Consider the following 62,051-nt stretch of genomic DNA (forward strand, 5'->3'; position numbering starts at 1 on the left):
CCTACAGTTGCTACRCTGAACAGCTCTTTACTCTGTTAAACCAGATTTCTTCAGTACTATTTCTGATATAAAAGTAAAGAATCATTGGAGTTGCACTGATTGCAAAACTAGCATAAATGTGAGGGAAATTAGGCCTGTGCTTCTCTTAGCCAGCGTGTAATTTTTGGCTGGGGTGAACATATTGCCGCAAACTTGTCAGCAAATGAAATGAAGAGTGATCAGAAATACCTGGAGAGAACGCACTTACTGATGTGTGAAATGCCTCGGCCGTCAGTCATGCAATGCTTGCAGCACCAAGGACAGACAAATAAACAGCATTTGCACTAATGCTCCTTGTAATGTTCGGAGCCAGCAGTTCCATTTCAGGACGCAGGTTGTACAGGTAGCCCTCACTGTAGTTCCACTGGCTGCATTTCAATTTTGCTGATAGCACRTGTGAGTGATCATTACCTTCAAGGAAGTTTCAGCATGAATGTTCTCCCCATTAGCCTAACACAGTCTCAGACGAAGTAAGTCTCAAGCTGTGATGAACAAAATTGTACATGCTATAAACCAAGGTTAGACATTTTACACTGTAATCAGAACTGGCAACTTCCCGTGAGCTTCTTCACTACTTAAAAGCAGAATTGATTGTATAGTAGCAAGGCTGAGATCACAAAGGAGTAATCTCTTCTGCAGARATCCATCTGGGGTAGTTAGATGACCTGCTCTATAAACTCTAACTTTAAAGCAGTAGGATAGACATTTAAGCATACAACCAAACCTTGAAGGAGTTTTCAGGATTCTCTCGAAAGCTCCCCAAAACACATTAAAAAGCATCACTCACAGATTTCTAGATCTACAGTTCTGGCATTCAGTGTTGTATCTATTCAGTTAGCAAATGTTATTTATTGTTTGTATTTTGAATTCATCCATCTCTACTTCTTTCTGCTCATCCATAATCAAGTTCTTGAGCTGGAAATGAGCTACTCAACAATCCACAGCCTTATGTTCATATCATTTTCCGTTAATTCTTTATATGAATTACATATGCTTATAACGCTTATAGGCTCTATAGGAAGTTTCCATTTCTAAAATAGTGCAGAGAGGGTTAATAGATATTGCACAGACTCGAACATACTGTATTAAAGCTGGTKGTAAGCACATCGCTCAAGGTGTTATTGGTAGCAATCAGCTAYGGTCATAAGCAACATATTGACCTGTCAGACTATATAACAATCTGTAACATTTGATTATCCATTTCTTGAAATAACTATTAATTGTTCATTAGCACTTCATAAAGTATTTATACTTTCAYCTTTCATATAAAGCATGACTGTAATGTTAAAGTCCAGTATTTGACCTTTAAATTCAACCAAGTAGAATAACAATAGTAAATAAATTTTTGGAGTATTTACAACATCTCTTAGGCTGAAAGACCTAAACATCAGCACCTAGTTCCAAATTTAGGATAGAGTGAGATTCATCTTCCCTGTGATTTGCTGCCTAACCACTGTTTGTCTTGGCAAAGATATTTGCCTATGTTCCCTCTCCAGTTTAAAGAGAGACCAGGGCACTACCAGAACAAAATAGATTCAGCCCATCTATTTCAAATCCCAGCCTCAAGATACATTGAATCACTGCTTGACTATGGAGATGGCCAACATGGAGAAACACCAAATTGCTGCGGTGAAGTGAGCGCATTCCTGGCCTTGGGGATTATTCCTGGCACTAAACACCAGCTTGATCCAGCAAAGTGCCTCAAGATATGCATAAACTGACTCTGAAGAGTCAGAGAGTCTGATGAGCTTTAGAGTTTAGCTAGGCAAGAGAAGAACACCACAGTGTGCAGGATTGATTTATTAAGAGAATGGTGTATTTTACAGGGCATCTAAGCTCACAAAGTGGCTGAGGGTATCTAGTTGTTCCCATGTGGCATGAGGACTTTAGATACCTGCATAGGATTGACTCACCTATCTGTAGTTATTTCAAATGTAAATTAGTCAAGGTTGAAGGAACCTTGGGAATTTCAGCAGGACATTTAATTCACAGGCACACTCATTGAAAGGTCTTCTATCTTTGGCTGGGGTAACTTTCTCTCTCTCTTTGGTTCTTCGAATGAGTAACAGCAAAGCTGCTGATGAAAATACTTTGTACAGCTTCCAAGCTGGGCAACGCACACTTTCTGGTGTGTTTGCACTTCAGTCATCCTCCTTTATCATCTCCATGTCCTACATCATCAGGCAGCAACGTGTCACAAGATTACACATCACGAATTAAGCCTCACAACAAGCTGTTCTGGGCCTGGAATATACAAGAAATATATTTTGKCAAATCATATGAGGAGCAAAGAAAAACAGTTGATTTTTCCAATAGGCAAATGCTTCCAGTTTGGCCTTGCGTCTATAYGCTGGACTTATCCCTAGATAACATCCTCCAGACCGTGCCAAGGGGAACAATGGTGGCTTGGAAACCACTTTTGTTCCTCTTCTCATCTGATTACTGCCTGCTATCTGCAAACTTTGGAAGAGCCATSTCATTCCTTCCAACTTCCCCCTCAGCCAAGAAGCCCCAGAATTTCTTTATTCTCTGTCCCTGAGTCTCCACAGCTATAATCCAGCACCTGCATTTGAGCCACTGGAGGGAATGTTCCAAAATATTCGCAAGGGAAATAGAGCAGTGAGAAGGCAAAAGACAATCTGCCGTTATATAAGGTGGGTAATTCCCTATCAACTCCTCAGCAATCATGGCAGCTAGCCTGACAGATGGCTAGAGCGGAGCAATGGGCTTTTATTCACTGAGGCATGGCAGTCTTCTTTTTCTGTTTGAAACAAAGATGTAACCTGGATTATAGCTCTCTGCGTGTTTATGCATTCAGGACCAAGTTGAAGGGACAGAGGTACGGACAGGGTGCACTGCAGCTAGGCAGGGTCACCACTGGTGCTTCCTTCACAACCCAAAATATTAGCCTATCTGTCTATCTGCTATGTCGCTCTTTGTTTCCAGCACACCACCCCTTTTGGCATTGGCACCTTGAGCCCGGCACACAGGCCAAAGACAGTTCCCGTGCCAAGTCCTCAGCTGCTGCGACTAGGCACAGCAACTCTGTGTGATTTCAGGCTGGCATGGGAAGTAATGGATCTTATGCTCCCTTCRGAAAGGACTTTGATATCCTTGGATCCCTTCCTGAAAGGAAAAGCAACGGCTCCTTTGTTTGGTTTAGGGCAGCACCCAGCACCATTACAGCCTCTGAGGTGTCCATGCTGAGGAGGCTCCAAGTGGAAACGCCTTTGAGGGCAGCTGTGCCACCAGCAATGGGGGGAAGGTGGCTGAATTTCTCCCTTTTACTGGGCAAATCTRTGGTCTGGTCTTGGGCAGCCACCCAGAAAATGAGCTGGCTGTGAGGCAGGGTGCCATGCCTGATGAGAAGGGTCTGGCCAGCACCATCAGCTCTTAAGATGTGCTCTGCAGAGAGAAAACACTTCTAATGCCTTCTTTCGTTCATTTGTTCTTTTATTCCATCAAACTAGTAGTTCAGATGTCTCCTTTCAAGTGATTTCCCCTGCTGCTTTTGCTAACACAAGTTTATCCCTCCTAGAGAGGTGAACTGGGGATATGTTTAATATGAGAAGAGAGAGGTGAGGTAATCAAACACCTGCTCCCACTAAAACAAAGCCTTTCCTCTTCACAGGCTATTGAGCCCTGATGAGGAAAGGGAAAGGCGCCCACGAACTCCAACCCGGTGCAAGGCCCAGCCTTCTGAGCCGGCAARTCGGGATCATAAAAGCAGAAAAATGAACCGCACTTTGTGCATGGGTTTCAGCTGCTGGGAGTAGGTCCGAGAGTATTTTGCTAACATTTCAAGTTGAAAACTGCCATTTTTTTTCACTGCTGTCCATTCCTAACAGACAGGTGGTGAAAGCACAAGCATGGAAGGGATGAATTTTAAAGAACTGCTTCCACATTTACTCTGGAGTGCTCAGTCACAGAGCTCCCGAACCTGATGCCCACAAGCATCAAGCCCCTGGAGATCCCACTGGCGTTAGCCAGGTCTGGCAGTGCTTGGCACATTTGCCTTACAGCTTCGTGCTGCTGCTAGTGCCAAGATGACAGGACGCAGTGGCTGGAGGTCTGTGCAGGGACCCGGGTGTCAGGCACCTCCAGCTGGGCAGCCCCAAATTCTGGCCTGCAAAACATAGACCATGATTGAAAACTTTGGCCCAAGTGATCTGCTCACCTTCTCTTAGCACCTGAGGGCTAGAAATGAGGATAGGGCCCAGGAGCTTTGCTTCCCAGTCTCATGATCRCAAAAATGTTGACAAGCAAGTGTAATTCTCCTCATGATGCCACTTTACCTTGACCTCCCCAGGCTATGATCTCCAGATGCATAGCAGATGTACAAAAATATACAATGGCATCTGTGTGACGGATGCCCACTGTAACCATACTGTCACCCTTCTCCTCACAGAGTGGTTTCTTTTGCTGCCCACGTAGCATCTATCTGTGGCTGTCCCAGCTGCAGTGGGGGAGCCCCAAYTTCCAAGCAAACCCACGGGTATTTCTTGCACCCTGAAGGCATCTGTCTTGTGCAGGCTTTCAGATCTTCACCCACCGCCATGCTGACACTTCAGGTGACTTGGATGCACTTGTAGAATGATGTTTTATGGAAGTATTGGATGGGAGGAAAAAAGCAGAGGACTAAAGGACAAAAACAAGCCCAAATACCGGAAGGGAATGTATACTCTAGCTTTACCACTTTCCATGTAGCAGTGATACTTAGAACGCAGCCAAATAGTGCTGGCTGGTCCAAAATACTTCCTCAAGTAGTATTAGGTTAGTAGTATTAGGCCAATAGGTTGGCCATGTGAAAGTAGCAATGCCAACAAATGCCAAGCTGAGTGTCCTCAGTCAGATGCTAGCTGCAATGAATTTGAGATTGTTTCTCATTGCCTCTAACAGCTGACTCCTGCAGTAAATTCAGACATGATGCCCTTTAGGCATCCCATATTATTCCTCCTAAGCAGACCACTCCATGAAGGAGGGTCAGATTTCCAACTGGTCGAGGACGACAGCCCTCTGGTCCTTTCACTGTTGCATTCACCAAGATCAGAGCTCAAAAGAGGTGCTTTCCTCTCTGTGTCAAACACCCGCTATGGCTGACTGCCAGGGGAAAAAGCATTCATCTCGTGGAGTACAGTTGCATCAGCCCTAGAGAGCTTGCTCCTAGATCACACACCAAAGAATCCCATCTGATCTTGACTGCTCTGAAAGAACAGAGATGTAGTAGGCATATAGTTCAGCTAAGCAAACCCCAAAGCAAATCTGCCTAAGCCTCTATATAGACTGCACGAGTGCTTGAATTGTAATCAGAAGGAAATAGACTGCCAAAGTATACCAGGGCTCTRGGATGTTTTACACACAGCAGTTTTATGCACTCAGCTGCACAGTGAGAGTTCTGTACTGCCTTTTGTACTTCTCTCCGTAGTGCTCATATTTCAAATTCACCATTTCTAAATGTGTAAAAATAGGACTTGTTGGCACCTGTTTAAATGGTGCTAAGATCACAAAGAGGCACTGTGATGGCTGAGAGGGAAATGAGAAAAGAGAGGAGTTTTCCTGAGCAAATAGTAATATCAGACAAAGGCTGAACTGACAACCTCTGCTGCTGAAACCAGAATGCCCTGGCAAAAAGCCACCATCACACACACATCAGCAAACAGCAGCCAGTGAGAGGAGAGCACATCAAAATGCATTCACCAAGTAAAGCATCAGCTGTATTGCAGACAAGATTATCCTGCTATTTTATCTTTCTGAGGAAARTTATGTTTGGATTTGGAGGATGATTTTCCATGGCTTTCCACCTGCTAAATTCAAAGGCAAATGGCTATACGTTAGTGCTGGTCTCGCACCTCCCTGCTCTCAAGGATGACTCAAAAAAACTGAGAAGGAGGTCTCATGTCTAGTTTTCTGAGCATCCTGTGTTTTCACTTGGCTGCAGTATCATGCACTATTCAGTACTATCCGAGACATCAAATTTGCAACATCCAGGTGACAYGCAGAGTGCCTGACATGGTGCACTCGGCTGGTGTTGGGACTGGTCTACCCAACCTTGGGGAGGTGCCATTCGGAGAACAGAGATCATCAGCTCTCTGTGAGTACCCTGAAGGCRTAACGATAGGGTGCAGCCGGAGGAAAAGAATACAGGGAGAAAAATGGTTGGAGGTGATTTTGAAGCCTTGTTTGCCATGATTTAATGCATTTTGGGTAACTGACTGCTGGCCTTCCATAGTCACATTTTGCTCTCAAATCTTTCCTTTTCCTCAGGCAACATTTACCTCATTGCTTTTTTAAATATAATATAGTCAGAATCAAGACATCACAGTGTAGTCTGACGCTTTCAGACAGTGCTCCAAATTCCTAAAACATGTTAAATAGTCTTTTTCCTGGAGAGGAGTTCCCAGTGATTTCAGTGTGAATAATGATAGAATAGTGAAAACATGACCATCCACAGGAATTGCTTAGTATTTCTGGATTGAAATTTTCCAGAACTACGTTTTCTTTTTTTTTATTATTATTATTATTATTTCTAGTAGTGGGCACAAAAGTCACTGGTTTGGCTGTATATAGCTTTTCTCAGCACCTGACATGACGATATTTTTTTCCCACCTTGAGAAACAGGTAAATGACAGATTTTCTTTTCTCCCTAGATAAAATTTGGTTTTGTATTAAAAGGATCACGTTTATGTTTCATACAAAAAAGGCTGYGAGGTATTTGGCATGTAAAGTTGAATCTTATTTACAAATACCAAGGAATGGAAAGATGGTTTTTCAAGATACTTATATGAACATTCAGGAGTGATGATGGAATAGACAGGTTTTTCACTGGAGAAGGGGGGGGGGTGTATGGCCTAATGTTTTAAAACCTCCCCAAACGTGGCGAACTGCTGATCATTTTGGATAGACCCACCTCCTTCGGTGAGTGAACTGAAACCACTCCATCTGCACAGGAATTAGGACTTTGAGAAGTCAGTTAGCAACATCCCCTAAAAATCTCTGGTATAAACGTGATCAGTTCTCAGATGAGTGCCCCAGACACACAACATTTTTCTGCTAGCCTGAGGAATTCAGTACCACATAATCCAAGAAGCAGACTTGCAGCTGGTCTGTACTCCCCAGCACCACACAAATCCACTTATCCCAAACCAGGAGACTGTGACCGTAACTAAAGCCCATCATCACTTCAATCGCAAGTTCCATGGGTGGGGTGGTACACGGTCAGTGAGTCTCTTGCTCTCTAGAAAAACTGCCCAGCTTTTCTGCTGCCTAAACACCTCAGCAGCTGAACATGCCAAATTTATCAGACTTCATAAGATATGGCACCTAAGAAATTGGTCTGAGACTGCTGGACTATTTACTAGCACCATACCAGCATAATTTATATGTTTATTTCCCATCCTGAATATATCCAAAACTAAACCTCCCAGGCAAAATTGCACTGATTTAAATCTAGCCATAAATCTATTGACCTCTGATGAGCTGTGCTTTTTTTCCTTTGAACGGAGGAGGGAGGAGGGTGGACTTGTTGGGTGTTCAGAAAAAAACAGCACTTTTTTGAACTCAGCACTGAGAGAGAAGAATATTTTCACACATTTATCCTTTGTGTACATGCATCAAACAAATCTTCAGCTCCTTTGCACTATGCTGTCCTCTCCCCTCGCTGTTTCCTATCCTGTTTTTACCTCCCAAAGCTTTCTACAGACTCTTCTGCCCTCCCCTGAATTTTCCCCCTAACCTCTTGCATTAGGAAAGTGATGAGTGGAAACCAGCTTTTTTTTTTTTTCCCTGCTAAACAGGGAGCACAAACAAAATAAAGCAAAGTCCCTATGTGTCCCATTTATCAAAGCGTTTCATCGCTGCGCTTTGATTTGCTGCCTGCACCATGCACCGTCCTTGATCTGGAGTTTTGCAGAGAGGAGGTAACCGGAGGGAGAGCGCGTGCCTCTGCGYATCACCGCCACGGCTCTGACTCCAGCCCGCCGCTCTCCCCAGCCGAGGCTCTGAGTAATCACCCGCTTATTTGTATTAGGTTTTATTCTGAAAGCACCATTTCAGCACAATGGCAAATGCGGCCAACAGAGGATCACTTCAGCCTTTCATTTCTCTGAGCTGGTGCACTGATAGCTCGTAGCTGGTGTTTTCATTGCTGGGTAGGTATTTTTCCCCTTCGGGAAAAGGGTTGGTTTTAGGAGAGGAAATATTTCTGTAGCCCGATGATGGCCAGATTTAGGAGAGGCTCCCTATTCAGGACAGCCTGTGTCACTTTAAGTGCGTGTGCAACTCCCACTGTTTTCCCACTAAGCTTATTTGTAATTCCCTTCCATGCCCAGGAGGCTGTATTATCCCATGCTTCAGTATGCCTTTTTAACTTTCTTTCTCTTAGGTGCTTTCTTTGCTCTGGACAAGAAAAAGAGTAAGCCTTTGGTAACCAGAGTATGTAGAAATCTCCAAGTTCATTTTGCTGGCTTACTGCAATGGAGAAGAAATTTTCATACTATGAATATATTAATATATTCTGATTAGCCTCTAACAGTGGTAGGAGGAGATAAGATAAGCTCTCAACATATTTCAGAAGTAAACAGCAATGTGTTAAATTGATTTAACAGCTTTTGGATGAGTTTAAATGAGGCATCTTTTTTTTWWAAAAAAAATACACATTTAGAAAAAATTAGCCCTTTGGTTCTTTAATGAAACATTCACTTATGCCACTTAATGTTCCTTGCTACCTCTTTTACAGACATTGCTTTGCAAATGCTAGTATTGTTAGAATCTAAATTAAATAACCACTTCCTTAGCCATTCTGCTGATTAGCTAATTTTAAGAGTGCAGATTTTCTCCTTGAAATTCTCAGCTGGGCACTGCTTCAGCTGGATTCAGGAGCTGTCTGAGCAATAGTCTTTTGTGCAGCTCCAAGCACAGTGGCCTATGACGAGGACCCCTAAGACAAATAGTAATAATGAATACAGACAGTCCAAACCAAAGCAGTTTTTCTCAAACTTGGATTTTTTCCTAACTATTCATTTGCAAGGGTCCCGGGCCTGGCAAAAAGAAMTAGTTGGCTGGTAGCAGCTTCAGCTTCAGCTCGACTCCGCACCCWCTGCAGTGTGTGCTGGAGAAGGTCAAACCCTGCGCCCCAGGGACGTGTCGCCCACAGGCTGCAGCTTCTTCAACAAGCAACAAACAAAAGAAACCCCCAAACCCACAGACTAACTAGGTTAGAAATGTTGTCCCCAGTGTGAGGGAGTCTATGCTGTGTTCTGCGATCGATCAAGATTACAAAAGTCTGATCTTTCATAGGAAGCTACATAGCCTAAGGAAAGATCTCCTCCATAGTTTTACCAAGAAAGCATTAGTTGATACTTTTATGGAATATGGTCATGAGAAACTGATCTTTTTTTGTTTGCTTATTCACAGATGAATAAAAGCAACTGAATGAATAACTACACCTTCTATATTTTTCCCTGCCTTGTGTTAAATATCCCTAAGAGATGGGAATTTTTACCATGYCTTTTAGGAAACTATTTCACAGAGATTTTGTCTTGTTTCTTAGCTTAAACTTTCCCTTTTGTCATTTTATCGTGCTGCCCTTAGCATCACCTTTTGGACACTAAATAATTCTTTTCTGTCTCTCTGAACATGGYAACCATAACCCGAGTCATTACTCAGTAAACCTACATATATTTAGTTCATCATCTTTTCTCATAAATCAATCTTTTCAACCCCAAAATCATTTTAGCTGCTCTTTGAATTGTCTTCAGTTTGTCTATTTTTTCCTGGTAATGAGGTGGCCCAGAACTGAATGCTGCATTCAGGGTAGGCTGTCACCAAAGTAATGGGAATGAGGATGATTTCTATTATCAGCTGTTTGACACAAAACTTCATGTGAATATGCTGCAAAGAAAGGTCTGCTCTTGCAGATGTAATAGCACTGAAAACACACACAATCTTCATGYTCTGCATTTAACACTGTGGCTCCCAGGCATCTGGGTTTCCTGGATATTCCTATTTTTCTATCCAGAAACTCTGCCTAGGGGAAAAAAAAAAAGCCAAATTTGGCTGTTTCGCCTTGATTCCAGATGCCAGTGTCAGGTAAGTGTCAGCATGGTGTGGAGTTCTGAAATAGGGGAGCTCTCAATAAAACTGTGTCCAACACTGTCATAACTAAGCGTATATTGGCAGTTTGCTTCATCGTTCCTTAATCTGGAAGTATCAGGTCTACATCCTAGATGAGCTGATATATTTTATTGTTTATAAGAATGAATGAACGTACCAAGTACCACTAAAACTGGAGCCTGGTTTTCATGAGTTGAAGCTGCAGGTGGTCACATCTAGGGCAGACGAGATGTGAGATCTCCTTATTACTGTGCAAGATTTTTATTATATGAATAACAGATCTGAAAAAGGATTCTGTCTCTGACCTCTCTGGTATAGCACAATCTGTATGACTTCCTCAAATTAGTTCYTGCTTGCACTACAACAACAGAGAAAAACATCCACTCCAGATTCAAACATTTCCATTTGTAGGGACCACCCCAATCCTTCAGCATGCATTACACAATTACTGACTAATTAGTTAAAAATAAGTGCCTTATGGACTGGTAGGCAAATAGTACRCAGCATCTCTCAGAAGTTCATTATGTCTTCCTTTGGACTGTGCTTAATTAGCAAAGTATGCTCTGAGGACAAATTAATCCTTCTTCCTCTGGTACAAAAGAGAGACCACTTATTTTTCTGTAATTCACTTTTACATAAAAAAACAGGTTCCAAGGCCAAATTCAACCCCCATGGACAGGCAGCAGGAGTGAAATTATCCCATGTTCTTCTTTCTGCTTTAATATGTTGTCGCTGTTTGCAAACTAGCTAAAGGGTGTTTAGTTCCAGTGAGGGAATGTGACTCACAGTTGCAACATTTCCCAGGTAAGGTCAAAGTCCAGTCTTGCATTTCTGCCACAACTTCTTCCTAGCTATATGCACTGGAGTGGAGAGAGGCCACTGAGCTCTGAATYCTTCTCCCAGCACAACCTCAAGGTGCAGTTTCACGTTACAACTTCTGGAATGCTGCCCTGATTAAGAATGCCAGAGTGTAGCAGTTTATACCCTCTTTACTCTCTGAACCCTCACCCATGGCAGGTCACTGCTCACTTGGTTGCACTGGGACATCCAAACAAAGTGGTGAGATATTCCAACTGAGAAGACCAGCTTTGCTCAGTGTGTGAATCCATAYCTTAAGCATACTCTCTTAGAGCTCTTTTCCTGCAAACCGTAAGGCTAAACCACGTCCTATTTCCTGCTGTGTTATACGTAAGATCGAGAACAGCAAAAGACGAAAGTAGAAATGTCCAAACGAAGAGCAAAATCAAAACCACTCCAACATTTCAAATTCACCTTGGACCCCTAAACAGAAGAATATTGAATTGACACCTGACACCTTGCAGGCYTTGGGTTTTCTTTTCCATTATGCAGAAGTCCCCTTCCTCCCTGCCCTTCTAGAAACGTGTGTCTTTTAGATTCTGAAATCTCTGCTCAGCTTCAGCTCATGTCAGGGCATGGGCTTAGTACAAGCCAAGCTCTCCACTTGAAAGAATTACTGATCCATTTTCATGGTACAGCCGTCACATAAATAAAGCACCAAGTTCTCCTTATGGCCATCTGGGGACTTTGTAGCCAGTCTAACAGCCCTGTTATTTTGATGTTAAATAGAGCAGTAAGAATACAGCAAAAACAAAATCAAAACAAAACCAAAACAAGGTCTCCCCACTGTTAACGGGTTTACTAAAATTATTTCCTTCCATCAGCCAACTGTCTTGCAATGTGCCAGTGCAGCAAAGATGGCTGCTTCCCTTTCCTCACATCAGTAATGGGAAAGAACAAAAATCAATAGCAGGAAAGGAGGATCAATGCAAACAGAAATGGTAAGTTTTGTTTTAAAAGATTTTGGCAGAGCAGTTTTAAAAAATGACGCCATCTGCAGTATTTCTCCACATCAACAGCATGTGCTGTGGATAACGGCAGTCCCACATCAATAACATCYGCTAATGCCGCTTTCTGAGCTGCGTAATCAATACTGCCCAGTAGGCCCCGAGGTAGGAAAGTAAGCTCACAAACTGAGCCTGCCATCTGCATCCCACCCGCCTTCATCCTAAATCTGGCATTCCTCACCCAAAGTGCCTGACGAGGCCATTGCTCAAGGCTCGGGAAGTCAAAGCAGTCAGTAAAATGTTTTCTGGGAGAGGAGGTCCTGCAATGATGTTGAAACTCATTATTTACTTTTTTGCCATCTGCCTGTCTAGAATGTAAATGCCAGCTTCCTGCGAGGAGCTTCGCGTGTTTGCCCTGCAAGGGACAAYGTCCCTCGCATGTCACAGTAAACTCAAAACAGCACCACGAGGACAGTAACCACAGGGCTCCTGGCAGGTTACAGAGACAGAGTGAGCTTGTCACCGCTGTTTTGGGAATGCAGGTGGGCCTGGGCCGGTGTATTTTGGTTTGCCTATGAAGTATCTGAGGAGGGGTTAGTTGAAATAATAATAATCTAAAGCTAGATTTTCATGTAGTCCCTAGGATGATGATCAAGGGATGGAGGGAATATTTTAACATACTGTTCATCATGTCCAGCTGTGTGATACCTGCTTAGCTCTTACTCCAAGYAGAGAGCCTAAGACTTCCCCTGTGACTGAGGTGGCTCTGGCAGAACTGCTTTGCTTGTTTCTTTCTATGTCATCTCTTGAAATTGCTGAGATTAGAGGTGTCACGGAACTGTCAGCCTCCCTCATCATAAAACATCCATTTTGCTATACATCTGCTAATACTTTTTATCTGCATTACTCAGGCCTGCACTGGTGCTGGGGACTGCAGTGCCTGTCACACCGTAATCTCTGAGCAACAATCCCTGCATCCCACAACCCAGACTTTCCAAATACATATATCTAATATATGTATATACATAATCTTTCAGTTATGAGTGATTCCTTTGATTTTGATAGAAATGTTCTTTGGGCACTAGCAGAATCAAGGTGAGGACAGGAGCAATTTGCTCTCAGGGTAACAGGACAGCAACCCTTCAGCCATACTGCACGGCAGGTCACCTGCACCATGGCATATCTTGCCCTTGCCCTTGCCCTTGCCCTTGCCCTTGCTTACCAAAGTTGAATGGAGAAAATGGTAAGTCAAAAAAAAATGTGATCAAAGCATAAATCTGATGCAGAATTTCAAGACATGGGGGAACTAGTTTCTCTGCCAGTTCTGTTTGATATCCCTGTCTACAGAAACACCATGTTTAGGCATTGGAGGAAGGGTTAAGCCATAAAGCACTGATGTTGAAGGGAACACTTCACCTTGATTGAAAGAAACGGCTTTTCTCCGGAGTGAGAAATATGTTTGGCAAAAAATATATATATTTTAAAGTTTTGCTTTTTGTAGAACAGGCAAAGTAGGGATTTCACCCTGACATTCATTTTCAGACAGATTGTGATGTTTTACTGCTTTTTCTCTATCTACAGATGAGGCAAATGTTCCCTTCAGGGCTGTTTACTTTCAATAGTACAGAGCTGAGCACTTGAGCTGCGCAGCTGYTTTAATTACAAGGTTTTCTATAGATAAAGGCCTTTCCCTAATACTAGTCCTACTTCAAAACAGAACCGAATGGGAAACTTACTCAGTGCAAAGATTGCTRTGAGTCATCCGTGCTGACAAATACAGCCCAAAATTAAAGGAAACTAGGTCAGTACCTGACCCAGAGACCAAGTGCCCTATCACTGCCACTTATTTGTAGAATCATAACCAGAAACCTCTGTCCAGCCAGGAAGCAGCTAAGTGTTCAAAACCTCCCTGAATCATCTGTGGTAGCAGCATCCCAGTACTATTGGCAAATGAGCAGATTTGGTAATTAGATGCACAGGCAGGTCTTAAAAAATAGGCATGACTTTTATCAGTAATGCTACTGCAGAATGCACCATTTTGGCACTTGCAAGAAGCTGGGAAAAGGCAGCAGTACGCAGAAGGGGAATGATGCAGTAAACTTAGTTAGATAAAGTTTCATTTGTCAGAGAACTGTTGAGGAAAAAGGTTGATGTATTCCAGTCTGTTCTACAGTATATTACAGAAGCAATCTATTTTTGTTCTGCTATTATGCCATGGAGAATTCATCTCCCTGCAATGGTAGAAGTGATAAAGAAAAAATTGGCCCTTTTCCTGTAAATCAGCTCCAATACTTTTGGGGAGGTTGYACTCGCTTTCCTTGCAGCTGAATGCAAGCCTATATATTCCCAAGGGAGCCCAGCAGTGGAAGCCAAGGTGCCCTTGAAGATCAAGTGCGAAATTCAGTGACCCAGGACATGAGAACAAGTCTTGAAAATAATTGGCCCGAGCTGGCATCTGAACTTCAAAGTAAATCAAACACTGTGAGCTTTGAAAAGTTCAAAAGGCTTTAAGAAAGATAAAATCAGTTGTCACTGAGCTTCTTATTTAGAGTCTTGATTCTGTTTAATGCAAAGACATTTTTCAGAATGGTTTCCATGAGTTTGCAGAATATGCTGCAAATTCAGTGCTATCATTTTGAGCAAGGAAAGACCAAAAGTCTCCATCTGAGAGGAAGACTGAATCTCTAGATACTAGAGAAATGAAATCCTTGATGATACCCAAGATGACAGCACATGATATATCCCGCTTCATACTGGCATGATAAAGGCACTGTCATATACCTTGCAATACACCTACTTGTGGTTATGCCTTGTAAGAATGGTCTTGAAAGTATATAAAGCACAAATGGGTACTTTGCATTAAGCCTTTTGTAGASTCATTTCAAAATCCACCCTAAAGCCAGAGATCAAAAAAGAGTTTTGGAAAACTTAGGCTTTTTTTCAGTACCATTGACATAGGCTTCAGCCATGGGCCTGGACCCCCCAGTACAATGCAGTGAGTCAGGGTGGCCAACACTYTTTWTCCTGTAAAACATATATAGCTGCCCCTTCTCTTGGCCAGCAGCTACAAGATGCCTACTCTGGACTTTAGAGAGGAGAAGGACCACTTAGAGAATTGTTTTGGGGCAAGAAATGCCACAAGCAGGAGAGGACTAAGCTGGATTCGCAGATATTGCTGTCCCTCATTGCTGCGAATGACTCTCCACTGAGATACAAGAAGCTCAAATGTCCTGGAATGGTCTTCTCTACTACAGAGTGCCACCAAACAAAAAAAGACATTGGCTCTTCCCCAGGAGACAACAAACAATTGCAAGGCAACCTGGACAGACAGGAAACAGAAAGAAACAATGAGGCAGTTTGGTAAGAGTGCAAAACAGTGTTAACAACACACCCTGCCTCTTAGACCCTTTCAGGCTTTTGTAGGTGTACAAGGCAGTATCTAAACAACAAAGACTTTGCAGCCTCCAGAAGGTCAGCCAGAAACCACACTTCTGCTGCCTCTTGGGCACACAGCAGCAGTGAAGTGTTTCTCTGGGGCAAGGCAAGCAAATCCTACACATGCCAGCTAACATGGGGACTTGCTCTCTGCAGGGCAGAGCCAAGCATTGCTCTGATGACATTTGGATCAGTCCATGTTTTTGCTGGATGGTTGCTTATCTTACTGCATAGCAGAGAAACCTGTTTGAGAGGTACCTCCTCCTATTCAAGACAGGAATCAGACTACATTTGGCCAAAAGATGGATGTGGAAGGGTAGAGCAAGTGCAGGGTGCTGCTCTGAGGAAGCTGCTTCACTGACTGCAGAACATGAAGCGGCCTCTTTGGGAGTCGTTAAAAAAAAAAAAAAAAAAAAAAAGGAAAAGGAAAAAAAAAGAAGTAGGAAACCTAAAGAAAAGAAAATAGCAAAGGACAGAGTTTGAAATCAAAGAACCAGCTCCCTTTCTCTCCATTCCCTTTGGGAAGGAAGGAGATTAGGGGCACAAGTGAAGGGACAGGGAAACAGGGAAGGAAGGAGGAAGGAGTGTGTGTCAGGAGAGCATGTGTGCAGCAAGGAGGGAGTTGCACCAGCGCTGCGCACTGCAGCGACCCGCTGCACAAATTCCTCTGAGATCTGGGGTGCAGGCAGCAGAGCTGGCAGCACAAGACAGCAACGTAGCAGAGAGAAAAGAGGAAAAGGCAGGGAAAATAGGCCAGGAGGGAAAAAACGAAGGAGAAAGTGAGGCTCTGAAGCAATGAGCACAACGAGCCCTGCAGATCGCGAGGCAGGTCCCTGCACGGCTTGTGTCCTCTCCTGAGGCATCCAGACAAGCCTCCACCACAGTCACATAGAGGGTAAGGTGATGTACCATGTGGGGTGCATCGCCTGTGGAAACGGATGGTGCTGTTTACATGATTTATGGCAAGATAAGATGATTTGTAATAATGAATAATGAATTCCTACACGTTAACTGGAGCCACAGCATAAATCTGATACCCCTAATAGCAAATTGTTTGCTTCCACCCAGTGCCCCCATGTGCTCCTTTCTCTGGTGTTGTCCTATTACATGGTTCACTTGTCTTTAGTATTTATACAGTGCTGGATCCTGGAAGCCCAGATGAGCCCAGGAGAGCTGTCWTACCCGAGGCTTTGCACCAGGCCCAAGGGCTCAGCGCTCGCCTTTCTGCCTGGGCCTTGTGGAAACGTGTGAAACAGTGTAAGCCGCCCTCCCTCCTGCCTCCAAACCACAGTTGTGCACTTTGGTTGTCTTCTGTATTTGTTCTACAAGTCATGTTAAATTCTCCAGCAGCCTCATTACTGCAGTTTTAGTGATGCTTTTTTATTCATTAGGTCTTGAAAATGCACTTGGCACTGCGGAGGGCTCAAAGTGAGTTTGTCCCTGCTCCTACGACACTTCAGCAGACAGGCCTAGGCTTGTGGAGAGCTATGTGGAAACATGAGGCAGGGCACAGCCCTGTGTCCAGAAGTACCCTTTGATTCTCCCAAAGGCCATCTCACATATAGGAGTGGTCGCTATGCCTCTGGATGGTCCTGCTCCAGGTGGACCTGCTCCAACGGTCCTCCTCCAGTCATCACAGGATGAGAGAGGCCACACAAATGGGAGCAAAATGCAGTGTAGTTAGTAGTTTGCTTGAAGAGGCCAGGGCAGGTCACCTCYTCCCGACACCATGGAAAGCCCTTGGCCCATTTGGACACAGAGCCATGGCACCCCACAGTGGTAATCTTCCCATGGGATGCTGAGAGCCCCAAGGCTGGCACAAGTCTCAAGTCCTTGCTGGCTTCCCAGGAGCCCCATGATGATGATCATGGTGCGCAAGGATCATATGCAGGTCCCACACCCTGAGTCAGATGGACAGTGAGAAACTGTCCCAGGACACTGCAGCCAAGCCCATATGGGGTGATTACTTATTGACCGTTGATAACTCAGTTCTTGTGGGAATAATGGGGGGAGGGGGAAGCAAAAAGGATTTTGGAAGAGGCTGGAAACAAGGAAAGGCAGAAGAACATGGACGAGGAAAGCATCTTCTGCTCTGAGAGAGTTGCCATTCCTCTGTCATTGCCAGCTCCTGAACTCCTAGACTTCCTGCTAACAATCTAGGAGATGTTTTTGGTCRTACCTGTTTGAAGCTGAGGCTGTTTCATAAGACGCAGGAGATAATAATTTCAAATATTTTTCCCAGTTGGCTGGATTGTAGCATCCCAATTTGCAATGCAGACATTTCCACTTGTGCTCTGTGCTTTCCATTTTTGCTTAAAAACTTCTGCAGAATGAAAACAGGCATTTTGGGGCTCCACTAATTTTAATCTAACTTCAGACAGGTTGGTAAGGTAAGGTCAGCATTCTATCAATGACAAATTTAATGAAAATAAAGGTCCAGACACCAAAATGTTATGGAACTGGATAAGGCTCTTTGACTGCTGTCATTACAATTGATAGTTTTATTCAGTCACTTCACATTTTATTGATTTTTTTTCGAGCACTCCACCTTAAACTTATTTTTCATTTTGAGAAATCAATACTATGGATCCTTTGACATAAGGCATGCAGTGTTCTGCCACAATATGTATTTCATGATAGAAGGAGTTGAGATTTTTTTCCTGCTCAGCTTCTTCCTTCTTGAACATAAACTGAAAATCTCAGTTACTTGTAAAAATACAAATCTGGACAAAACTTCCTGCCCTTGATTCTCTGCATTGTATCATCTGTGCTGCTACTGCCACAGAGATTTTTTTTCCTACTTTTGATGAAAAGCAGAGTTACAAATGTGCTTCGAGGTATATCAGCACGTAGATTTTTTTTTTTCCTTCTTCTGTCTGTTTCTCTTTTTTCAATTCTGTTTTCCAGGACACAGATGGAAAATCTTATTTTACAATTTTGCCAATAAACTGGAAAAAAAAAAAAAGTTATTTTCCTGGGCAGAAGTTCTCATTCGGAGAGCTGGGTGAAAGAGTGTGAAGTACATTCACGCACTCCCTCTGTCAGGCAAACCCCAGTGAATGCCTAAGGTCAAATGCAAACCCTAGCGAATGCACAGAGGTCCAAGGCAATCTGTCCTACCTTCCTGATGGGTTCATCCTTCGGTCAGACGYGTTCATGACCAGGATACCTGCAAAACTCTTGAGGCAAATTTCTGCAGTGTATCTTATGCTGGGGACACAACGGGAAAAAGCCTTGGGGGGGCATTGAGGCATTGACGAGATTCCTGTGGAGCCGTCCAGTGAAATGTGTGAGACTGTAGGTCGGTAAGGAGCTTGCCTTCACCCGAGGACCCAACACCTTGGGCTTRTTGACCACGGGGACCAGTCTCCACCATCTCCCTCACCAACACTGCGCTTTCATGCCCACATCCAATGGCTCTGCCCTAGCATTTRCACCCTCACCTTCGCCGTACAGAATGCACTGACTGATGCCCTTGCGTGGTTGTGTGCAGAGAATGGCTGTAGTTTCAGGCCATACTCGAGTAACTGCAGAAGGTGCTGCTGCTCTTCACCACTAGCCTTGTAATGGCTCTGGCAATAGTCTTTGCTCTTCCCTTCTGATGGACAAAGGAGGCAGATACCCACTTCCCAACTTTCAAATCCACACAACCCTCCACGTTGTATCTTTCCTAGTGAGTGTAAAATTTTCAAAGCCTAATGTGCGCTTGAATGGTGCCCACTGGTTGTCACTCTGAGGAAAGCTCAAGGGAATAAAAGAGCAAAGTCAAATCTCTTCTCAGTCTGAAGGAGATGATCCTTTTGGTCAACTGAGGTCCTTAGAGGACACTTGTTTTGTGGCTCCCACAGGCTTTCTGGCAGATAAATAATTTAGTTTTCAGCATTATGAAATATGTGTCCCTGGCTTTTTATGAGTAGAGAAATTTATTTCAAGTACAGAAAGTCTCACCTTTATAAATAATTTAAGTTGGTTACACACAATGACTTTAGTGAATGATCTGAAATTTAAGTGAAAAAATGAAGTATTTGTACCTCTTTTTCAAAGAAAGAAAAAAAAAAGAGTGATAATAATGTAAGAGTATACAGCAGAGGTGTGTGGACTACATCTGTCTTCKAACTATCTCTCTGACCCAATGGATTTGTGACTACAGGTCTGTAATTTTTGAGGTAAATGAATTCAATTTACATAGAAACAGGAGAGGGGAAGGGAAGCATGCAGTCAGCATTTGTATAGGTGTAACAGGTATAAAAAGACAATACTCAGCATCCATATCTTATTACATCCACCACTAAAACAGAATGCTATTAGTAGTCATGGCACAACAGCGAACAGGAGGGTAGATAAAGGAGAAAAAAAAAAGGATTGATGTTCTCTTCCTGTATTTGTTATCTTACAGAAAACAGCAGCAGAATACAAATCAACCTATCCTATATATAGAGGGGTWAGATCCTTTGAGGCTCTGATTTTATTGACATAATACATTCAGTCATTGGGAGATGAAAGGCTGTATAAGTGTAAAGAAAACCTAACCTTTTGCATATTTTTTTCCCAGTCAAGATCTTCAGAAACACATAGCAGGATGAAGATAAACTCTAACCGTAGCTTGGCTAAGGTCACGATTTTCCCTTATCAGAAGACACTCTCATATAGACTTCTTCTACTCCTTTCCAGGGAATTTCGCCCTGGAGGGATAGTAAAATGGCACATAAGGAATTGCCACTCATTAATTAAAAAAAAAAAAAAAGAGAGAGAGAGAGAGAGAAAGAAAAAAAACTTTTAAAAAGGAAATGAGCTGGCTAGGGAACAGTATGTAGAAAAAAGTAGAAAAATACATTCTTCAACTTTCAGCAAACTAGTAGCAATGACTGGTAGTCTATTTCTTTTCAATCTGCAGTTCTCCACCTAAAAGCAAAAGTTTGTATACACTACATGCAAAAATAACACGTGTTACACTTCTAAAGGAGTCTACTACCATATTTGCAGTTATTCAAGACACAATATCTTTAAATGGATTTCAAAAGAATGCTAGATAATTTTGAAATCTGTAGTCTTTCCATCTCCAGGCATAGGAAAATCAGAATGACCAACTCCCCATGTTAGCATGTGATAACAAATAAAAAATAAAGAAAGGGCCATCTTAGATCTCATAGTATAACTGCGTTACATTTCCACAAAGATTTAGATGCCCCCTTTGAGTTCAATATGATAGAAACAAGACAAAAATGCTTGTACCAATCTGAAAATCTGACCCCTAACCTTACCAATGACAACCTACAGGCAAATGGATAGGAGTCCTTATACCTCTGGCCAGTCTGGGGCCAAGTTGGACTAACACAGACTGACACAGTGGCCAACTTCACAGCCAGTGGAGCTAACAGGGACTCATCGGATAGCGATGGCTTCAAGTGGCCATCGTGTGTCTCCTTCTGCTTCTCAAAACATAAAAACATAGCAAGCACCAGACCGGAGAATCAATGCCATCTCACCATCACCAAGTGCATTATTTGAATTGCTATAGCATGGAGGGATCAATCTTGCCAAGAAAACTCATAATTAAATATGTAAGATCAGACACCACAAAGTAGTATAAGGAAACAGGAACATAATACTGGACCCTGACATCTGCAGATCAGCTGCCTAACCACTGTGCAGCATCTTTACAAAGTATCAAACATGGTCTCAGGGAAGATTTAAGCCTGGAGTAATGCTCCTCAGGAATGGAGAAAACACAGGTTATGCAAAACCTGACCCATACCTCTACTGAACACCTGATACGAATTTTGCATCAGATGATGCAAGATTAATGGGAGGCCCCACAAAGATCAAAGCAGAGGCCCATCAGGTTTCCCAGTAAGTTACTACTCGGTGGATTGGTTCCCTGTTCCACAGTAGAAGCACTGCAAAGTTATCTCCCGTACTATAGCATACATACACTTKGAAAGGCAAGAGAGATTTGGTATCTAACGATAGATTAAATTCATTAGCAAGAGTTGAAATTTGACTGAAAAGTTACCTAAAATACTCCCTTTTTCATATTCCTTGTAGATTAATACATTGTGCAGAAGCTTTTAACACTTGTACTCTTTTCTAGAATATACTGATTTGCAAAGTGTAGTTGAGACACTGGTCATTATAATGGCACCACTCATAAGACCTCAGCCCTTTCAAATTTCCATCATATCAAATGTCCCAGATCAGCTGGGATTCTTGGGGTTTCCAGATACATTGTGTCTAGAAGGCGATTACTCTGTGAAATAAAACCACACTAAAAACTGAAGGGCATTTTTCAGATTGATGATGAAATTCTTAATTATGCAGCATCAAATGCAGCAGAAGTAGGAAGAAGCAAATTCACTTACAAATTATGCACATACATCAAAACCACCCTCTGTTTCAGAGACAAATGCCCAATCAATCTGATCTATTTTGCCATCTACAGCAGATGCTGCATCAGGCTATTTTATAACTATAAATTTTAATATGTCTTTCCTCACTATAGACAGTCAACTTATGATTATCCAAATTTGGGGGAGGGAGCTGAACTAACCAAATAAAACTAAAGCACAGTCACACAAAATCTGTGTAAACCAGATTATGAAAACAAATGTTTTATTTGCTGTACTATCTTTTTAAAAGCTGGAGTTAAGATGTGGAAATGATCAAAGATGTGAATAAAAATGTTTTGGTTTTGGGGTAACATGGTTCATTTGTAACTGGATAAAATGCCCACACATCATTAAAACTTGACAGTGTCTGTACTGCAAGCTATGCAAGAGATTCAGGGAAAAGAGCAGACTGGATTTTCTTTCACTGTTTGCTAGGACTTTCTTGTTTGGTACAGGTGATGGATTAAGATGGAGCTGGAATGCAATTTACAGCTCTGTCCCTTGGGTAGCATTTCAGGAGAAAGGAGAGCAGCTATGGAACAACCATAATTCTGATCTCCTGGCAAAATGTAACTTGCTTCCAAAACACAAGGGGCATGGCCACAGACAAGGGTTTAAATAAAACCAGTTTGCGAGAGAAAGATCTATTGCTAAGATTAAGTAGAAGCTGCAGTCATCTAATACTTGGGCAGCCAATGCACAGCTGCATGGGGAGGACATACCAAAGACAACGCTTACATCAAGAGAATTGGATCGAAGTGAATGTCACATAGCTCTTTTGGCGTGTGCACATACAGGAGAGGTAGATAACTGTTGGAAGAAATTCTGTACATTCAATAATCATCCTTAAAGAGACCAGATTCTATGTTACATTGTTCTGACTTCAGCGAGAGCACATAGAATAAAGATTGGTCTCCCTCTTTCTTTTACCCTCATTCCAGCTAAACCAAGCTGGAATGACAGAAAACAATAAAACTACTTTTTTTCCCCTCTTTACTTAAAGCAAAAAGGTGTTTAATGGTAGTTTTAAGACTAAGAAGGACATGAGTATTTAAAAAAGAAACATTCCTCTTGGGTCACTATGAAAAGCTGTTTCATTATTGCCTAGAACCAATCAAAATAAAGCCAGCATGTCATAAAATTCTTAATACAGCATTAGATCTAATTGAATCTTTTGCATCTATTTTTAATGAGCAGCTCATTTGTTTAATGTGATGGCTACATAATTATGAGAGGAGTTTGTTCTCTACTTGGGACATATTGGTTCTAATGCGATGATATTTAATTACTATCTCTCAAGGAATTATGAGAAACAAGCTGCCAAGCTTGAAAATAAAATGATTTATTCCTTGTCCACTGGACTAAACAGCCTCCTCAGTGGTATCAGCCCTATTTACCTGTGTGGTATTCCCTACCAGATCAAGCCTTTCATCTTACTTTTCTTCATCAGCATGTAGCGCTGGGTTTCTCTATGGAAAACAGCCTAATACCGATACATGCAAATGTATTATTGGGTGAGACTTTCTTAAAGAGAACTAAAATCCTTACATTAAATGTGTGATAGCTTAATGCAGAACTATTCAGTGAGCTATTAGAACCAGAACACAATCCAGCTGTTGAGAGAGAAACGGAGCACACTGGCAATGCACAGCTGTTTTCATTGTAACCACATGACCCTACTTTTCTCTGCTAATAATCACAGAATCACAGAATGGTTGAGGTTGGAAGGGACCTCTGGAGATCATCTAGTCCAAACCCCCTGCTCAAGCAGGGTCACCTAAAGCATGTTGCTCAGGATTGTGTCCAGGCGGCTTTTGAATATCTTCACTGAAGGAGAATCCACAACCTCTCCGGGTAACTTGTTCCAGTGATCTGTCACCTTCACAATAAAGAAACTTTTCCTCATACTCAGGTGGAACTTCCTGTGTYTYAGTTTGTGCCCGTTGCCTCTTGTCCTGTCACTGGGCACCACTGAAAAGAGTCCGGCTCCTTCGTCTTGAGAGCCTCCCTCCCTTAAGGTACCTGTAGACATTGATAAGATCCCCTCTCAGTTGTCTATTCACCAGCTCCCTCAGCCTTTGCTCACAGGGCAGGTGCTCCAGTCCTCTGATCATCCTCATAGTCCTACGCTGGACTCTCTCCMGTAGTTTCAGGTCTCTCTCGTACTGCGGAGCCCAGAACTGAACACAGTACTCCAGATGTGGCCTCACCAGGGCTGAGTAGAGGGGCAGGATCACCTCCCTTGACCTGCTGGCAACAGTCTTCCTAATGCATCTCAGCATACCACTGGCCTTCTTGGCTACAAGGGCACATTGCTGCCTCATGGTCAACTTGTTGTCCACCAGGACTCTGAGGTCCTTCTCCATAGAGCTGCTTTCCAGCAGGTCAGCCCCCAGGCTGTGTTGGTGCATGGGGTTACTTCCCCCATGGGGTTATTCCCCCAGGTGCAGGACCCTGCACTTGCCCTTGTTGAACCTCACGCGGTTCCTCTCCACCCAGCTCTCCAGCCTGTCCAGGTCTCCCTGAATGGCAGCACAGCCCTCTGGTGTATCAGCCACTCCTCCCAGCTTGGTATCATCAGCAAACTTGCTGAGGAGGCACTCTATCCCTTCATTCAGGTCATTGATGGATAAGTTGAACAAGACTGGACCCAGCACTGACCCCTGGGGGAGACCACTAGCTACAAGCCTCCAACTAGACTGCTCCGCTGATCATAGCCCTCTGAGCTCTACCTGTCAACCAGTTCTCAATCCACCTCACTGTCCACTCATCTAACTCACACTTCCTGAGCTTGCCTATGAGGATGTTATKGGAGACAGTGCTGAAAGCCTTGCTGAAGTCAAGGTAGACAATATCCACTGCTCTCCCCTCATCTACCAAGGCAGTCATTCCATCACAGAAGGCTATAGGTATGGGAGGTTTCAGTGCCTAGAAATGACTGTTAAAAAAACACTGTGATTCCTGCCTTGAGCTCCTTGTCCCAGTTTCTGTCCCCTAGGCCTGTGACTTTACATGCTTTTGCTGCCATGGGTCACTGTTGAGCCTTTTCTCCTCTGCTCTACTTTGGCAGCTGACTGCTGCAGAGGGAGGTGACAGGGAAATGGAGATGAGAGAATTATTGCCAGTAGTAACATCTGCAGCAAATCTAGCCTCTGTCTTCTTTCCATGCTTTGTTTAACCAAACTTGCTTAGTATGAGAAGATCAATTATCTGAAAATTTTCCCCTACTACTGAGGCCAAACTGGTTGCTGGGACCTACTTGCCTTTCTCATATGTTGTTGTCTTTACCTGGTATCATTTCAATTAAGTAGTTCTGTTCTGTTCCTGATAAAATCATTAAAACTCCTTAAAGAGGCAAATAACAGAACTTCATCTCAATTCAATCCTATCTCAAAAGGAAAAGCATATGCCTCATGATCTTCCTTGTCCATTTTAACTAATATACTTATTTATATTTTTGCTAAGATTTGAGAAACTTCTTCACTATTTCTGCATGACTGCTATATTCTGAGCGTTCCTTTTCTAGTCCGGCCCGAGAGCATGAAAGAGTTACTTAGCAGTAAGGAATTCACGCAGCAGGGCTGAATGGAGATAATTTCATATCCAGCCAATTTCCTATTCTCTCTCTTTATACTGTTACTCTTCTCTTTTATGTAAGACTCCCTCACGTGTGACCCCATGAATAACACTGAACCGAATGCAAAGCTCTCTTTCAAAAAATAGTCACGGATCCTCACTGCTAATACTCGGCCAGCTGTTCTTCTTGGGGGTTGGTGATCATAAGGGAATCCCTCCAAAAATACATTGTTTTTATTGAAATATCTATCTACTTACTCTCCACTCCCTGATATATACTGGGATATAGTATTAGCACAAGTTAATGGCAGAGTGATAAGGGAAAAACATGGTTCTGTCGACCAGCAGGACTTACACTGTAGCCCCCACAAATAACCATGCAATTAACTTTATATAAACCCTGCTACTGTCCTTCAAATGTTTTATAGATAACAGAAGCCATCATTGCAAAGGATTTTAAAGGTGTCTATTAACAAAATTAAAGATTTATAATTTAGCCAAAGCTAGAAACCCCACTAACATTACAGAATCAAACCTTGCTAGTTTATTCATGCAAGATGAACGCATGTAATTCAAAATAACATCTGCACAAATGAGGTAAGAAGGATTTAGCCAGTGAAATATRTATATACACAGTATACACATATATTCTAATGGACCGTGCCCAAAAGGTACCACGAGGGACATCTGGAGTTGTAACTTTGCATCTTCAGATAAGAGACCTAGCTGATCACTCCAAGCCAGGCAAAATCTGTATTGAACAAGTACGCAAATGTCTTGGGGAAACTAGGATGGATAAAATCTAGTTTTATAGTTTGCATGACTTGCTCCAGTTTAGAATGACACTGAAAAAGATTTTCATTTTTTTTTAAGTCCCTCCAACTGCAAGGAAGAGTACAGAAAGAGAAGAAAGGATAGAACAGAATAAAACAATAGCTTGGGCTGGCAGTAAAATATCACACTCAGATGCCTGAATAACCTACAGCAAAGAGGAGATTAGACAAATGCACAATAAAACTGACTGATCCATCTTGTCCTCAATGGATAGGAAAGTAATGAAAATCTCATGAAAGATAAATGGTAAAGTTAGTTTAAAATGGATTTAATGAAAGTAAAAGAGGATGATTGCTCATTCCAGGCTACTGATTTATATTTTCTATATTTTAGCCTCATAACTGAGTTCTGTCTTGTTAGCCATTAGAAGTTTAATACAGGGTTACATGTTCAGTCAAAATCCAAGCGGTTTTTAATACTTTGAAGAAGCACAATGCTGCATTTTGGAAGATTAGCAAGGGCGTCCTTGGCTGGATTCTTGCATATTAAAAAATGAGCTTCAAACCCAAGTTTTTCTTGCAGGGTGGGGAGGAGGGATGAGGAGTAATTCAAACTGTCTCTCTCTTTTTTTCTTTCATTGAAACTGGCATAATATAAAATTACACCAAAATTGTAACAAAAGGAATAAAGGTTTACATAGAATTAGCTACAAAATGAGTAGATCTTGTGAAGATGAAACGTGTTCCAAAATTAGCTGTGTTTTTTTTAATTCCATATTCTTTGTCTTTCAGCTGCTCAGATTCTTTAGAAAGAATGAGCTAATTTTTCCCACTTTCTCCTCTCAATATTTTTTCACAGTATAAATAATACATAACAATAACAGTACTAGTTTTCGTAGAACAAAATGGCATCTCTCTGGTGTTAGAGCCAGTCTGGATACAGTCATAATATGGATGCAACTATAATATGGATGAGGGTCATACATGGTGAAAAAACTCTCACATTACCAAATGAGCACCGCGCACGAACAAAACCATCCTTGGCCACATGTGCTGGAGGAACATCAATAATCAGATGTATATGGATTCGTGATCCTTTCAGAAGGGCAAACATATGCAAATGTCCTCTGTAAACCAGAAGGCACACTATAAACTCAKCCCCAGCCTGCCCACACCACCTTGCCAATGACTCAGCATCGAAACTGTGACTCTCTAAGGACAGACCAGATAACTCAGACTCCTGTGACTCATCCCTAAAACAACAGCAAGGCTGACAAAATGCAGTGGGGTGTTGTGACAAAGGTAACTATGCACCAGTGTTTAGCATTAGACCAACCCACTCTTTTTGTACAGCAAAGGGCAGCAATCTTAAATTGCCACTAGTGACCTGCACTGAACATAGGCCTGGGAATGAACAGATCCTGGTCCCTGCAGGGAGAGGTACAGCAGTGCTCAAGTGAACCAGAGTTCCTGAAATGGCCGGGCAGGGGCTAATTGCAGCCGAAAGGTAATTTAGAGCCCCGGAGGCTGAAGTGCCTCCCAGTCAGCTGCAGTCCTTTGCTGCAGTGAGAGGGTATGGATCCAGATCACATCAGTAGTGTCCTTGATCTTTTTAGATGTATAAATAAACAAACAGACAAACACATTTTTCTTTAAAATCAAATAGGCATTTTCAAAGTATGGTCAAGGAGCAGCTCTCTAACTCAGAGTTTCTTCCCATTCACATCCTCAGGACTTCTATACAACAGAGGATCCTGCTCCAGCCTCTGCTTGCATCTCTGAATTTCCTTTTCCAAGCTCTGTCGTCATTAAGCAGCTGCTAGTGCTAAGTGACTTTCTGCATCAACGGTCTTCTCATGACCAACACCAATTTTCCTTCCCTTAGCAACTGAAGATGTGGGGTCTGACTTCAGTCAATTGATTTTGATGGGGATCGCATCCACTTAGACAGGGCAGAATTGGATGCACCTAGACTGTCTCAATCCATGAATGAACAATTGTACTAACAGCAAGGATGTAAAAGCAACAGATTTCAGTCTGTTGGAGGTGGCTGTAACAGTCAATCACCTGCACAAAATGACTGTGTTACAGTAAATCCTCCTGCTCCACGGAGCGAAACCAATCTGTTCTAGGCCTCTTTGGATTCAAAGAAGCAACTTGTTTCTTGATGAAACTCAGCTGTCCTTTAGTGTCCCATGGGAACATGTTGCATGGTAACTTCATAAACCATGATCAAAATGAAGGAATGCAACCTTGGCGAAGCTCGTGCTTTTAGATGTACTAGCCCAGATGCACTCACTATTCTGCACTCTTGTTCTGATGTATTAGGATTTAAAAATCACAAGCTGTTTATGCTGGGTGTGTACTTCAGTAGTGTTTAGAAATCTCAGTCAGCACCTTGGTCCCACTGCTGTAGGCTCTGCACAAACAGGCAGCGGGACAGATCCGTTGGCAGAGGAGCTCCCAGAAACCTGCCCCATTGACGCCCGCCTCTGGGCCTGCCCCGGGAAGTGATGGTCACCCCTCTCCCATGCTCTTCATACCATGCTGCAAAGGGGTTGTCTGGGCACAGCYGCATCCCAGGTGACTAAGAGACCTGGAAAACTGGGCTGTGTGTACTACTGCCCCATGACAGGTTTCTGGCCACTTCTAACCCTGAAACACTGTGGGTATCACCTGCAGGCTCTCACACGTCACTAGCAGGACAGGACAGAAACAGAGGCAGACTGAACTGACGTCTTCCACTCCAGCCCCTACCAGCTAAGCAAGTTTTCCTCCCTGCTACAGGAGGGACAAATATATTACAGCAAATGCCAGATAAATAAACACAGGAGCTTTTTGGACCTTGATGATTACAGCACATCTCTCCACAGAGAATAATCACCCAAAAATCGACATATAACATCACAAGACAAATGAGAATGAAAAAGCCTCTCAAATTTAATAGCCTCCATGAATTATACTGCTTTTGGTCTACATGGACTGTCACTCTTTCTATTAAAGATTCACTATCAACAGTAATYCATTTTAAGATTTATAGATGTGGAGATTTATAGACTTACTGCTCTTATCTTGCCTTTTTTTACATGTGTCTTCATAGGCCCCCAGAAGACAGGATTCMAAAACCTCCACCCTGCATCAGACAAAAATAAAACAGTGATGGGATGGCAGACTTTCGAACTGGATGCCAGCAAAAGTAATAATGCCAATAAGGACTGCAAGGATGATAACGTGGTAAGGAAAGGACAAGATATAAAAGATAAAAGAGGAAGAGGATAAAAATGAGACAGGGATAACCCAGCTTTTAATTTACTTTTCACAGATTCCCACCCTGTAAGTTCCATAATTTCCTGAAAGAAATAATTATTTTTCTCCTGTTTGGTCGCTTCTTCTTAAGAAGAAAGAAACTGCATCAATGAAGTGAATACATTCAGATCTTATTCTTGCATACAAACAGGTCACTTTACATCACTCTCCCAATAAAGAATATGCTCAGGTGGGAGTATACTAACATTATAAAGTCTCTTTAAACAGTTAGAAGAATTTTAGTAAAAATGAGCCCCAAGCTACCTGCTTTGCATATTTTTATCTGATTCTAGTGCAGCTGCACAGTTTGTTCTGATAGTAATTGAATACCCATATGTGTATTAATACCTCCAGCACAAAAGAATGTGAATACATTTGTTCTCCTTGAAACTAGTCAGTTTGCATGTGCAACTCAATACTGGGTAAAATTGCAAATACTTAACATGACTTAGATATCAAAGTGCTATTCAAAAGCTTCTAACTCGTTTTGAGTCTGGTTTTTGTGTGTGTGTGTGTGTCAGAAACAGATCTATTTATCTTTATTATTCTATGCATCGCACTGACAGTGGGTAGCGCTCAGGACAATCTAAAAAAGTAGTATTGAACAAAATTCCTTAGGTAACCTTTAAAATCTCCATTCTTGCTATGTATTGTTTGGTATTTTTGCACATCTCTGTCTATAAGAAGAACTAGGACAAATTATTTTCAGAGTTTTTTTGCTATTTTAAAGAAAGCTGCTATATTTAGTGAGCTGCTGAATATTTTGGTGAAAAATGGATACGGTTTACACAATGGAAGTCTGTAGGCAACACTATCTACATGTATTAAAAATAAGGATCCCTTCCCAAATGCAAATTTTCCTAAAGAACAGTGAACTGCAGGGACTGAATGTATAATGAATTCTAATTAACTTCCTCTTAATCATAGCTATTACTACAGGCTATCATAATATTGGAAGCTGTATCTATTCTGATCCTTTACAATATACACATGATGGCTGTTAAAGTAATTATCAGCACAAATTTCATTTTCTGTTTGTATTTTCCAGTTTGAGATAGAAAGCAACTTTGGTGGTGGATTAGTTTTGCCATGCTCTTAGGGAAAAGCAGGACAGTACTAGGATTCATTTTAAATTGATCTTGTTCAAGCTCTTCAGCAGATAAGCTTATGACCCATGAATTCCTGCTCTTATGTATTACGCAGAAGGAAACCACCAAGCTAAATCTGTTACAGTCTCCTCCTTGAACAAATAGTTTCCTAAATAAGTGCCTTGGGCTCATTGCCTTTAATAATCTTCTGGTTGAATGTCACTAATACACTTGCACTTCTCTCCCAACAGCTTTATTCAGTTGCTAAATAGTTTCTATATTGGGTCTTTTATGCACAACATTTTTTGCATGGCACAACAGCCATCTGAGATATAAAATTCAACAGGGCAGAAATGTGAATGATGGAAGTTCAGTGTGTTTACACTCACCCTGTGCCATCTTTAAGGTGACACAGAACACAGGTTATTTTGTGAAGAACCAGAATGAGGAGTCCTTGCGAAGAAGTAGGATGCTCAGATACAACCAAATTCTTCCCCTCTGGGAGGTCCTCACTGTATCTTGAGCATCCAGGGGATATCTATGTCGTTTCATGGGTTGTCCAAAGAATAAGAAAATAGGAATATGCTGTATGTGAGTTCACTCACCCTTCCAATAGTTCTTTTGCATAAGAATGAGGGCTGTCTGGGCAGGCCGCCTCCTCTTCCTCCTCTACCTGAAGGCAGGCATTTGTGAAAGTGTAAGGACTGGGAGTTATGGCATCTTCCCTAATCCCTGGATCTTGAGAATCCAGGAAGAAAGAAGACATTTTACCTGGAAATAGGTTGCACTGTAGCAGCTCAAAAAATGTTTCTCTTTCCAAGACAACCAGCTCCTGCACAAACCGTTGCAATTGGACAAGCCCTTTGCTGTCTGCATGGTTGTGCACGGAGGACAGCTGGATGCAAAGTTGTTTGTTGCTGAATGATTTCCACTTGGATCCACAGCAGAAGAAACTGGAGCAATATCTTGGAGGATGGCCTTTCACACCTCCCTCACCCCAAATACTCCAAGTGTCTGGGCAGAGCCAGTCATGTCAGAGACCCGAGGAAGAGGGAGGCATGAGAGCAGCGAGTCGCTCTGCACCTGCATGAAAGCTGGCTGAAGAGTACATTTACCCGTTATTAAGTACATCTGCAAATGAAGCAGACAACTGAAAATGCCATTTCACAGCCTCATGCCAGCAGTCACCATGTTGACAGAGAGCAATTCAGTATTGAGAAAGTAGCAGAGCTACCAATCACTTTCTACACACTCTTCTCCTCTACTTTAGGAAGCGATTTAGAGATCAGAGAAAGGATTTGACAGTTTAATATTTAAACAATTTGTTTCATGTTTAGACCATCATGTTAATGATCTGTGTGTCACAACAATAATCAAGTGGGGTGGAAACTTGCTCGCAATTAGCCATGTCTCATGTCACAGCATATCAAGCCAGTGGGTTCTAATTTTAGCCAAATGCTTGCTTTAAAATTTAATTGGTATTCTATTTCCCCAAGATCCACAAATGCTTTTATTCCCCATGGCTTAGTATATAATGTCTGCCCTTGCTCCTTATTCATAGAGGGTGAATTTGTGATAGCCCAGGTTCAATGCCCAGACAGCTGCTCTTCTGTAGCTGGTGTCCCATGCGAAACCCATTTTATTTCTAGGTGCCATGTGGAGCAAGATAACCATGGCACACCTCGGTAAGGGCTTCCATCTGGAGACCTCAGAATATTCCACAAACATTGAAGAAGGACACTGTTATCCCAGAAATCTGGATACCTGTCAGGGAAAACTGAAACAAAGCTATAAAATTATATGACCAGGCTGTGTTACAAACCAGTTAACTTATGAGAAAATAGCCTAACTGGTCCTGCTGCTGGTCTACAGCTCTTGCTCAAAGCCAGATTTAAGCCTCCTGCACTAAAATATCCTCATCTTTCCTCTTTGTTCTCCCTCCTTCATATTCCGTATTGTGCTGGTACTAATCCCAATCAGAGGGCTATTGTACTGGAGACTGTGCAAACAAATCCAAGGCCAGTGCCCTAAAGAGCTTAAAATCTCATTTTCATTTTGTTGCAAATTATATGAAACAAGGTGTTTGCAGCACTGCTCAACAAGCTGGGGAACATTTTCAGGAATTCGTATCACGTTAAAAATTGAGCTCGACTTTTTTAATAAAAACAATACAATAACCTCATCACCACCAACAGCTTTTATTGACAGTAACCTGGATCATTTTACAGTATGAGAGAGTTTTTGACTGATTGTCCTGTGCATATGAAATCTCAGCTCTGCTGTGGTGCAGRCCTAAGTAACAATATCCACGGCAACATGCTGCCTGTATCTCTTGAACATCTTTATTAATGATGTACAGTAGAAACCCTGCTGCTTGCTGGCGCTTACCACCAGATTTATGGCTAAGTTCCAGGGGCTTTCCCACTACTCTTAATTTATTATAACAAGTGTTCATACATGAGAGTTTCTTGCTACAGAGACACTAGCACGTCCAGTAGCATTAGAGCAGATGAAGTGCATTAAAGCACTATCTGTTCAGGCAGCAAAAGTCTCAAGGAAGCAAGTCTCTCCTGGCTAACAAGCTGCAAAGCTGCCTTTTAGCCCTTGCAAGGTGCAGAGCATTTATCACGTCTGTGAACGAGCAGTTTGCATCTGGCCGCTCACTCGTGTGAGGAATCCCCAGGAGGGTATCTGCAAAATGCTCTCTTTTGCTGAACTTTGAGCTAAGCTGTTTTGCCTCCCACCAAGTCTCTTAAAACAATTCTGGTAATCYGTTTTTCAAGCATGATGTGATTGTCTCTAAACCTCCCAAAATTCCCACCTCAGCTCTGATAAATTTACCTGCTTTCTGTTGTTTTTTACTGTTGCCTCTAACTGCATCAAAGGGCTAGCAGAGCCAAGAGCATCGTTCCCAGAGAAMCATTCACCTTCCCCACTGAAAAAATGACAAGAAAACTCTTAAAAAGAAGGCTGAAGAGCAAAATCTGTCCTCCACAGCAGTCAGAGCCTCTGCACAGCCTGATCCTACTGCAGACCTTAGAGAGAGAAAATGTAATAGTTTCCTGCGCTCTTCTTCCCTGCTTGGCCTGTCACCTCAGAGAGCTGCTGCAGGAGCCTCAGTGGCCTCATGCAGAAATGACTCCCATGACTCTCCATGAGAGATGGAGGGAATGAGTTGACCTGCAGGACCAGCCCTGAGAAAACACAAACTACACAGATGACAAGCTGGGGCAAGGAAGGGTTGACAACCTTGTTCTTCACAGTCAGAGTGTACCTGAAGCCTGGGATCACTCTGYGGCAACTGGTTAGCATGACTTGAAAGTAATTTGCACTGTCAGATGAGTCTTGTGAACTCATTCCCTTAGCCACCATGGTCAGAGATGGTATTTGCCTCRCCTGCCCTTGCAGCCAGGCCTTGGTTGTGGTGGCACTGATTTCCAACTCGGCCTCCCTCTTGCCTTTGCTCTCTGCAGCAAGGAGGATTTAGGAATTCCTGTGCCTTTGAAACCAAATGGCATCCACTACTGTCAGCTGGATATACGAGGATTTTCTTAAGGAAATCTGCCACACGCAGTTGCACTGCCTGCCTGTCTCATGTGAGGCCGTTTTCCAGTTTCCACCAAATGGGAGCTAGCGGAGAGCCTGTATGAGGGCCAGAAGACATTTTCTAGCGACTTGCCAAGCAGCTCAGCAGAAAGGCAGCAGAGGAGCTCCATTAGAARCTATTGCTGTCAGAAAAGACATACTGTCTCTTTTTTATCCTGCCATTGCCTCTGCTTGCTGACCTGCTCTTCTCACTTCATCTACTCACAGCACATTTCTGCAGTCTCCCTTAGGCTAAATCTGCCCATTCACTCTTACTCATTCAGCTACCGCAACAGCGACTTTCTCCTAGCTGTCCTACCTGGCTGCCTGCAACTCCTCCGCCCAGCAATGTCCCCAGCACACAGACTGCTCAGACACAGCAACAGTAATTAAAAGTAGCAAAAGCGGCCTTACTTTTAGTTAGGAGGAGCTTTGTTGGGACTGTGTCAGGGAAATCTGCATTGCCTTGTAGTACAGACACTAGGAAGGAACAGGACTGTTTTTGTTCACACGTTTTGGGAGAGTTGTCTGCTTGTCCTAGTCCCAGAATATTTGCAATCATCTCTTGTGCTACTGAAGACAGACCAGGAGACAAGTCCTGGACTATCAGCCTGTAAAGACAGCTCATACAGGTAGGATTTCTGCAAAAAGGTGCAGAAGGAGTGAGAGGAGCATGCAAAGGGCCAGCTTCTCCAGGGCTCTCWCATGTCTTCCTGACCTGCAAGTAGAAAAGGCAAGCAAGATAGACAGCCCCAGCAAGGCCTCTCTGCAATACAGCCTAGGAGACTGTTCTGCCCTGGATGGATCCCTGAGCCCCAAGGCTACCCTGTGTTATCTTACTCCAGCCAAGGTATGTATGTGAGACTATCTTATCCATGCTCTGTTTCCTGCCTGCATCAGTGTCAGGCTGTCCCTAGCTYGACTCTGACTTAGTCCTGGGGTGCGCGTAGGCAGCAAAAGAAAGCTAACCAGAGAAAATGAGTCATAGGCAATGGAGCAATAGTGAAAGTCCTTCACAGTTTGTTTATAACTATACTTTTCCAGTTGTATCCAGAATGAAGAAGTCATATAAATTTTAGTATGGTCCAATAACAATTACTCTATGTATCTAAACTATTTAATAGCAAATGATCCTTTTCAGTAATTTTACTTTAGCCATTCTAATAGAAATTCTTTATGAATAATTCTTTATTAAATTTGACAAGGTGATAACAAAAGGCTATAGAAAAGTATTCCATTTTATTACAGTCTACAGTAATTTTCCATAAAGGTTAATATGGACTCACCACTCCTAATAATTAAATGGCAATACCTCGACTGAGAATGTTCAAACCTTACAGTTCTGCCCTTTAGAGAACAGGCTGTTGTTTTACATTTATGTTCTACTCTACTTTTCTTTCTGTGATTTTTCCCATGAATAAACTATGTTTGCAGAAATGTAGGGATGTCTTTCTGTTCCTTCTCAAGTAYTAATGAGTGCACTATAATAAAATACAAAATAAAAAATAAAATCTACTGAGCAAGATAATTCTGAAGCTGTCAACAAATCTTGTTCCTAAACACACATCCAAATCATCTCAAAGGTATTGTAGTCTTCTCTTAGAGTTGATAGTCATTTAATATATTATTCTAGTGACAGACAAGATGGCATTTGTTACAAGTATTTTTATGATTCGGTAGTTTTCAGAAAGGCAAGAAAACTAAGCAGCAAATTTACACTATAACGAAATAAAAGCAGAGATCTCATCTGCTTGATGAATGACTAAAGCAGCTTTCATCTAAGGATTTCCAGCTACTTTGCCTGAAGCGGAGCACTTACTGTTTAGGACATGATAACAGTATCCTAAGGCTACAATCAAATGACATGTGTTAAAGACTYTAAAACACGGAGGTGAAAAAGACTGTTAACTTTGCGGCACTGTCCATCTGAGCAAAACATTTAAGTGCAATAAATTTGAAAAGGAGACACGAGATGATGAGAAATTCCATATATATGTACGTGGCATAAGAAGTCACTCAAGCACCAGAAACGCTGCCTGGCTGTCTGATCTGCTCAGCCAGTTGGCTGTTTGCTAAGAGTGCCACAGTAGCATTTTACCTCTTTTCTTTTTTTTTTTTTTTTTTTTTTTTTTTTTTTTTTTTTTTTTTTTTNTTTTTTTGTTTTTTTCAGAAAGAAATAAATGCAAGGGCAAAGGCAGCTCAAAAGGGCTATTACATACATAAAATTTGGCATCAACAAGCAGGCAGATACAGTATTACTGGCTGTCTCGTTCCTTAGCAAACAGATATTAGATAATGCCTCCCGCTCTGCCAAACAGTGAGTCAGTGGTTGAGGTGAGAGGAGCGCTCTGACCTCTCGACTTCCACTCTCCACATCTGACCAGAGATCACTCCATCTGTTTTTCAGCAAAAATCAACTCCAAAGGAATTTCAGCAGCAAACACTTAAAGCATGTTTGACAAGGGAGGGAAAACAAGTCAGGTTTTGGCCATGCATTTGAAAAGGARAGAGCCACTAATCATAAGTAATACCCGTCTCTTGGCACCACGGGCCACATTCAGACCCGCTACCAGAGAGGGTTAACCACGCTGATTTGAACTGAAATGCCATASTAGGTGTGCGAGCAATGGGCTACTCATACCTACTACCAAGCCTCAGCTTTGTATGCAGCTRCTGTTGTAACATCAAGTTAACCATTTATAATAACAGAGCCAAATATATCCCCAGCATCTTCTGTCGCTCCATCATCCCTAATCCTTTGGCCCACATCACCTGCACCCTATCAAAGGTCTACAAAAAATYAGTTTTTGCCCTCCCACAAAGCAARTGGTCATRAGGCACTGTCAGATCTGAGCCTGGGGAGGACACATGCACTCTTCCGAGGCCAGTGGGAATGCTGGCCAAAACCAGCACTTGCACCTCTTCGCATGTACTTTTTGGTGCTTTCCAAGTGACTTTTAAAACACGAGTAATGGCAGCTTCCAAACATTTGCCCTATATTCTTACCTTACTCATAGTCTTTCACTTGCTTWGCTACAAACATGATTTTAACAAAGCCATTTCAACCTCTTAGCTAATTTGTTTCTGAGGCCTTTTTCTTTCAGAGTGTGTAATTAAAATAAAAGAGCCTGGAAAAGCCCCTTACAGTACATAATTTACAAGTTCCTCCCTGGGGACATTTTTTAATTATAACTCCACTGGTCAGATCTGTCTRAATACTCTGAGATAGCATTCCCTGCTGAGATCCTGAAATATAATTAACTGATTCCTTTGGTAATGATATTTTTCCCTTAAATTATCCATTTGTAATGCAAGGCAGGCAGATTTGTTTAYAAACAAAGTAGAGATTGATAGACGCTTTGTCATGAAAATAGCAATAACGACATTCACTGCGACAGACAGGGCACATCCATTTGGGGAAAGATGATACTGTTTTGGAGCAATTTTTATAAATTCCACCCTGACAATGCAGCATTGAGAGATACAAGAGAGCAACCAGACAATCCAGATTCCTCTCCTTCTTGGCAGTTTGCCTTGCTCCCCAAGTGCCATTTTATGCACAGCAAACATAAATAATTCTGACACACCTACCAACCCCCTAACCTTTGTGCTTCAGAAACACTGTTATATACCATCAAACTGACAGCGATTTCATGTTTTGTGGCAAAAAGAAAAACCCTGAGCGACAGCAGTAAGGTTCAGATGTCAAAAGAAAGCTGTCACATTTATTTAGCTCTATGGTCCTCAAGACAATATACATAAATATTGTTTTCCTATCCCCATCAGCCACCTGGTAAGAGTTATCTCTATGAGCCAGGGTCCTGCAGCTCCCAAACCCTGGCCAAGGAGTGCGTGAGGATCTCCTCCTGGCCCAAGAGGGGCCGGCAAGGCACCAGGTGTCAGCTCTTCCTGTTCCCATTAATTTGGTACACGAAGCAGTTTCCTAATTCTCTCCCTATTGCAGCTGTAGCTGAAAGGAGTGTGAGCAGGGGAAAACGGCTCCATGATGTATTGAAATATTACCTGTGAGATAAGAGGTTTGGGGGCACTCATTGCCTCAAGTCTTGACAGCCTTCAAAGCACGTTTGCTTCTTCTCTATCAATTAGTTCCTGCAACTCCTGCCAGCCCACAAGGACAAAGCTTGGCACATGCCTGAGGCTCTGCTGGACAAGGGAGCCTACATTTTGCACCCAAATCTGATCTTTACTTCTTTCCTTGTTTAAACTCCCACACAGCAAACCATATGACCAAATGTTCAGCTCTCTCTAAGCACTTTGTTTCTGTACATTTGTTAGTGCTGGCCCTGAAATCGCTTCATCATGTGCTAGACTTTAAACACAGTTGTTCACCTATTATCACCTGTAGTGAAATATGTATGAGTCAAGCTCACCCTTGTTCTAGAGAATAAATCAAACCTTGGTCAGCCAGATCTAAAGCTAATTCACAAAGGCTGTAAAACTTTGTGAATAAATTCGTATCTAACTGGCCAAAGAATAATAATAAACCTCTTACATAAAGAATGCCTYAGAAAAGCAAAGCCACGAGGCCCAGAGGCTTTGGATAAAATATTTGCTTACACAGTAGCCAATTGATTTATGTGACATAAGGCATTCCAGTAAAGCAGGGACCAAAAAAAATCCTAGCATCCACCTTTAAAACCAAACATCATGGCTTTCCCTCAGCTTGAATTTAACAGCAAGATTTCCTCTGATTTCCTTCTATCTTTCCTTTCTTTCCTATGCAACATGGCCTCTTAATTTAACRATCTGCTCCATGCTGCAGCACAAATACTGTCATCTCACTTGCTGGTTGCAAAAGCCTGTATGACGCATGAGCATACCTTACTCTGCACAGTTTGTAGTACATGAAGTGTAAAAATTCACCTTGTGGTTAGTAGAGAGAGCAAGTTTGATATCAAATTGGTGGAAGGTCATGTCTGAGCACCAACATTTTACTAAATAGCTGACATTACAAACTGCTACCAGCTGTCTTGAACAAGTTGCCCCCTTTCTATATAAACTGGTGGGAAGCCTGATATGCCAATACTGCAGGTGCAGGTTCACCCAAGCTACATGAGTCACTGCTACCATAGGAGTTGGAAGTACCAAGAAGCATGAGGCAGACGCCTGCATTTGCTGAGCTTACACTAACCCCAGAGCCTTATAACCTTATAACCTTACCTTACTCATAGTCCTCCATAACCTTATAGAGGTTAAAATAATTTTAAGCATCATTTTACATAGAAACTTGTGTTCTTCAGACCTTGAATTCACCAACCAATTTTTAGACCAYGAGACATTCTTGCATTCAGATAAAATAAACGAATGTATACCAAAGCCATGGTTGTTGTTTTTAACAGATACTCCTTTTATTATTAGACAGCTTTAAGAAGCCAAGTACATAATCAAAATCATTGAAGACACTAAAATCAAATTAAGTCTTTCTCCCAATCATCATTTTTTTGCCTAGCTTAGTATAAGGTTTATCTGGTGTTTTTTTGTTTGGTTGATGGATATATATAACTAAGTTCTGAGGACAGTACTCAGTTTGCTGTGCACACGCTTTTTTCTACTGACTGTAGAACAAGAATTCACAGCAGATATTTTCCAATTAGAAGCAAATTCACGTAGCTCTCATTACCATGATCACAGTTAGAGCTTCCTGATGTTCAAATCAAAATAATTATTTTATTGCTCCCAAAGTCATATATGACTATTAAAAAGTTGAGATTAACAGATCTGAAGTCTTCAGTTGGTCACTCTGCAGGAGGGTTGATACCAAGATACCTTCAGCAGTCTTCATACAGGATTTCATCTATTTGGATGTCATTTTCAGCTACAGGCACTGATTCACAAATTTGTTCTCTAAAAGCCAAGGCAATTGTGTAAGGTTTTCCACTGGGATGTTTCATACACCTTTCAAGATAGGTATCGTAATATCCTTTCCCTCTTCCCAATCTGTTGCCTTTTTTGTCAAACCCAAGGCCAGGCATGAAGATAAGGTCAAGACCCCCTGGAGAAAATGAAATAAACATTAGTGGATGCATTGTGGATTTCCCGATGGCCTGACTAAATCCACATAACTTCAGACATAAGCAAAAACAATAGCTTTGTATTTTGTAAAATGCTTCCTTTTCTTTGATCAGATGAAAAATACCTTGAATACTAAATCTGTAAATTTACATTTTCATCTTATCAATTGCATACTAGATCAGCTGCAAAATAATTAGACCTTGAAAAGCTGGAAGGTAAGAAATCTACCTTCTAACAGATTTATTTTATCATTTTAACTGTGCGCTTCCCAGGACTAATGATTATTAATCTAAATCTAGGCAGAGACTGAACTCATAGAAATTATAGACAGAGTTCTTAGAAATTATAACTAGAGAAAAAATGCAGAGAGAAAATCAAATGAATTTCAACATCAGATAAAAATATAGAAAAGGAAAAAAGAATGAAAATAAGCAACATAAGAAAGAGAGCATTTTCTTGACATAACTGTAAAATGTCATGAACCTCCACTCAAGCCCCCAAAACCAAAGGGCCTTGAATATAATATATTCTGAAAGTGGACATTTGCCCTTTTATATCAAGACTTGAAGGCCTGTCTCTACATGATGTCATATTCCTCTTCTTTCAAAGGACCATTTTCTTGAGCCTCCAGCAATGCACTGTTTCTCCAGCAGCATACACAAGTTTTACTTGCTTTCCCCAAATATGCCTCCCTCTGGAGGGATATATGGGCTTCCTGAGGCTTCTCTGAAATTGCACTTGATTGGAATTCAGAATCAGTGAAAAAACTGAAACAAGTATCATAAGTGGCCATTCATCTGGACAAAACAGATCCAACTGGCTTGCAAAACCCTGATAAAAGATCRCAACAACCAGATAAAAAAGGTACTTTACATGCAAGGTCAGATAAGCCAGTTTTTCTTTTTTCCTGCTTTGCTCCTACTTTGCAAACAGATGTGGAGCTGCATCCTGCCAGGCAGGCAGCTAGAATTTACAGTTTGCCACGCATTTGTTTCGGGAGTTGATTCACATCACTGCCAGGTAGGCAAAGGAAAGGGGCTGCCACGCTGAGCAACAGCCAGGCACAGAAGCAGTCAGTGTGCAGGTCTCCATTACTTATGCAGGGCTTGTTCTTCCAGTGTGAGACAACTTGCAAGGACATCCACTAAACAAATGAGCTTGGCTGTCCTGGTGCTGACTGCTGAATGCAGGAAKGTACCAGTTTCACAATGCAAAGAAAGTCTTTCAGAAGACATGCTTAAAGAGCATAGGGCAGGAATGGCAGGGGAAAGCCAGCACAGACTAAAACACTGTTAACATGAGTCTGGGAAGGAAGTAAACATAGCATCTCCATCCACTGCTTCYTACTTCTTACTGGAATTGCATTTTCATAATTAGCTTCTGCTCCTTCACCAGGACTAGACTGTGTCAGGTATTCTTCTGCTTCTTCTAAATTCAGATATGGTCTCTATTGCCATTTTGGATTGCACAGAGATCACCATCAAATGCCTTGTTGACAAATATCACACAATACTCCTACATCTAGCTGAGGAATGATGCTCAACATACAAGACGAAGCCAGCTGATCTTCTCCCCCACGAGCACGGCCCATGACAGAGATTCTGCAGGTCAAATCCTCCCTCAGTTGCTCCTGGGCTCATTATTTATTCTTTCTGTGAGTTGCTTTGCATAGGTATTCAGGTGACCCAGGAACCAGTATGTACCAAACACTAACAACGCACAGAAAGAAACACATTCTGGCTTACACTTTTTCAGCTTTTTTCATTCCATTTGACTCATATGACAAAAAAGTAGAAAACATTTGCAGTCACTACTGTTGGCAGGTAAGAATATACACAAGGGACAAATCTGCAGAGTAGAAAGGTGCCATTTCTCCTTACATTTATATTACAGACTGGAGGAAGACAAGTTAACGGAAGCACTACGGAAAGAGGGAATTGGGAGGAAGAGTGCAGGGACAAAATATATTTTCTATGTCATTTCACTGATAGCACAAGCCACACTTGAATGAATTTAGATGTATTAAAGAACAGTATTTTCCTCTGGGTTCTCTGGAGAAGTAGAGTCTGTTTTAATGAGTCAGCTCCTCTACAATCACGGATTTYTTAGGCTGAATAACTCAAACAAGCTTGTGCAAATCTCAATATGAAAAATGATGCTGTAAATACTGTAATAGTTACCTTCATATTTTTTTCCACTGGAGCACAGTGACGCTGAATGCCTTTGCTCTGACTCACAACACACTGTCTGATATCCATGCAACTCACACAGCTGAAGATTAAAGTAAAATGTCAAACCAGRCTTTCAGCAGAAAAATGACACAGCTACCCTGCAAGAGCCTGAAGGCAGTTCAGGCAGCATTAGCCCCAAATCCAATTCCAGGAGCTAGAATGAATGGCTAGAGAGCCCCWTGGAGAAAACGCTTCCTCCCCTCACAACTTGGGAGCAACACAACCTCTTGTGGTGCCTGCGGTGAGGCGGGGGAAGAGTTGTCACAGGATGAGAGGTGACACACAGAAGAGACCAAGATTGCAGACACGTAAGATTACTATCAGCGCTGAGCATACATCAACAGGATGGCGAGTGAGAGTAATAACATCTTSTCCTTCTAGGCACATGACCCTCCTAGTCCCAGGCACTTCCAGTCCTGCAGGCCACCRTTTGCCCCTCAAGATGTACAGCAGGCTTGCTCTTTCCTCACACCCTGCCTCCTTTGCTTCCATACCCTGCCGCATGAAACGGCATCCTCATCCCTGGGAAAACAGGGCAGGTGCTCAGGCATCAAACAACTCCTCAGTTTTACTGTTAACAGTGTGAGAGAGGCCTCATGAGCTTCATCCACTTCTATCCGTCTCCTTGTCATTGTCCTGGTACTCTATACGTCCAGAGTTGTTAACTGGTGGCTCTTGGATCCCTGAGTGGCCTGTGACTACACACTAGGGGCCAAAGAAAGAAAACTAWGAACCCACTGTCAAGAGGTCTTTTTGCTATAGGGAATCTGTGCTTCTCCTGGAAAACTTTTAGGCAATCTGCAAATTGTTAAAGGTAGAAAAACACTATCTCTGGCAACATACACTGCACCTGCCCAGGGCCTCCAAGCAGAGGGTTGCAATGCTTCTTATAAACGTTAATTAAACTACATGGTATCCCGGTAAGGTTGGCAATTATGATGACAGTCACCTAATACTGTGTCTATGATGTGAGCTCTTGATGCTACAGCTCCTTCAACTGTGCAGCACTGTGTCTGAAATAGTACACCCTGACTTATCAACATGGGCTTACAGCCATGCTGACATGGCCACACGGGTTTCGCTTACACTGCTAAATAAAGCAGGGCCAGAAAGCAAACTCATTTACAGGATCACAGATGGCTCAGTGTGCTTAATAGTCAACACACTCCTGACATGATTGTGGGCCTGTTCAGCTCACACTTCCAAGTGAAACCCAGGCATGCCCCAGGGGACAGGATTCCCAGAGCAGTGAAGACGGAAGTGTCCAGGTCTGGCTCCCTTCACCCTATACCCTCCTCCTACACGCTCAGAACAGGTTTTGCTCCTCCAGATACAGATATAGGCCTTCCTGCCACATGTCAAAACATGCAACACAAATCTTCAGTTTCACAGTCCAAAAACAGCCCTGCAACAAGGGCTCATATTATTYAAGATACTATGTACTGGGAAAAAATCCCACAAACAAACAGTATTGTCTTAGGGCCACAGAGGCATTACATGGGACCAAAAACACAGAGACAGGACAAGTTCTACGTAGTAGATAGGACTAGCCTGTGCCACTTGACCCTATTCTATTTAGCAGTATAGGAACAGTCATAGCTTCAGAACCTGCCATGTGGGCGTATAAGCACAGTTCATTTGCACTGACTTGCATATATCTATGTAGACATACTTTATGGCACAGAGAAGTGAAATGACTTGCCCAAGGACTCAGGAAATGTGGGGCAAAGCCATATGCAAAAGGCAGGTGTGCAATCTGTGCGCCCCCTGACTTAACCAGCAGACCAAAACAGTAGCATCCCCTCTCTGCTGTCTTAAATAGGAATACAAAGTTTCACTTCTTCTAGGCAGCTGCCGTGAATTTCCTGAGTTCAGCAGTGCATTTCTCATTACCCTTTATGATGATATCAAGTTTGATTTGTTCCCCAGGGAAGAATTTTCTCCTTGTACCTCATTACCTCTTCTCCCCTTAATCTGATGCTCATATTTGAAATGCCAGCCTGCATTTTCTGAAGGGTTCTTGACAACAGTTAATCATAGAAAAGTCCATCAATTGCACAGATACTGGTCATGCAAAGTCTGCTAGGAACTTGACCTGCCCACAGATAGAGTGCTAGCAAGGCCCATCTCCTCCCAGATTTGAAGAGGCCTCACCAGCCTACTGCTTCCCTCTCTGYGAGGCCAGTCCACTCTTCCCTGCACAGCCAGACAGTCCTAACAGTCAGCCTGCTGCGAAGATGAAACCCTAATACTTTGTCATCCCACCTGCTTTTCATAGCAGCAGTTGTGCAGTTTAGGTATCTTCTAAAACACAATGGTGTGTGCAGCATTTACTCCTTTACTCTTGTCCCCACAAAGACAACTTGATCCTCCCAGACTGGTACCTTGGACAAGAACAAGCCCTTAAGTGGTTGGGCTTTTTCTGTGTGCAGCTCATTCTGTTAGCAGTTATGGACCCTCCCCACTTTGCTCACATGTAAATGATTATACAAGGCACAGGACTATGAAGAATCAGGTCCAGACAGAACAATTTTCTTTTATTTTTTTTTAAAGGAAAATCTTCCTATATAATGCACACCACAAGCARTATCAGTCTATGCACAACTGTTGCAGAGCTAACAAATACTTAAAACGTGTTCACTTACAAGGAATGAAAGCTAATTTTGGTCCTTTTACAACCTAGATGGGGACCGAAGTCCAGAATGGAGAAAAGCCTCTAGTCCTTTTGCATAAAACTTTACTATTCCAAATGAAAAGGAAGCAGTTAACTACCTGCTGCCTTTAACACTGAAAGTATCACATCTTGGTAACATGCAGAGTATGGGCCAATGATTAATGACAGGGTTGTTACTGTAATTTTGATTACTATCAGCATAGTTAGGCCTCTTTGGCAGGCTTAGCTTTCAACCATACACTTTTAAGGGTGCAGAGACCATCATCTTATTCTGTATGCATGCAGCATCTAACACAGTATGGTCTGGATTAACCACCAGACCTTGAAGAACCCAGCTCCACAGAAGTAAGCATTTAAATTATACTGCAGCAAAACAATTCCCTTTCCCTTTACGACTAGTACTAGGCCTTTTCCACAGAATGTCCTTCATGCCCCCAGCGTCGCTGCTGAGGTTGTTGGTAGCTTGGTACCTCCTTCCAAATAAATGCTCTATGCTCCTTGGAAAAAAAGCATGGGTTTCAAACATAGCATCTCTGTCTCAGTACAGATTCGAAAAGGGAAATAACAGCTCTGTTCACTTCAGGCCAAATTCTGAACCTGCTGAGGTGTGTGATTCCTAGAACAGCCAGGATTGCTTTCAGAGGCAACCAGTTGTGCTCACCTGACCAGCCCATGGMGAGGAAATGAAAAGGCACTCAACACCCTGCACCTCAGGCAGAACCCAGAGGTAGGCTACGTTCTCCCCACTCTTAAGACTCTGGAACATGTGTTTTATAGAATGTGCTTTTTTCACTAGCAAAAGACTTGTTCTGTGAAAGCCAGGTAGTGTTATCTCTTCAATCTAATGAGCAGGGAGATAGAAACATTACCCTTTGCTGCAACTGATAAACATTTGAAAAAAAGTCATTCATCCAGAACCAATTATGCTGACTTCTTCCAGTAACGCAAGTGATTACAAATATAAACAACTACATTGCTTAACTTTCCCTCAGCCAGTCTGCTAAAATGCAAAGACAATCCCTTAAATAGAAAGGAAACTCTTATCCAGTAACTCACATTTGCTCAAATGATACAGTCTTTAAAATCAATATCAGAAGCTCAGCATGAACACCACCTCCTTAGAAGCCAGGAGTTAAAACACAAAGGACCAGATCCTCAGTAGCTGTACATCAGCACTGCTTCAATGATCCCACTTCGCATTTGCCTCAAGAAGAACATGTAAAACATCACAAATTACTGACAAACGTTTGAGAAAAATCAAATAATTTTTCTTGTAGATACTTGTTGTCGTTGTTCATAAAGTGTTTCTCTAAATGCTTCTCTATAGTTCTTACTCTGTAGTTCCCTTATGATCCCAAACACACTTATATGATAGGACTAAAAGTTATGTTTGACATTAGATGGAAAACCAGCTCATTTTAAATGGCAGTCATTAGGATTCCTTCCAACTATTTTCATCGTGCAAATGCTGTTTATTGTGCAGTACTATAGCCCTTTAGCAGGACTAACCTTTTTCTAGCTATCCGTACATATTTGTTTCTTAGGCAGGAAAGCCAAAGAGATGCTCGCTTTTTATGCAACAGTGCTAGCACATATCTCAAAAACATAAATGTTGGCACAGAAAGTTGAAAAAGCTAGCAGAGAAAATCGAAAATGCTAGCACAGAACTCAAAAATGGAAATGTTGCAAAGTGCAGCTGACCGCAGACCACCGCAACTCAGCAGCTGAACCCCCTCAGTGCCCGCCGAGGCAACGAGAGCCTTTCCCTGGTTCCACTTAGCTGGCTTCAGCCTGCACCAGCACACAGCCAAATCCCACCAGCTGCATCCATGGTCTCCAGTTATGGGGCACCCCATCAGGCCCTCAAAGCCACRTACTCTGCCTGTACTCTTTTAGCCTCCGTGCAGCTTCATGTGCACTAGCASACCAAGGAGGTCACCTCAGGAACATGCAGCTCTTAGAGAACGCTACGAGACACATCCCTTTCCGAGGACAATCCCCAAGGTGCTCTGACGGCCCCACGACGTTGCAGCGCTGCTACACRCTGCTCACCTCTGGGCAGCGCAGGCCTGGCACCCAGCCCTCCCGTCTGCAACACGGCACTTCAGCTCAAGGGAAGGGAAGTCTCACCACACAACGAACCCCACAAGCAGCATGAGGGGAGTTTAAGCACTGTTTTTTCAAAATCCACCTAGTATTTAAGTTTTTTTAAAAAAATATCTCTTCACTAGCAAAGAATGAAAGGTTATTCTAGCCCAAGCAGAGTCGGGACTGAGGGTCTGGGCAGGCATGCCAGTGGAGCGTTTAGGTGAAAACATGCACCAATGGCCCTTCCTTGGGCAATCCCCATCTGACTGGTCTGAGAAGTCACTTCAAAGTTTTGGAGTCCAGAAAGTTCTAACTCAGCCATCAATGTACAACCTATTGCTGGGCAGAGGCCTTCTGCCTTTCATCTGGGGAGAAATACTTTTAACATTTGGGGCAATTGTTTTATTTTTGGTTCCTATTTCTGTGTAAGAGAACTGTAGGTATCAGGCAGGTTTTGCAGCCTTTTGTCTTCTGAAAAACAACATTTAACCCCACATCCACGCACACCCACAACCCACAGATCTATCTTTCACATATGTACATATATACCAATTAGCCTATTTTCCCCCGTAATCCATGTGCCACAGGTAATTGGCCCACCAGCATGACTGAGATGGCTTTTCCTATTACTTCAATAAAATATTTTGCAAAAAAACAGAACCATCAGCAGAATCGACAAACAAGCACTGAACAACTCAGCATTTATCTGTCTACTCATCCATGTCAGTGCTTTGTGTCAGCATGAAACATCGGTCTCTGCAGTTCACACTTACCCTTCTGAACTACAGCATAATAAAATATTTATACTTCTCCCTGAGAAGCTACATGATAGCCACCAGTCATATAGGTTTAAAACAACTGAGTAGCAGTCACTCTCCCATTAATACACTTGCAAATGCACTAATAATGCCTTTTGATCAGCTCCTGTGCTACTAAGGTAAGCTCAAGTTAGCACCCACCTATTATGAATTGATTTAAAAGAAAATCTTACAAATTTTGTGTACAGTACAGTCAGATGTAGTACATGTCAACCCTGCACAGACAACCCTGTCCGACTCCATCAGTAATATCACTTTACAGATATCCTTTCACACGTGATCAGGGAAGCTGCTGTATATGGTTAAATCTTATGTTCAAATTCTAGCTGGTTTCACAACGCAGTAAGATTGTGTGAGGCTGTAACCATCACACTCATTTCCCCTGTGGTTTAAGCCATAGTCAGCTGAGGTTTAGTGTCTCATTTTCAGAAATTGCCAAAATGCCTACTTAAAGGAAATAAAATATAAGCAAGTTCTTTTTTTTTCACTATTATTCATCAAGTCTGCATAACCACAGTAAATGAACCGTAATCTCTCAATGCTACCTACAAAAAATGTCTGGTTTTACAAATTCAAAGCAACAGAAATCATTGTTTATTAATGTTTCAGTTATCTGCCTGTAAAAATGATTTATTCACTCCTGATATTCAGGTATATGAGCAAAGAGAACAGTGTGATTGGGAAAACCTGGGTAGCGGAAGATTTTTGGTTCTGAGGGTTGCACCTGAGTGTCCTGTGTACTCTGAAACAAGGCTTTCTAAGGAACAACTCCAAAGACAGGAGGAGAAACTGCATTAGAGCCACTTTACGGCATTATCAATGTATCCTATTAAATCAGCAAATGCTGACTGCAAAGCTTCTGCTCCAGAGAAGCTCTGAAGGCATTGGCACTTGAACTGTTCGTGTCTGGACTGTCATGACACTGCTACAGTATAAAATACAAGGATCTGTGTGTGTTTACATGAGATTCTTTAAGATCTTATCAAGTACACTGCCCATAGTATTTATGTGAGCCCTTATTTAAATACTTCCACTTCATACACGTGCATGTGCACTTTGTTTTTTCACTCTRGTCCTCTTCCTTTGCATACTGCTGTCTGGATATTTTCAAATTAAAATATGGCACACATKAATCATTTGGGGATTTTTTCACACATCATGCAGCATCACTATCAAAATTTCCAACCTCTTTTACTCTGTCAGCAGATACTCTGCAATAAAATACACTGAATTGCCTGTAAAAATGTAAATAGTTAAGCCATCAACTTCTTTGTCAATGCATAAACATGACTGCTGTGAAGAGCTACTCCATTGGATGGAAACGTTAGGAATGCTTACAGGCAGGGTTTAGTGAACATGTCCAGTCAGCTAGTTTGTAGGTGACAGTATCTTCACTTTTAGTCTCAAGCATGTGTTAACATTACAACAGCTGAGCAATCCAGCTTCTTTATCACAAGGTTGCTCCGACAAAGCCTGCATAGCTTAAAAAAAAGAAAAGAACTGTCCCTGGAATCCTTCACCTCTCTCGTCTGCCARCCACCAGTTTTTGGAGACATTGGGCTGGAACATTTGTTCTCCTGTGCATGTGATTACAATGCCTGAATGAGATTTTAATTATATGAAAACAGCCTAAATGGCACCGGTGCTCCATAGTAAATCTATGGAATACTGACACCTGCCGGCAAAGGGCTTCACATCATTCCTGAGAAAGGAATATGCTCTCCATCTACACCCCAAAAGCTGATTGCCATCTCATTCGCACAAAAAGCCAGCACAAGCAAGAACAGAGTCCAACTATGATGCCAACACGAAGACTGGGAGCTATCCTCACTGTGCAACAACAGAGTGAGTCTCCTGTGCTCCAAAAACCAGCGGCTCCCTGCCAGGCTCCAAGGAATTTCACACCATAGGGGAAATGACAGTATATTTTGAATCTGACAAAGCATGCAGGGATTAACTGTGCCAGGAAGACAGATCTGTTGTAGCCTGAAAAGTGCTGACTATATTTAATAGCCCGCTAAGCTAGCAGAAAACAAACTGAAGGAGGAAAAACAGTCATTTTCTGCCAGATTCATGAGCTGAATCTGCTCAGCAGTGAGGGCCAGACATGGCAAGGGTGTGGGGGGCAGAGAAGGGGAGCACAGAGCAGGCAGCAAGGAGGCAGCAGGACTGTCCCTTCTGGCAACAGCAGGCCATGAGCAGAGCTCAGCTGTCCCACCAAACTGCACCCTGAACCACACCAGCCTGCACAGCGAGGCAGCATGGAAGAGCTCCCATTCCTTCGTCAGACTGTCCAGGCTCTGTGCACAAAACTGCACAGAAAGGTTTGGCACAGACACTCCTCCTTTCCAAAACTGAAATTAAAGGGAGACAAAAATCTCTGTCTGAATTAGTTGACACATCCAGAAATACTTGGATGCTTGCATTTCCCCTTTACTTGTAGTGTTGTAGTGATTCATGCCACACTCCAGAAAAGAACCTGCCTCTCATTTGCTTTTGAAAGACTCCTGTATCTAGGAAACACTATGAAGAAAATGATAGTGCTACTGTTCACATTGTAACAAAATTGGCCCTAATTTAAACAAAACACTTGAGAGTCACTTGCAGTGAATTTAAAACCTTTGCTGATGCTGCTTTCACTTCTCTTTAAACTTTAATTGATTACAGACAAAGCAATCTTTTTAGCTGTTTGGCTGTGTGCAAGGAATTAACAAACAAGAATGTTTTCTGCAGGAAGGCAAATATGGATGTGACACTTAAGATGATTACAAAGAAATGCACTCTTAAAACCTTAATTAACTTCAGGGGAGCAAAAAGCTTTAGTATTTGAGAGCTCAGCACTCCAGGTTCGCTGCAGGACGCCACTGCACAGAGGGGGGATTGGAATTAAACCACCCCACGCTCAGGGGTTAGTCCGCCCAAAGGGAACTCAGGGTGTACGGATACTAAAGGCATTACAAAGTGATGCCACGGAAACATATTCTGCATTTCAGAATATTTTTTGAAAAATCTTGCAAAGAAAGCGATTCTTTGGGGATCGTGCAGAAGTGCCACAAGGAGCTCCGCTGAAAGTGTCCTGTTCACCTAGTAACATGGGTGCTGGTTGTCACTACGCTGTGCCAGAGAGCTGTGGAAGCTGGGGCAGACATCAAGGGAAAGAGCAGAGACCAGCTGCAGGGGAAGCAATCCCAGCGGCAGCAATGGAAGCTCATGTTTTTCAGCTGAAGTATGCAAATGCATGGAATGCAAAAAGCCCTGGTGGACACAGTTGCTATCATAGATGGGTCCAGAAACTGAAATATTTTATTTCTAAGCAAGTATTTTCCTAGCTTTACCTATTAGGGAACATACYGTACAGAATAAAACTCTCTCTGGTCTATTTTATGGATCTGGAATACTGGAACATGTATTTTTGTTACAACTTGTAGATGTGGGATACCTGTGCAGAAACCAGTGAAAGAGATCTGCCCAGTGAGTTGATGAGAAAAGCAGTATTATGATAGAGAAAAAAATAATTTATACAATGCCATTGCACATAATTAACAGTATGTCTTCACCTTGGCATATTATGTTCTGTTTCAGTCATCTTTTCTCCAAAATAACATCAGAGAAATTCCAAAGGTTCAAAGACCAATGGGTGGATACATTATAGATCTGGAAAAGCTTCTATATGAGAATAAGAAAATGCAGGAAGTTTGTTCGAGAAAAAAAATAAAATTGATATAACAGGGGCTTAACTAAACAGTSAGTAACAGAAAGTAAATCGACATCCTTATTTACCTTTCATCACAGACAAATGAGGTATCAGTTGAACTGAAAGCAGCAAATTTAAAACAAATACAAGGAACTCTATTGCACATTACAGCTAACTAACAGCTCGCTGYTGTCAAAAGGTAACACAGCCAAGGGCCTAGTACAAATAAAATTGCATACTTATAGGAATGATCAGACTGTGCAGACGTAAAGAAAAMACAAAACTATTTGTAATGGGATAAACCAGGAACTACAGCTGTGGAGGTAGGACAAAATTTCACCTATTGCTACATAGCTACGTGTCAGGAGATTTCTTGAACCTTTGGTGGCACTGGCTTGTCCAGTGCTCTGATCCTCTATTACGTGACAGGAAGCAACTTCTCTCCACAAGAAGACTCATCACCAGAATACTAATGCCTCACTTGTACTGAATTTGTTCTTCTTATGCATATCAAAATACTATGGCTCATTGTCTCCAAGCAGAACTTCATTCCAAACTTTAAATCATTTCATTAAAAAATAAATTACATTAAGAGCTCAGCCCCAATTTTCAATTTTGCTTCATGTCATGGTCTCAGCTTTTCTTTTTTATGACCAGTGTAAAAAGATTTTAAATTATAATCTATCCCTTGATATATATTGTACTGTAAGTTTTAATCGAGTCTCCCAGAGGAAAAGAAAATCGAATAGCACCCTCAATCACTTTACAATCTTTGTTTGTAGTATTTTTTGTTTTTCTGCTAAGCTATAATATTTAACATCTTTGCTTTCTGCAGAGATACTGATACTGCATTTCTTCCAGATATGTTCCAATCTGCATAAAGTTCATTTAAATATGTCACAGTTACCCTGAATATTACTTATTACGTCTTTTTTTCAGAATGATTAACATCATTTTGTATGTTCCCATTATACTTTAATGTAAAGCTACAGCACCTCTAATGGGTCTGAAGTGACATATTAGACATTCCCTGTGTCTCAAGTTACAGCATTTTCTCCTTATATTGTTTTTTATTTCTAAGCTCTTACGTACTTCACATTTCAAAACCCTCTCATTTCTGGTACATGGAGATTTGGGGGCTGCGGGGTGTCCAAGCCATTATCTTTTTTTCTAAATCCCATTTTATTCCCTATTCCTCCTAAGACTACATTGCCACTACTTCAGGCACACTTCTGAAAAACTGTGCTAAAATCTGGAATGACTAAGAATACTGATGGTATCACAAGGCCTTCAGTTCTGGAGTAAATGCAGCCTCTGCTAACATATGAACAAACAGTAGGAATATAAAGACACACAGAACAGAGCTTTTGCAGACCAGAATGTTTCTGCAGGGCAGGTCCTAATGCAAAGTTTAAAATAGGGCGAATGATCCCTCAGCAATGATTTCCAACTACTTGTAAATGGGCTGCTTGCATCTGTAGACTGGCTGTAGCTAGCCATTCTCCTCTCAATAGGGCGACGCTTCCTGGCGTAATAGCTCTTAGGTACCAAACGCAATCCAAGTAGTTAAGGCGTCCCTGTCTGCTTCTGCTACCAGCAAAGATGACGTTATTCCTGTTACAGCAAGGTTCAAGTTGCTCTGGAAGTTGTAAAGGAAGAAAAATAAAACTACCCTAAGCTCAGAAGCCAATTTACAAAGATTTACGTGAAAGGAGGCAGCAAGAAGCCAAGTCATTGCTAAACATAGTTTGTATTTCCTCACTTTATTAGAACTTTGTATTTTTCCCCAAAATTACTCATGATAAATATACTACTATTAAAAGTGTGGACAATCTAGTTAATATCTCACCAAGCATCTTGTAGATACAGCACAATATTGTCATCATTAAAATTTCCAGTACATAAAACTGTGGAACTCTCCAAATTAACTTACAAAATATAAGTCCATTTCTTCATCCGTTAATTTCTGGGAGCAAAAATATATTATGCTTTGGGAGAGCAGTAGCAGAGTATTCAACGTTATTATATATAAGATGCTATATTTTCAAGTGCTGACATTTTTCAGCCTGGCCATCTGTGCCAAGCTGAGGGGTTTTTATGTTTATGTTTTATCAGGCAAAATGGTTCATTGGTTTCTAAGAACAAAGCTAGGAAAAAATAACTCTTGGGAAAGCTCTGTTGCTCCATACTTTCAGGCAAGAACTTGAAATCTTGTTCACAGTAGCCTTTATGTCAATGATGTGGCTTTAGCCTTGTTCAAATCCGTTTGAGTTTGGCTTACAAAATGCTTGAAAACCTGCCATTTGCACAGGCTCAGGAAAAACGAGCTCAGGGGTAGTGCTGGCCCTTCCTGAAGACGTCACACTCTCTGTAGCACTGCTGGAGTCCCAGAGGCCTGGCCCCATGGCTCTCTTTGGGAATCAGTGCTCTTTCCCCATCCTGGCTACTCATTCCCACTCTACAGATGTTACGCAGATATGGCTGCACGGTAAATCAGCTTGATTTGCTGATCTAGGTTAAAATGATCCCCAGCAAGAAAGGCAGAGGGAATAGAGGAGAGTAGGAAAACATTTTTCTTCCAGAGCAGTTCATTGATCCAGTTTACCACAGAGAGGCAGGGGGCAGGAAGATGCTGGAAACACATGGAAGGAAAATTTTAACGTTGTTGCAAAGACAGTGCCCCTGGAGCTGGAGGCTCAGGTCTTGCTGCCGATCACACTCCAAACTGCAAGGGCTGAAAAGGACTTTCATCGCAGTAGTTGCTCCTAGCTGCTCTGACTGGGACCAGACTGGGAACTGAAACATGGAAGGAAATGAGGACTGAAGTTTCACTAACATTTATTTCACATGTCACTGGTTTACGCAACTCCTCTTCACCAACTTTCTACCAACTCTTCAGTTGTGTCAGTCCAGATCTGTGTGGTGGCCCTACCTGAGATAAGATGTGGTAGTGGTGGCATTTCTAACCAAGATGACCTTCCCTGTGGATTACATCATGTGGCTGCATGGACAATTTCCTGGCACAACAGATGAGGAGTGGGAACAAGGAGAAGGAAAGCAGAAGAGGAGACGAGATGGCTATTTAAACAGGCAGCACTCAAAAGCAACTATCACAAAACTATGCTTGAGAATCTCTTTTGTACTGCTTAGCACAAGAAGCACTATTTAGGAGAAGAGGAAGTTTTCTGAGCCAACGAAAAAGAGAAAATAGCCAGAAGAGCGGTGAAGGAAGTGAGTAAATTTGGACAAGCAATCTTGTATGTCTGGAACCGGACAAGGGAAGGAAAAGCACACTATCTCCTCCCTTCTGGCAGTGACAAGCTATTTATGTTGTCTGTCTGCCTGTGAAATGACAACCTAGGATTGAAAGCAAGAGGAAGTGGGGAATATGGTCAGAAAGGCCAGAGAAGGTCACTTGAAGAGGGAGATTCAGACAGGTTAGGCAAGGAGCAGGAAGAGATTAACATTGTGTAGGCAAGAGAAATTAAAACTGAGAAAAGAGGACCTAGCTCAAGGATGAGAGAAGACTGAGGAATGATCATTTGGGAGGGAAAAGGGGTGGTAAAGTTTGGAAAGAGTCTGTGTTCACTGAGGGCTGCCCACAGCCTGGGCTGGAATCCAAGATCCTGAGTCTCCACCATTCCTCTATCAGGAGATATCAGTTAATATTTTTAAGTTACTGAACACTACAGCGATAAAAAGCCCATACGGAAATTAATACCTCTGTCTCCATATGAAGATAATGCACGGCAAAAAAAGGCCTGAGGCTGTAACTTGAACGGGAGAAAACAAATGACCAAATGCATACTCATTAGCAGCATTCAGTAACAGCAAGCAGTGTTCATCTTTTGCACCAAATGAGCCCAGAGTTAATGCACTCAGAATATATAGTAATGCATTTAGGGATGGGGTCAAAATATACAGACAAAGAGGCTGAATTAAGTTTGTACACCTTACCTTATTTCTTGCATTCTTTAGGAGAGTCATAACACATCACAGTAAGCAGATTTAGAGCCACAATTTCTAATGCCCCTTTATTTTTTGGCCAAAAGCAAATACCTAAAAATGCTTTTAATCTCCTTCTCCATTACCCAGATGAATGTTTTAAAAGTTGTCTACAATTTATTATACATCCTCAGCTACCAGGCTATAATTTGGTTAGGACCATTTAAGTTACACTCTTGGGTCCAAGATTTCCAGCTGAGATCTCTCAGTCCAAAGTTTGTCACTTGCTTCCTTTCAAAGAATCTACCTCCAGGAATGTTATCATATAGAGATATGAAACTCAATTAGTTTTTCAAGTCCTACTAGGATTAATATATATTTTTGCAGGAAAACCTTAGCTTTCCATCTGTAGCTTTCAGAGTAGGTTTATATTAACAATAAATAACATTACAGATGAGGAAACCCATCTCCACCCCTCTGAATCACACCGCCTCTCTAAACCACATTGAAATTAGAGCTGCTGGGGAAGTGTCCTTTAAACTTCTGTAGGAGTTGTGATAAAAAGCAAACAAGGAGAGCAGTTTTATCTGATTTAGTCCTTCCAAAGTTGTGCAAGGTGTCTACATTCCAGTAAAACATTTACTGCAACCAGTCRGACCTGTCATCAAAAGTATTACCTTGGGTAAGAAACTATTTGAGTGTACATTACGATGTACAAAGAACAAAGATACAAACATGTGAATTGGTATTTATTAAGAAAATATACCAGGGGCTTGCTCAAGAAGCTGTGTCTTTCAGCAGGTGTAACTGCAAATTAACCAAGTCATTCGATTATATACACTCCTACCTGACCCAAAAATGAAATTTCTTCTCCTTTTGTCCTTTCTGTTGCTGTGTCAACTTAGCCTAAAGAAAGCAACATTTCACAAGAAAAATACTGTCACTCATGCTTGGTAGAGAAGATGACAAACCTTCCACATGGAAATGCGCTGATCTTTGCTTATACCAACAATTCATAATGTGGCGCACTGCCCAGACGAACAGGGGTAGATTCTGATTCAACAGAAGATGATTGTCTCCAAAAGGAGGGATTCCTACCTATTGTGTACAGGCTGTGAGTACTACCAAAGACTGGGATACTCTACATGCAAATTATACTTAGTCTTATATTTGAGCTATTAACAATCACGTCAGTAAAAGGGAAAGAAGTTTTAATGACAGTCTGAATCTAAGCTTTTTGTCATACAAAATGAATACACTCAGTAGTGACATGACTTATTTATGTACCTGCAGGGTATTTCTTGGAAATTACATACCAACTTATGCAAGCAGTGGGAACATTACTAATATAACACCATGTTATCGCCTTATAACAATGTAAATGCCTCAGATCACCATAGTATTCGATAACATCACAGAGATAAACGTTTCACACACGCATAATTCCAACAACAGAGGATGGATATAGTAGCAAGATCTGCATTCTAGCAAGTGTGCCAAAGTTCAAAAATATGGTAACTGACACAAAAAATACAGCAAAAGTATTTTAAAAAGATAGCAAAATGCAGTGTGTGTTTCTATGGGGAAAAATCTGCGGTTTTGGGTTTTTTTTCCTGTTTGATTATGCAATAGTGCAAGAGCTCTAAACTTACTCTCTAATCTTCAAAAACTGTTCAAGGAAAAAGGACCAAGGTCTGACTTTCAATCCAAAATGAATTATTCCTGAGTTACTGAGTACAAATAAACTGAAACCAAGCTTCAGGCAGGACAAATCCGAAATGCACATGTATCAGTTGTTACACACCTGGTCAGGAAAACAGGGTACCATTTGAAAAGTTAAAGCAAAGAAATATAAGAAATATTGAGCAAGTGTACTCTCACCCTTCTATACTCCTCAAAACATGAGACATGCGATCTATGTGAAATGTATCCTGTACCTCTTCCCATGATCCAGCTTACTACAGTCAGTAGCCTTTTTCACAAGGACTGCTGCAGCTCTCTTGGCAYTGCTCTTTGCCTGTAACCATAACCCGGTGCAGAGAACAAAAAGGGAGCTCCAGAACTTGCTAGTTACCAAAGCTTGGTCTACCTTCCCCATTTTCACAGCCTGGTATCTAGGCCATCCCYAAAGGTACTTCCCAGCGTACTCTACACCAGGTAGTTGCTGTTCCCACTACACCTAAGAGTTAGGGGTCATACCTGGCATTTAAAGGGTCACCATCAAAAACTCCTAAATACCACACATACCCACAACTTTTTGTCAAAAAGAAGGAAAACAAGCAGAAGTGCTAAATCCTAAATGTAAAGATGATTACTGTATGAAGCTGTAAATTCCTTTGTCAGCTAAAATGGGAATACAGAGAGGATTTTAAATCAGGAAAGAGGAAAAAAGTCAGCAAAAAAGAAACAAAAACACAGTGAATATGCTGATAAATAAAGATCTAATACTAGGGCTAATGCTCCCAGCACTAACTGTCTTAAGGACAGTGTTCTGGGAAAATATATTAGCATCCCCAAAACAAATACAAAACCCAGCTCAACTGAACAGATTTATACCTGTTCCTGTACCTAGCTTAAAAAGCTAATAATTCTGTGCAATGTGTGAAACCTGTTAGCATGGTAAGTTTCTGTCTAGAGAACTTTTCCAAGACTGAGGTTTCAAACATGAATTCAGCATGAGTTTTCCATTAAAATCATTAAACATGCCTGCAGATATTTTACAAAGATATTAAAAACTGTTAAATTAATTAATGTGAATACAGAAAAGAAACTGTTTACAATTTTGTAGAAATTGAGGATTTTTAGGTTGAGAGAGAGACTATTTTGGACTAAAATGAATATGCCACTAGTTAGACTTAAATATACTGTCAACTTCTCAACCTTATGAAGAATCCAACGTCTGAGCTTGCATTATAAGACCAAAATAAAAATGTGAGAGAATAACGATGGGAAAGACTTCGCAATATTCATCCAAGCCTACAAGAAAGTCTTTTTACTTTCAGTCTAGGGTCTCAGTCCAGAGAGCTGTTCTGCATGGTCAAGCTCCATAACGGCACTATGATTCATCCATGCTATACAATTTGCAGCATCAAAGATTTCTGAAAATTCTCATGTTAGCCTACGTACATCACGCCAAAAGTTCTATATATTCCAGGGAATAGTCTATATATTCCCCTGGAAACTAAAGTTCTCAGAATATACGCTAAAGCTGTGAGTCCCAAGGACTCTCAATGCCCACCCAAGGAACCCCTTGCAATCCCTTCCCTCCTTCACATGCGCCTCTATGCTACGCTTGCCAATATTGTATCAAGGCTGTCCATGGAATAAGATGAAGGAACTGTTCTGTCTGCTTTTTCCCTGCAGGATTAATTGTGCAGTCTGGTTCCCTGCACAAACAGCTCTGCTGGCACATCACAGAGGGTGGTACAGGGTAGGGAAAAGTAAGCAAGGGAAAGTGTCCGATTACACCAACTTAAGCAGCTCTACCACAAAATATAATACCAAAACATTTCATTCTTGCTATCAGATCCTACTGACCTCCAGGTTACTCCTGCTCAGCATCAAGATGTAGGAAGAAAATACTCACCACCAGAAAGAGCTTCCTCTCTCACATTGTCATCATCACTAGGCTGATGAATATTCCAGGATGTCAAAGGAAGTGAAGAAATGTCTTCAGCTGATGATAACTTTAGCATATCCATGTGATTGCTGTGAGGCTTGTAACGTGGGATAAAACACTCTTTGCCTTGCTTAAAAATGTCCTTAATGATGTCTTCTGTCTGGATTTCATCTGGCATGCTCAAAAAGATAGCAATTCTTTTGGATTCCTGGTACTTTGGATGGCCAATCACCTACAGGGGAAATTACTGCAATCAGTTTGTGAAGAGTTTATAAAAAGATCAATTTAGATTATTTTAATTAAAAAGACAACTAGAACAAAATATCCATTTAAAAGAGAAAAGATACAAACTACCATATATTGTAAAGAGAATAAACTGATTTTTGTTTCCTACTCCAACGTTTCCACCATCAGCAAAATCAAATAGGTAAACTTTCACACCCAGTGGACAAAACAGCATAAAATAGGCTTGGGCCAGCAAAAAACAATTTGGAGGATAGTCTGATCCTTTGGTCTGCACCATATAGTGCAAATATTCTCAAAAGCCCAACATCCTTGCAGAAAGGTGAAGCAGGTCAGAATTGCTAGCTTATAGAAGGAATAAGGTCTTTGTATTCCTTTTTTTCTCTCTCTTCTGCATGCTGCTTTTCACATCTGGGCCTAGTCAGAAGTGCATCAATAATAGTAACTCAAAAGAAAATAGGCCTCAGAGATGATGACTGCAGAGTCATGCAGTATCAAAGTCTTACAATATCAGGCCCCTCTTTCTTTAATTTTTTTTAACCTTAAGTGCCCTCCATACAGCAAGTTTAGATATAGGACTTCCAACATCACCTGGTTCTAATAGGTGATCTTATTACTGCACATTTTTCAGAGTCTGGATGGTTTTACCATATTTTGACTTTAATGAAGTTCTCTAGGCTGGATTTAGGAGAGACTTTAATGTAGGATGGAAAATAAAAAAATGCTTACATGGTGAAAAAGTATAAGCAGATTCATACCCTATTATGTCTCTGCACGATTCCAGATTAAATTCCAAAGGAAAATGTTGAGAGGATTTTTAAGGCTTGTATTCTCAGTATCTTATATCTTTGTCACTTACTTCAGGACAAAACAAATACAAATGCATCCTTTCAGACTTAGACACGAGTTATGCTTATTTTAAACACGTACAAAAAACTGTTAAGAAACAGCAGACAACCGAGAAGCTGAGCTTATCTGTGGAACAGAGAACACCGAATCCTGTTCTGTGCTTGCATAACTAGAGGGTAACTGCTCTTCTGAGCATTACCCCTTGCCCTCTTCCCTGTTTTTCGAGATACCGGCCCAAATCTGAGTTTAGAAATGGCTCTCATCCATTTTTTTCTTTCTTTCCAGTAGAGCAGTTAAAAGCCCAGGTAAAATATTCAGAAGATGGATATAGTTTTGTAAGGCAAAATATAAYGAAACACTCCAGACCAAATCACGGTAGTGTGTTGATTGGTCAGGAAAGTGTGTAACAATTCAAAAGTAGATTTTACTTCCTTTTGTAATTTGTGCAGGATTGTGCAGAGATTATTGCAACCAAGTGAATAAATTCTTAAACAACAGAATCTCCATGGTAGCTTTTGTTTAAAAGAACTGACTATCTCAGCAAATTACAAAACCTGTAAATATCTGTGACTCATGTCATTGAGAGCAGCCAGAGCTGAACCTTTTCATGGGTTTGGAAAATAGAGAAACASAAATACAAAATTCTCCTCTTTCAAGGTGTTACTGTGGGTAGCTGTGGGCATCACACAGGTCAAATCTGTCCTGACATGTCCAGTAACACATTGATTATGCAGCATAAAAGAAACTGGGGCTGGAGATGTAAAACCACAAGCTACCAGGAAGACACAATTTCAGATGTTTTCAGAAATGTGAACATGAAGCTGCTAAGTTTCTGAGAAGAGTAAAAAATTTTCCACACTTGCAAAAATTATCTGCCCTCTGTTCACCAGCTGACAGCTATTATAGCAGAATCAGAGCATGCAAACAGCATGACTTCAATCATGAACATAAACAGTAAGAAAACAAAGTCATACAGAAGCTGATTAGATACTAGYGGATTGGCYAGCCAGAGAAGCTCCTTCAGTTTGAATTTAAAGATCATTTCAAGATGATCTGGTAAAAAAAGTATCTTTACTGGTAAAGATATTGTTYAGGTGCTATAAAATAACCTAGTCGCTTTTATTAACTGCAGTTATTGCTATGCATCGTAAAGCTACATTTTCATCTTCAYATTGTTCAAAACATTTTCTCAATCCTTCAAAAACATCTTGATGTCTACTCTATTAGCTTCCCACAAGGAAGCTTACAGGTGCGCAATGCCACTAAAGTCCAAAGAATTTCAGGATTCTCAATTTATGCCAGATAATTATTGGACAGTAATACAAATTTATGTGTTTCCCAATGTTTTAAGGAAAACAAAAATATTAACTTGCTTTCATTGCCAAAAATGACTGCTCTGTTGCTGAGTTTATCAGCTGCAGTTAAACAGAGGTTGAGGGTTCCTAAAAATTTTGTATTAYGTGGGCTGGGTGCTTATAAAATTGGCAGAGGACTTTCTCTGCATTTTTGAAGAGGATGAGTTACAATATATTCTAGAAATTGAGATTTAAGTCTAARATGTGAGATTACTAAAAATGCATTTTCCTTAATGGTAGGCCCTTGTAAAAAAAAATTAGCATTCCTAATGGGGGGGAAAAAAGAGCCTACGTATTTAGTATTAAATGTTTATAAAAGTCTATAAAATGATCGGTGATTCTTTGGCAGGAAAGGAATAATAAAAATGTGGATCATCAAGAAGTACCCACTGCTGCAGG

At 41.6% G+C, this 62,051-nt stretch overlaps 1 protein-coding gene across 1 annotated transcript; it reads right to left on the bottom strand.

Moving 5' to 3' along the window:
• Nucleotides 1–39,447: 39,447 nt before the first annotated feature.
• Nucleotides 39,448–59,728, bottom strand: MTHFS (methenyltetrahydrofolate synthetase). The gene is made up of 3 exons (XM_085308758.1): nt 59,600–59,728; nt 59,173–59,437; nt 39,448–40,116 (listed from the first exon to the last, which is right to left on the bottom strand). Exons 1-3 carry the CDS (start codon nt 59,726–59,728, stop codon nt 39,893–39,895), a joined length of 618 nt encoding a protein of 205 aa, XP_085164884.1. The 3' UTR covers nt 39,448–39,892.
• Nucleotides 59,729–62,051: the final 2,323 nt, after the last annotated feature.

Source organism: Rhea americana, unplaced genomic scaffold (assembly GCF_003343005.1).
Source record: "Rhea americana isolate MKP2758 unplaced genomic scaffold, rheAme1 scaffold_28, whole genome shotgun sequence".
In the NCBI taxonomy this organism is placed as follows: Eukaryota; Metazoa; Chordata; class Aves; order Rheiformes; family Rheidae; genus Rhea; species Rhea americana.

What these genes read in the sequence shown, in the direction of transcription:
- MTHFS (XM_085308758.1), bottom strand. Translation starts at nt 59,728, where the DNA reads ATGGTGCAGACCAAAGGATCAGACTATCCTCCAAATTGTTTTTTGCTG. An exon ending in CTGATGGTGGAAACGTTGGA is followed by an intron (nt 59,438 to 59,599) that starts GTAGGAAACAAA and finishes TTTCCCCTGTAG; the next exon opens with GTGATTGGCCATCCAAAGTA. An exon ending in AGAGGAAGCTCTTTCTGGTG is followed by an intron (nt 40,117 to 59,172) that starts GTGAGTATTTTC and finishes CATTTTCTCCAG; the next exon opens with GGGGTCTTGACCTTATCTTC.